The sequence below is a fragment of the Nuphar pumila genome, chromosome 2 (genome assembly GCF_984573655.1).
Source record: "Nuphar pumila chromosome 2, dmNupPumi1.hap1.1, whole genome shotgun sequence".
NCBI classification, from domain to species: Eukaryota; Viridiplantae; Streptophyta; class Magnoliopsida; order Nymphaeales; family Nymphaeaceae; genus Nuphar; species Nuphar pumila.
In genome coordinates this window covers 45,282,456-45,354,544 of record NC_143250.1, presented here as the reverse complement: position 1 = coordinate 45,354,544, position 72,089 = coordinate 45,282,456, and the positions used below count along the sequence as shown (strand labels likewise).

Here is a 72,089-nt window from a genome sequence, read left to right as displayed (position 1 = left end):
GTAGTTCTTGTAATGAATATATATATATATATATATATATATATATATATATATATATATATATATATATATATATATATATATATATATATATATATATATATATATATATATATATATATATATATATAGTCTTGGAATATGTTAATTGGAAATATATGAACCCATGTATGAACTAGGCATTTTTGACATTTTTTTTGCAAATCAAACCCTGCATATGTATTTGGCATGGTCCATTTGCTAGCAATCAATTGTTGGATCATGTATTTTCGATGAAAATATAATTTTTGAATGCTTTAATATTTAAAGAATTTTGAGTTGTTGATTTTCAAGCCTTAAAAGTTCCTTCTTATGCATCATAATCAGATGCCAAGAGTCGGTTTCTATAAACCAAACATCTAAATCACATCCGTCTTATAAAATTTAAGAAAAAAAAAAACTCATGAAAATCTCAGTTCATAATCCAATTCACATATATATTTTCAATTAACATATTATAGTGGCTATATATATAAAAAAGTAGTAACAGCGCAACAGGGCCATCCATCACGGCCTTGATGGACGGCCCACACAAAAATACCCCAAAAATGTTGTTTTTGGGTTTTTCCTTTTAGAGATGGTAAAAAAATTTGTCACTAAAGGTCCCGGTTTCTGCTGGGGTCTTTAGTGACAGACTTCTGACTGCGCTAAAGGTCAGGACCTTTAGCGGAGATCAGAAACTGCTTCTAATTGTAAAAAAGCAAAAAAATGTGCATTTTTGTGAGTTTTTCTGCTTTTTTTTTTGTGGTCATCCATCGCCTGTGATGGATGGCCAAATGAGTTCCACTTGTAGCTGCGCATTTAAGGGTTGCACTATATATATATATATATATATATATAAAATCTGCAGGCTGGCTTGATTTGAGATTTTGTCGAGTCAGGTCATGCTTTCTTCAAAAACTAGGCCCAAGCCTGACCCGTTCTGGTAGAGCCACTCCGTGGGCTGCCCAGCCTAATCATAACTGTACTTGCTGCACTAGTATGATAGCATATCAAGGCAAAAAAACAAAGCAAAGGAGTGGAGCGGTTGGCTGAACATCCTATATCTAGTTAGTGCTGGTTCCAAAGTATATATTGTGTCTAGTAGATAAAAAAATTCTTGGAAGACAGAGATACAAGCCATACTGTCCCTTAGGAAGTGAGGGACTTGATGCACAATTCTGAAAGGGTTGATATTTACAAATCCAAATAAAACTCCAACTGCATAACTAGAATATTAGCAATTGGGGAAATCTAGAAATCATGGAAGGATCACCCTCAGATTGGATTCCATGATGATTTTACTGAATTTTCAATGAATCAATCTGGTAGGGGTATGCCTAACCCCAGCTTGCCTTTTAAAAAAAAGAAAAGAAAGATTCATTTTTGAAGAGATTGCAGAAGCGTGTGAGAAGTAAAAAAACAGAAATACGAAGAAAATGAAGGAGAAAAAAAAAGGAGCATAAACAACACAAAAAACAAAAGAGAAGCCTGAGAAAAACTAGTGAGAAACAAAAGGGATTTAATAGGAAAGAGACTGAAGCACATTTCCCACAATTTGGAAATGAGTTTCCCCCATGCTTTCCCCATCCGAGGGATGCTTCAAAAGCACACTTTCCCCTTCCGATGGAGCTGAACCACGAGTCGCTCCTCCTGTTTCCCTGCCATAGCCACATTTCAGATATAGATTCAGCTATACTTGACTGGATCCTATTTGAATATAGATCCAAATTTGAACCCGTTTGACTTTCATATTTTTAGCAACCAATGATTTATGTACCCTCTGCAACAAGGCAATAAAGAAGACTTAGGCATGCAAAAGGGTCAGATTCCGTTGATGTAAGGTTCACTTAATCCAATTTAATCGGATCCTCTTGGTTAATTGGATTCAGAGTTGGATTCAAATTTGGATGAAAAAAGGGTGATACCAAATTAGATACATATTTAGCTATAACCGGATTCTGAAATCCATCAGATTGGGATTGAATTTAAACTCAGATTCGGATTAGGATGTAAAACCTCAAACCAAATCTAGATCCAATAGCTAATCAGATACTCTGTTCTTTATGGGTCTGACTTAGTGAATTCGGATATCCAACCCCAATCTAAACCGTTGACAATATTAGGTATCTCAACGGATTGGATGTAATCTGGCATCCGACCCAAATCCGAATCGATTAGTCATAGTCGGTTGCTAAATTTGGATTGTATTAATAATCGGATCCGAACTCGATATTGAATTCTGCATCCAAATTGGAGTCCGAATCCGACTACGACCTGAATCGAACTAAACCCCGAACCCAATTATGTGTAAATATCGGATTTTAAGAGTCAGATTTTGATTCAGTTTTATGTGATTCCATCCTATTAGGTTGGAGTCGGTAATCCCTAAATCCGACCCACTTACATCACTAGTTGACATCATATTAAAGCCCCACCCGCTAATTTGGAAAAGGGTGTGAACATGGATCTACGGCTGGCGACTGGCCACTGGCGTGGGGCAGGCTGACATCGGGTCCTAGCTCGGTCCATTAATACCAGGCCGTGCCGGAACCTCATGCGGGTCTGGGAGGAAACATGCCTGGGCCGGTGGGCCCCACCACGGCCCATTGAAGGGCCGCACTAAATGACTAAAATCCAGCTCTGACTGCTGTCAGCGTAATATTTTAATAATAGAAGGGGCGTTCAGGCAAGAGGTCCACATTCCGAAGCCTTATATACTTGTATAAAATTTCTGCGCGAAATTATTCAAACACATCGCTCTGTTCCCTCCTGGACGAGACGAGCTGAGAAGAAAACACTCTGCGCAGAGAGAGAGAGAGAGAGAGAGAGAGAGAGTCACATGCATCGTGATGGATGCATCATGTGATCCTTCCGTGCCTCTCTGCTAACACCCAATACCCTCCCCCTCTCTCTCTCTCTCTGTACGGAACGAATCCTTCTTGCCCCCTAACCTCCTTAGGGTTTTGATCGTGGCTTTGAGCTCTCAGCATAGTCGGTTGGAAGAGGAGATCTCGCTGTCGTTGTCGCAGTGACTAAACGACGTCTTTGGTGGGTCTTCTTATTTCCGTCGATCGCGGCCGTCTCGGCGGGGCTCTCTGAGCGTCTCGGGATTCTGCACGCTTCTGAGCTTGATCTGGCGTTTATCCATGTCGAATCCTGCTCTCTCTGTGCTGGGAATGGGGTCGAGAGGCAGATTTTTCTGATGTTTGATTTCTCCAAGGAGCTGGCGGCAGAGTCCCGGCTGGGATTTTACTGCAGAGACGTGGGAGAATGGTTGATTTCGTGTCTTGATTGTCTTCGACAAGGCAATCGTGTATTAAACGCTTGAAGGTTGGGTTCCTTTCCGGTACGAAATGTCTCGGTTGTGATTCCTTGGTTGAATGTTGCCTTTGTACTGTAGGGACACATAAATATTTTTTTTGGGTTTTGCTTTCTTAGATTAACGTTTCTTGTGACGGAAGTTTTTGCATTGGGGGTTTTCTTAGCTCGCTGAGGACGTCTGAGAAAAGCTTCTCCGATGGGCCTGTGTACTTTGTACTGGAATATGCAGATGAGCGATAAGTGCCGGATGCGAGCAAAGTATCCATAAAAACATACTGCATGCGAAACAAGGAAAAAAAAACAAACTTTAGAGAGGGCTAGCTTTTCTTCTCTCTTTCTTCCATCTGAAAGCCATTTCTTGCAGCCGATTGCAAGGGATCAGTTTCTTCGTGCGAATTTATTGAATCATCGCCGGAAAGGGGCGACGGTGATGTTATCGAAGCGGAGCTTTGATTGTTGAGCTGCATGCTGTTTTCTGCTTTCGTGCAGTGTGAAAATTTCGAAGTTTATGTTTTACAAGAGTTTTTCTTTTGGAAGCGATAATGCGTCATTGTTGTAGGATGAGGTAGAAAAGATTCGTTTTCTTGCTTTTCGGGGATCAAATCTATACAAGCTTAGCCTTTAAGGTTTGAACTTTGATTTGGAGAAAGCTTTTGATATAGCAAGGTTTGGCGGAGCATATTCGGCCGGGGCGTTGTGGCCTAAGCGTCCGATATGGGGTGCTTACAGTCTAAAACTAGCAATGTCCAAAGTCCAGATGAGGCGTCGGTGGAAATGGAGAAACCTGATCAAGGTAATGCTTTCTCTCATTTATAGAAGATACTTATGTGAGAATGTAGTTTGGTCTTTGTTCTTTTGCAGCCTTTGATTTTTCCTGTTTTTTGGTTTGATATATATTTCATTGTTCTTAGCTAACGGAGACGATGTTGAACAAGATCGAGTGCCCGTCTTCAAGGAGTTTAGCCTGACGGAGCTTTGCAATGCGACGGGCGGGTTCAGCAGCGAGTTTATTGTGTCTGAGAGTGGAGAGAAGGCCCCGAATGTAGTTTATAAAGGGAAGTTGGAGAACAATCGGTGGGTTGCTGTCAAGCGCTTTTCCAAGCAATCGTGGCCTGATCCTCAACAATTTGCTGTACGCAAACAGTAGATTTTCGGTCTTGTTTTTTCTTTTCTCATTTGTAGTGCAGGGAGACTCTCTCAATGTTGATAATTCTTGATACTGCCTTACCTAAGGCTATGATCTTCTCTCTTCTTTGTATTTCGTTGGAGTTGCAGACGGAAGCTGCGGGCGTCGGAAAGCTAAGGCATAAAAGATTAGTGAATCTAATTGGGTGCTGCGCTGAGGGAGATGAACGGCTCTTGGTTGCGGAATACATGCCTAATAATACGCTATCCAAGCACCTTTTTCACTGTACGCGTTTAATTATTGTAGTGTTTCCTTTTTTCTGGTAATAAATTTTAACGTACAGACTTGTCCGCGTCTAAGCTACTTAGCGCACAGCACTGATGTTAGATACTCTAAATAGAAAAATGAGTTGGTGTGTTGGACTGGTCTAATAAGTCGTCAAAAAAAAAAGAAGAAGACCGAGAGTATCACGTTACACTCTCCTCCCATGTGCATGTTTCTGTGTGATTAATGTGGTAAATAAATATCCTCTTGGTGTTCAGTTGACCCTTTTTTCTTAATCGCTTTCTGACGGGAGCCTAACTTTGTTGAATTCTTTGATTTTGTGATCACTTGCAAAGCCAGCAAGTAATCAAAGATTTATTACCAAGCGTTTGAAAATTTTGATGCATACTCTCAGTGAAGAAATGGTGTTGATGCTTGCCTGATATCCAGTTTGTGCTTGACTGATTTGTTGTATTACATAAATTGGTATCGTGGGATTTTTGTAATTTAATTCACTGTGCAGTTGAAAACAATGTATTCTCAAATAACGGGGAGAAGAATTTTCTGAATTTTGCTCTGAAACATCAAACCACATTTACATGCTTCAATCCAGAGTTACTCTGTCATGAATCTCACAACATTGGAAGAGTAATACACGTGAAATGAGTAATGAATCAGTGACGCATTGGAGGTCAGACATATGGGAAATGTTAACAGGCATCCTGGAAATCAGTGTATTAATCTGTAGAAACATGATTTAGGTTGATTTATTTGTATTCTTAGTAAATGTTAACATCATTGAGCTGATGTTTTGGGTTACTTCATCAAACTTGTGGGGTGTTTGATGAACAGAAACATATCCTGCTCGCATCATTTGGATCCATGTTCATTCTGAAGATGCTGCAGAGTTACTGTGAAGTTTCAAGTGTCAACATGAGGAATTTCTCCAATTTCTTGAAGATAACATCAGACAATGACTGTGTTAACTTGGAGAACCTATTAATCTATGCCTATAATGTTTCCAGAGAAACTTATAACCTCATGTCAGGCATGACATCTAGGTAGTTTGGTGTTTCTACTTGCAGAAGAAAGAAAATAATACCCTACATCACCAAGCTCATGTCTGAAACAAGTTAACATGCAGGAATCACTCCAAATCTACATTTTTTCAGTCATGATAGAGCCATCACATGGATGGGCCCTATTTTCTAGAATGTCTTTGTCACATAATCTTCCAATGTAGAAACATGATTTCCTCAAGCCCTCTTTCTTTGCACCTAGGATTTGGAGGACTTGCATGTGAAATTACCTGTGTCTTATAAACTTTTAGTTAATGATGTGATTTCCTAGATTTCTCAAATGACTGTCATGTGCATGCAAAGTGTAATGTGCTAAATTACTAATATTTTTAAATCTCTGTAAAATTGTCAAGTAATTTTTTAATGGTTCATGGTTGTCATGTTTAGCCAGTGTCCAGTTTATGTATTTACTCTTCTGTATTTATTCTTCCTTTTTTGGAGTGATTACTGGTCCCTTCCATTTTACCAATAAATGGGAATTCACCTCTGCCCCTGCTTGTCCATTTGTTTGTGCTTGTGGTGTTTTCAGTTATGTTTTAGTAGCATGATTTTCTTGTGGGGGAATGCGCATTTCCATGCTAAAATAAGTGGCATTTGGGCATTTCTTCATCCACTTGTGAGTGCAAACATGGAAATGCTTCAGCAAAAAAGTGGGCTTGCATAGATGCTATTTCTGCAATGCAAGCATGTTGTGTCTGACTTTGCCATAAGGAAATAAATTGGCTTTGTTGTCACAGCAGTAATGATGTTTATGGTGACATGTATTGCTTTCTGAAGGTTGTTATCTTTTGGGGACAAACTAAAATTATGCTAATAAAAAAAATTAATGTTACTGTAAATGTTTTTTATTGTGATTTTATGCTTTGTCGTAGGGGACAAGAAGCCGATGCCATGGGAGATGCGCCTGAGGGTTGCATACTATATTGCTCAGTCGCTAGATTACTGTAACGATGAAAACAGAAGAATTTATCACGATTTGAATGCCTATAGAGTTCTTTTTGATGAGGTATACTGATATATCACAGTCAGTTTTTTTAAAATATCTATTCCTTGATGTCCAACTGTGTTTTTTAAATTCTCTAATGCATGTTTTTGCTTGACACAATGGCCGGATATCTTTTATTGATTGTAGCCCTTCCAAAAAAATGCCACTGTCGGAATGGAGGTTTAAAACTTTTTTCTTGTCCAGTTCTGTTTTGATATAACTGGTCCACCATTAGAAATTTCTTGAAGTTAAACTTGATGATGAATTGCTTTTCTAAATTCATCTGTTTGTAAACGAGCTGATTGTAACTTCATACTCATCTATAGTTCTATCAATGCTTATTCCTTACTTTGAGATATTCTAGAATTACTTGATTTCAAAAATTTGTAGGATAGCCTCAACAAGATTATTATTTTTTTGTTGGGATAATTTGGTTCCTCAATCAAGAACCAGCCTTGACTTGCCCATGGGCTATCAGTTGGAAAAGTAATGACCCCGTGCCCATATTGACCAAGAGATGCAAATTTTCACTTAGCCTTCTCTGCTTTTCTTGCTTTGTGAGCTTAGGCAGATTCTTTGAAATTTGATGTTGTAGGTCATAGAATATTGATGACCACTTTTACTCTGAGCATCATTTGAAATCACTAGGAAACATAATTGAGGCTTTATTTTTTTGCCCATCTTCCCCAATTCAGCCATTCAACTGTTCACTCGTTCACAGGACGGCGATCCCCGTTTGTCAAGCTTTGGCCTTATGAAGAACAGCAGAGATGGGAAAAGCTACAGTACTAACTTGGCTTATACACCACCGGAATTTCTGCGGACAGGTAGATTTTTTCTCATTACTTTTGTCCCTTTGCAGCGTATTCAAAATACTGAATCCTGTTTATCTTGTTACTTTTATGTGTGATTCTAGCAAGCAAGATTCATAATATTTGTTTTCTGCATTTTTATATGGTTAATACAGTTATTTTTCTATTTACATTTTTGTTGTGACTGAGTTATCCAGTAAGCATAACTCCAGCAAAAGTGATTGCAAGATTGTGGCAATTCTAAAGAAATTCTAGTAGTATAATTTCATGATCTAATTTCCTTGGTAACTTGGATGCGTTCTATCTCCAATAATTTTTTTTTGGGTATATCTCATGTTGTTTATTGCTTACCTTTCATAGATAAGACAGCTATTTCGTCCATTTCAGCGAAATTGATATGGACATTCATTTGTTGCAGGCAGGGTAATCCCAGAAAGTGCGATTTACAGTTATGGAACTGTTCTTCTGGATCTTTTGAGTGGAAAGCATATACCTCCCAGCCATGTATGAGAGTATCTTTTCTGCAGATCATGTTGCTAGGTGCTAATCACTTTGATCTCGTGGTGTAGGATCGTGGTTCCGTTTTTCTTTTTAACCTAAAGCTTCTTTTTGGTATAAATTATTGCTAAAGAGTAAGCATATTATGTGAGGAAATGTGATTTAGTTGGTCGATCTAGTTCAGCTCTTATTCTTTTGTTATTTTTGCTATTATTCTGTTGTCTTCTTTACTTTTTTGCATGAACCTGCACAAAATAAATAAGGTGAGACTGTTTCAGAATTACCTCTTCATCCATGTATATCATGTCCTCTTTTCTTAACAGGGTTGCCTTTCACACATTGTCATGTTTCTTTGGCTTTACGTCTTCTGAATCAATACTTTTACTCGTTTGACCCTCTCACCTTCCCTTCTATGTTGTTTTTGTGGAAGATCATCTTGGTCTTATGGATTACTGGGAGCTGGAGATGGGGAGTACCTACCCCATTTACCTTCATTGATGTTTGGATTCGGAAGCCAGGTTTTGGGAGATGGTAAGAGTGATGGGAGTCGAGATGGGCCTTTTTCAACTACATCCTCACAAGCATGTAGTTGACAACTCCACTCATCACCCATCCTCTTCTCCACTCCCATCACCCCTCTCATCTCCTCTCCAACACCGGCTCCCAAACAGAGCCTTAATTAAGTTCCCTATTTTGTATGTTCCAAGTAAATCATGTTGAGAAAGAACGTTCTTTTTTTGCTTTGTGGACATTTGTTGTCCATTAGATCCATCATTCCAATCGATTTCTGTTATTTTGCAGGCATTGGACTTAATACGTGGTAAGAATGTGTTAGTGTTGATGGATTCATCATTAGAGGGACAGTATGCTACTGAAGATGCCACCAAGCTGGTTGGACTGGCTTCAAAATGTCTTCAGTATGAAGCTAGAGAACGACCCAACAATAAGTTCCTTCTTACATCCCTTGCACCTCTTCAAAGACAGGCTGATGTATGGAATAGTCAAGTTTGTCAGTTGGAGTGTCTGTTTTGTACATATTATTGTGCATAATTCGAGTACTTTTGCCTTTTTCGTCTATGAGTAGGTGGCGTCACAGGTTCTTATGGGCCTTACAAAATCGACACCAGTGCTGCCAACCTTGCTTTCTCCTCTTGGACAAGCTTGTGCAAAAATGGATCTTACAGCTGTACACGATATCTTGCTTAAAATTGGTTATAAAGATGATGAAGGAGCAGAAAATGAGGTGCCATTGATATATCTTTTACATTAGTGGTGTGTGTGTGTTTTGATTCTGAAGGATTATAATGATAAGTGCTTTGTAAACTGGTTTGTTAAGCCAACTTATACCTGGTCCTAGGCCCTTACATCTGCCCCTGTTTTAGACGGGACTGAAGTCATCTCAAATTTGGATGAATTCGTGAGTCAGCCCTGTTGACTCACCCATGTTGCTGGCCTATTTCAAGATTTCCTGCATGGACTTGTTTTAAATATTGGTTAGCTGTGGGGTTGGCTAAGGATGTTTAAGTGATAGTCTTCCTGGATTTTACCATTGATAGGATTTTCTTCGTCCCGATTGTGTCATAGATTTTTCAGAACTTAACCAGGAAACATGATGGGTAGGCCATTTCAAGTGGCAAGCTAGTATAGAATTGATGCTGCTATGTAAGCATAGTGACAAATATCACGAGATTTTCATAAATCTCGCGATAATATCACAAGAAATTGCCTGAAAGTTTAAAAAGACAATTTCTCGCCAGATTTTCAAAATATCGCAAAATTTATTAAAAAATATAAATACTGCGATTTAAAAGCGATATTTACGTTTTAAACAGGTATTTATCGTGAAAAAACTTTGCATTTTTATTAATATTTTCATATATATATATTTTAATTTACTTTTTTATTGCCTAGATTTTGTAGAAAAAAATGAGAGATTTATGAAAAATTTTCAAATTCTTGCGAGTTTTTGAAAAACGAGATTTTGCTGTTTTTAATGTGTCACTATGTACGTAAGCCTATTTTTTCCTAATATACCAAAGTCAATTTGATTCTTGCTGTACTAAACACTCATCTGTCGTATCTGGAAATTACTTTTCTTTCATGGTTGTGGTGATTCAAATACAAATAAGATTTATGTATATGTTGCACCTGAAATGTTACTTTTGATGTTTTGATTGCTTGAAGCTAAAGCTTGTAAATTTCTTTGTACTGCAACTTAGCCTATTTTGCTAGATAGGTAGGTGCATCTCAATATTTACTTGACACTAGCAAATTTTTTTTGGATAAATCAAAATTTTGTGGTGGTAAGTGATGGAGTTTTATGTCTCCAAATAGCTATCATTTCAAGAATGGACTCAGCAAGTTCAAGAGATGCTAAATACAAAGAAGTTTGGAGACATTGCTTTCAGGGATAAGGATTTCAAGACTGCCATTGATTGTTACTCTAAGGTGTGTTCTCTTCACCCCTTCGTATTTGTTTAAAGGGTTTCTAGTTTTCTTCAAAGTAGCCTGCACACACACACCAAACTTATTGCATAATGACAGATTACCAATGTCGAAACCTAGGTTGCCAGGATGGGAAACTAAAACGGAAAGGAGGCTTTCTAAAATCCATGTATAACGGGATATATATAGATAATATATGTGTGAGTTGAGCAAAGGTGCAAATATTGAGAATATGCATGAAAAATATTATAAGTTTTACACAGACTACTTTTTTTACTGACATATTAACTAATAAGAATTAATAATTTTTTTTTTTATAAAATACATGATTGCAACTATAAAACTAATATTTTATATAAGCGAGTGAATGATCAGCTTACTTTTAATAAAATATTAAATATCATAAATAAAGTGTTTAAATGCAAATGTTTAGATAGAATTAGTAAATAAAAAATAATGCCATTGTACTAAAATTTGAAATTTCTTAATTTCATTGAACGTTATGTTCTTATTGTTGGAAATATATGAAAATTTTAGTTTTTAAATAAATAATTAAAATTTTGAATAACATATTATTTCATCTTTTTATTGAAAAATTCTTATTTAAGGGAAACGTTTAAAAAACATATAGAAGACATGTTTTCTAAATAAGGGAAACAAGTTTCTCCCATAAAGTAGGTTTCCCATGTGATGTAAATGGGTTTCTCATGCATTTTGAAAAGTTTCCCACAAATTCTGGTAATGCTAGGTTTCCAGTTTCTGAAATGGTTTACCAGGAAATGAGTTACCCACATATTAGTCTAGTTTCCGCCAACCTTGGTCTAAACTCTGGCCATTAAGAAGAAACACAAATGCACTCTTATCAATGACAAGTTTTGAAAGGGATACTAATCACAAAATAAATGACCAAGGTCAAGAAAAGATGTAGGGCCTGTTTGGAATGTTGGCGCTGGGATGGGGGTTTATGCATTTGGTGTTCCTGAGGCAAAATCTTGGTCAAACGCCCATGGTGGTCTTGCTTGGAATCTCTGCCCTAGGATTGGGCGTTTGTGCATTTGGGATGGGAAGTGAGGCCCTTTCTTCTTTGTATTTTCACTAAAGGATGGATTTGGCAGCTACACCTCCTAGATGCCACTTCCTCAGACGCATAAACTCCATAAACGCCCATCCTAGCTACGGATCCCAAACAGGCCCCTAGATTAAGTTAAGGAGATGGGATTGTCCTTACATAGGTTTGGCAGCCTTGTCTCTATATTAAGGGGTCATATCTTCATGGTGAAGACATGCTAAGTGAAGACTTCAAAGCTACCATGTGACATGAGATAAATAGGCACATGACAATGTTTTGCAGCTTATGCTATTGATGTCTGCGCCATCGCCTACTGTGTTTGTGCGACGGTCATTCTCGTACTTGATGAACGGGCATCTGGAGTCGGCCTTACGAGATGCCATGCAAGCACAGGTCTGCCTGCAAGAATGGCCAACATCCTTCTACATGCAGGCACTCGCACTGTCCAAGCTGGGGATGGAAGCTGATGCCCAAGACATGCTTAATGATGGAGCTGCTCTCGAAGTGAAGAAGCAGAATGCCTGGCGCAGTTAGTCCGACCCATTTCCAGTAGATGAGCGCTGGCTCCTTGGCCTGTTCCTGATCCCCTCTTGAGAGACTACCGGTTTGGATGAAAATGCACGACGGGGACTGAGGGGATGTTGGGTGTGCTTATAGAGTGGCTGGTAAATGGTAATAGCAAAATTTCTCCTGTTTTTCCTTATCATGGCGATGACTTACACTACAAAGATGCGGTGAGTTCATCCTTTGGCTTGAAACATGGGCAAGTGTACAAATTCAACCATTTAATATCAATAACCTACAACTGCTACAAGTCTTTCTCTCTCTCTCTCTCTCTCTCTCTCTGGAGGATAGGTTTAGTGTGGACGTTTGCTGTGTTGACCTTGAATCTACCCAACTTGGTTGCTCTCGGAGGGTTCACGAGAGCCTCTAACAGGGTTGATGAATGATAAAAGAAACAATACTGAGCCATCTCCAACCCGCTAAGCTATGGCTTGGGCCCAAGTATTGTCCGTCATTTAGGCCTGTCTGTTCCTGCTCCCCATCCTTTTCTTCCTGAATTCCTATACGATATCCTCCATCTCCCACAAGACTTGAATTTAGGCTCTGTTTGGGAGCTGGTGTCTGGAGACTAGATGAGAGGGGTGATGGCAGTAGAAAAGAAAATGGGAGATGGGGCTGGAATTCTGACTACATCATTGTGAGGATGCAGTTGAAGATGGCCCATTTCAGCTGATAACGGGTCACATCATTTTACATAGGATGGGTTTCATCTTACATTCAATCCTAGCCATCCAATCAACAGCTAAGATTGATTCACATTTTCACTTAGATGCGGGACTGATTGACTCTCCACTCAGAGCACCATTTTCATCTCCAATAAAGGCCTATTTGGGATCGGTAGCTGGGATGGGCGTTTATGGAGTTTATGCATTTGAGGAAGTGGCAGCTGCTTTGTGAGAAAGGCCTCACTTCTCATCCCAAATACGTAAACCGCCATCCTAGTTCTTAGATTTCAAATGGGATCACCATGGGTGTTTGTAGGGGTGGCAATCGTGTTGGGTTGACAGTTCAGCATACCTCAATCCGAACCCTACCTCAATCCGAACCCGACCTGTTTATTAAACGGGTCGGCTGTGGCAAACATGAACCCGACCTGTTTAATAAACGGGTAACCCGACACGACCTGCCAACCCAACGGGTTCTCAGGTTTGCGGGTCGGGTTGATGGGTTGTCGGGTCGACGGGTTGGTGGGTTGACCCACCGCCGTTTATTAAACGGGTCAGCCGGGTTGGCATACCCCCAACCCGAACCCGACCTGTTTAATAAACGGGTTACGCGGGTCGACCCGTTTATTAAATGGGTTGACTTACGCCCAACCTGAACCTGCCTAAGAGGCGGGTTGGTGGGTCGGGTCAGGTTTTGCCACCCCTAGGTGTTTGACTAATATTTTGCCTCAGGAACACCACATGCATTAAAGCCCATCCCAGTGCCGAGATTCCAAACAGGCCCTAAAAAAAAGGATTTCTTAACACCTGTGAAGATAGGTGACATTAAATTATTAATGGATCCCAAACACCATCTCCGGTTCCCAAACAGAGACTTACATGCAGTCTCATCAGCAAAAAGGGAATCCGAAATTTGGGGTTTGGCCTACCATGTAGTCCATGAAAGCCTGAGAAATGTTTTTAAACCGGACTTGAGGTGGTGCAAGGTAAGGTTCAGTTCGTTTGGTGGTTTCCCTACATGTCCATTGAGAAATGCTGAACGAAAAGACCGTACTGAGAAAGCTGATCGGATATGCCGTCTAAATGTAATCCGATTCGGTTGTTAGCTTGTTTTAATTTGGACTTGAATGCTCTAAACAGAATCTGGATCTGATTATTAGTCGGCCTTACGAATCCAAACAAACAGATTCGGACTCGATCAGAGATGTCCGACCCAAATCCAGACAGTTGACATCCCTAGGACCCTAGGTCGCCGTTTACAACCATAACGTGGAACCCCGCCAAACCTAACCTACGTGTCACGTCCTGATTAGAGAATGATGACAGGGCACCATCCCTGAAGTTGTCATCAGCCACGTCAGCGACAGCAACTACTATTATTTAAGTCTATAAATCTCTATTAAATGACTAAAATACTCTTTTAAGATGTCCCCTTAGAAAGTTGCTCGTCTGACGGTGAGGATATTTGTGTCATTTTGTCAGACAAAGGATAGTTTGGTGACCCATGACTCATGAGTGCATACTAATGAATACTATTCCAAGATGGCTCCCATAGTTGACATGATCTCTCTTCACAGGAGGGCTATAACAACAGAACACCTTGAAAGGCCATAGTTGTTATATCCTCTGCAGCTTCAGTTGGCTCTCTTTCTCTCTTTCATGTGTGAGTTTTCTTTCCTCTTCTCTTTTTTTGGGTGTTCTTCTAATTCTTTCTGTGTCTTTCTTTCTGTATATTAAGGTTCTTTCATTCATGTGTTACACTGTATTCCAGGAATAGAGATTCTTGATTAGTTTTTTCCTTTTTTTCTTTCTGTTTGTTGGTTTGTTTCTGATTCAGTGATAGCTATTGTTTTAATATGTTTTATCTCTGCAGTCCTTTAGTTGGTTGAGGTATTCTTCTGAATGGCTTGTGATGGGTGTTTTGATTATGGCTTCTGTATACAGTCCTAGTTGGGTTCATGATTCTTCGAGTTGTTCATTTTGGGTACTTTTTGTTTCTTCAGTTAGCAGTCTTTTTTCATTAGTAGACTTAAAGTCGCTTCCCCTTCTTGATTTTACTGTTCTTAGATAACGTATTTTGTGTGTTGGACAAATGGGTATTGATTTGTTTTTCAGAAGACTCTGGATATTGGTCAGATGGGTTCATTGATTTATAACTCTTTGTTTATGCACTTATGCTTTTCTTTTTTTTCCCAAAACTGCGCTTACTTTTTATAACAAGTATGGCCTGCATTTAGTTTTAGAAACGGTTTCCAATTAGATGATGTGGGACAAGTCAGAGAACCAATAGAAGGATCCTATACTCATCAGGAACAAGATATGTCCCTAAGTATAGAATTTGCATTAGCTTTTAGTTGTGTTTTTTTGGGACAAGCAGTTCTGTTTTTCTTTTTCTGCTAAATTTACATTTTTTTAGAAGTTTAAATAAAGTAGGTTTTTTTTTTATTTTAGGACAATTAATGACTTTTCAGAGTTTTTTGATTAATAATTAGAACAATGTTTTTTTAGTTAAATGGCATCTTAATCATTAATTACTTAATTGAAGTCTTACCATATTTGTTTATGCAGGCTAGTTTTTCATAACTACGGTAAATTTCTTGATAAAGCCGAAAAAGGGTTTCCTTCTTAATGGTTCGGTACTTAAGATAATTTTCTTGTTTCATAGAGGGTTTTTATCTCTAAAACAGACTGTAAGATTCTCTTTTAAGCTGAAGTCTAATTATTGAGTAAATTTTAATTTTCCCTTTCTTCTTGTAGATTCAAGATGCCTCTATTCCCCGTGAATCAAAGGACCTTTTGGATCAATGCGTGAGGAAAATGATGTTTCCTTTTCTTACTTTTCCTGCCATGCTATTAAGTTGCATAATGGCATTAGGTCCTGATGTCTTTGCTTTGTAAGATGATTTTTGAAAATATTTTTAAATGAAAGCAACGTGAGAGTCAGACACCAAAAATAAAAACCGGTTCTCACGAGTGGTGGAGTCCGGGTCGATCACGGGGAACGGGGGATACTTTGTATTCAAACACGCAAACTAAACTACGCTTTATTGCCAAAAAGAAAATGCGAAAATAAACTAATTACAACAGTTCAACCCTACGCAGAGGGCTTAAATGAGTATTAAAATGGTTTTATTACAAAGCCCAAAATTAAAATGAAATTAAACTCCTAATCTAAAAGAAAAACAAATGTCTTCCATGTGTGTGCCTCGCGTTGCGTGTCGGATACGCGCAACAAAGTATCACTCGCTTGCTCTCGATCCACGCCTTTCTGCACAACACGAGCACATGAGTAGCAAAAGAGGAAAACAAGTGCTATACTATATAAATGCATAATCGCAAGACTGCGCTAAGTGAATCGCAAGATGTGCTACAATACAAACAAAAGATGATGAACACCAAAATGCAATCTAACTAAAACTATAACCACAAAAACCAGATAGAATGCATTGAATGAAAAGAAAATGTAATATGCATGTGATGGAAATGTTATGAAACATAAAACTACTCACAACTGCAAAAGAGGACACACACAAATAAGGACTAATGAAGCTGGACAGAAATGCACAAAATATGAAATGAAACTTTGCAATCCACTATACTGGAAATGAAATTTCAACTGATGCACCAAATGAACATACAAATAATCAGGGACTACTATGACACAAACACAAGAATTTTGTAAACCCGTTGCAGAATGAAAACCAGGAAATCAACGTTTTCAATTGGTAACTCAAAAACAAACAAACAAATGAATCTGACATAAAGGAGCACTGCTGCAGCTCGGTGTACAACAGGTCGATCTCAGATCATTAACTTTCAGCAGATTAAACTCTGATCTGCTGCTCAGACGCCCAACAGATCGACTCTGCTGATCAATTCTTAGCAGATTTGCTGGACCGTGAACTCAGAAGAAAATCTCAAATCAAAGCAGAGAAGTTCACGGCAGCGCAGCGGAATTTCGACAAATGAAGAGGAATTCTGACGGATTAGCTCTGTTTATGAATTCACGGTAAATCTAGTAGGATTTCTCAGTGAATTAGATTGGATCGTGCACGACAAATGCTTGATGAAGCTAATGGATGCTGAATGAGTCGATGCAAATTGAAATTTCAGATGAATTTCACCGCAGCGTTGTCTCAACAATTGCAGAGTATGCAAGATGCTATATGCGATGAACTATATGAACTAAACTAAAATGACGAAGCTGAAATTAAACATACAACGATGCTATATGCAAATGATATAAAACACACAAATGCAAAGATGATCTGAACACAAAAATGTATGCAAAACACTGTGAAAAATACATAACATACGCAATATGCATTGACTAGATGATTTTATATGATGCAGATCTAACTAATGCGTGAGATGTTGATGTGCTCACAGGAAATGATAATAAGATGCAATAGAGAAGAAAGTGCAGAGGAGAAGAAGAAACAAACAGAAGAAAGAAGATAACTTACCATGAGAGACTTACAAATTTGGTTGGGAGAAAGAAGGTGACCTCCACTGTATGCGCCGTCGCCGGACTGTAACACTCCATCGGAGAAGAGGGAAAGGAGAAGGAGAAGAGGGAAAAGAGAGTGAAGGAAGTGAAGATAAGAGAAGAGGCAAGGAAATCCGGATGGGAGAGAAGGGGAAGGAGAGAGGGCTCATGCGCATGGGAGAAGACGAATCCTCCACTTCCCTTATGTGGGCTTTTAAAGCCCATTTTAGGATATTTTAATGGGAATTATGAAAACCCCCCATTTTATTCTGGGTAATTCTAAAGACAACCTCCCTAGAAAACTTATTGTCTAAAACGCTCTATTTCACTATGTTTGCTAAAACTAAAGCTAAAACTAATTTTAAAAACTTTTTTCTCTTTATTTTTCTAACTTAACCTACTCAACTAATTGCAAATAATAAACTACAACATAAATTGCAAAATAAACTCATTTTCCATGCATTTTCCATTTTTTATTCATTTTGCACGTTTTCTTGAAACTAACAATAAACTCAGGATTTTAATGTGATTTTATATTGAATCATGCATAGTTTAATATGAATTAAACGCTAAAATGTATGCATGATCAAATACCCCCATGCTTATCGTTTGCTAGTCCTCGTGCAAATTGGAAAAATGCAAGAATCAACACTATTCACACTAACTCAGTTTCGTAGTAATCACGGTTGCATTTAGCACATGCAACAAACCCTTTTAACCCCGGGTTACCCCAGTGGACGAGTGAGGTCTCGTGAGGGTTTCAGTGATGCTACTCACAAATATCCCTGTCATGTATGCATAATATTACACATCTTCACAAGCAGTAGGTAGTTAAAGACAGTAGGTAGTTAAAGACTTTGTTTTCACAAATATTTTCTGTTATTACATAATCAAAACATAATTAGAGTATTTTATATACCGCCATAGAATAAAAAATATTTCTTTCACTTTTCTAAATATCACAATTATTTATGTTTTATTCTTGAAAAATCAAATAAATACAAGTTATTATTTACTTATCCTCACTCATATGTTTTCTACACAGGTTTTCTCAATCATACCTATAAGTAGTGAACTTTTTCTTTTTAAACTCTTTTCTTTTTCTTGATTTTCAATTTTTTACACTTTTTGCACACTCTTTTTATTTTATGACTTGCATATGGTCTGCTTTTATGCCTTGTGCAATGCCAATATCTTTTATACTTTCTATAAGAACAATATAGGCCAAAGATATTGACTAGGACACAAAAGTGACTTCCTTCGTTCACCTTTTCGACACGAGACTCAAACACTTCAACTTGTGTCTGCTCCCAGCTACTAGTGATCACGAAGACTTTCACTCTCCTTTTCGGAATAAAACTCAAGCGCTTCAACTTGCGTCTGAGCCCAATTACTACGGATTGTGAAATATATCCAAACAACCTAACACATGCTCTTTTACACTTTTGAGTTCATTTTTGCGCTTTTATTCATTTGCTTAGTTTTTCAAAAATAACAGTGTGCATATTCATATTTGTGATTCAAAATAAACTCTAACATGCATCTATTGTCATTTTTTTGAAATCCACATAAACAACCATAATTTCTATATTCATGTCAGGATTTTTTTTCGTGGGGCTTAAAAATCCTCTAAAAACATTAGATTTTGAATAACATTTATATAAGTTTAAACTCTTTCTTTAAAAACCTACTTTTCGTGATTGATGTGTAAATATGTGCAAGTACGTAGACAAAAATATCAGGGTGTGCAAACTATACCCTCCCCCATGCTTGAATGACATTGTCTCAGTGACACTCCCCCATGCTTATGTGACACAAAGTGAATGCACATGAGACACAATAAATGAGGGACAAGAGTAGAAACAACTTAACATGAAATATGAATGCACATCCTACGATTGCAATGAATGCGCTGTATACATGACATGACATGAGAACTCATGAATGAAAATAAAATAAAAGACATACAACCTAAGAAAGTCTACAAATCCTAAAGGCAAATCTAATAATATACAACGTATAGGCTGCCTCCCATAAAGCGTTAAGTTTCACGTCTCCAGCCAGACGGATCTCTGGAAAACCCTTCATCGTCCATGAGATCAATGGACATGAAGTCATGCTCAATCGGGCTCTCTGAGAAAAAGAGTGTCATCTGTGACACTGCACACTGTGTTTCCACCCACTCTACCCCTATAAGTAATATCATGACTCTCAATACTGGATGACAAGAGGTTAGTCTCCTCTTGAAAACTACTCTCAAAAGGAGAGTCAAGGACCAATCGACTATCAATGTATGAAACATCAAGCAAGGGATGGATGTGATCCTGCTTGACTAGGTCAAGCATCTTTTGCATGCACGCCCCTTGCTTGCTAAAAGCAATCAATTGCTCTAAGGTCTGAGAAATAGGGGCTCAAAAAATAGATGATGACGATACAAGTTGCGGGCCTTGCCCCTTCTTCTGGGGCCGAATGGAGGAGATCGACTGGTCAGTAGGTATGATAATGAGCTCATCAGTCGAGTCCTGAATGGGGTGAGAAGCCTTTCCACTCCGAAGGGATGTAACAGAGTTGACCTGCTCATGGTGTGAATCTGTGGGGTGCAGGCCAAATGACATGGGATCCTTTCCCTTTGGGTTGACAATAGACTGACTAGGTAGGCTCCCTTCACTGCGCCTGCTGAAGGCCTCAGCCAACTGTCCTATTTGAGTCTCTAGCTTGGCTATTGACTGCGTATGGTAACAAAGCGTGGCCTTGATGTCAGAAAAGGCCTCTAACATCTTCTTCTGAAATGATATGTGCGATGTGGGATCCTGAGAAGAAGGCAAACTATACTAGGGGTGGACCTGCAGAACTATGGGACGTGGGTAACCCTGTGAAAGGTTACTCTGTCTATGCTATGTCTGGAAGGGCTGATGGGGTGGGTGAAAATTGGGGTGGTTTTGCCATCCCGGGTTATATGTGGGTGCAAAAGGATCGTGCATGGGTCTAGCGAAACCTTGGGCAACATTCACCTGCTCCTGAATGAATTCAGGATAAAGCGGTGCTACGGGACACTAAAAAACACAGTCTGCAGGGCTAGCGCATAGCTCACACACTCTTCCTACTGGACTTTGCAAAGAATTGACTAGGAATTGATCTAATTTCCTAGTCAACAGGTCGACCTTGGTTTGTAAATATCGCTCGGACCCTACTTCGAAAATCCCAACTTTCCTAGGACCACTAGGCACAGATGTGGTCCTATCGAGCTGTGAAGACAAGGCATGACGCATGGCGTTCTCACTCAAGGTCTCAAATAAAGACCACACCTCATCCTCACTCTTGAGCATAAAATTACCCCCACACGATAAATCAATCATTTGCCTGTCCTTCTTGGTCAGGCCATCATAAAAATACTGCACCAGTTGCTAACGGGGCACCTGGTGGTGGGGGCACTTGCGGAGAAGATCTTTCATCCTCTCTCAAGTTTTGTTGAATTGTTCTTCCTCAATATGAGATAAACTGGGTATAGCTTTGCGAAAAAGATTCGTTTTACCAATTGGGAAGTACTTTTTGAGGAGCTCACGTTGCATTCCTTCCCAAGTGGTAATCTGAACCGTATCGAGAGCCTTTAGCCAGTGCTTGGCTTTATCTTTGAGGGAGAACTGAAACAATGTCAACCTCAATGCGTCATCCCCAAAATTGTTGATCCGCACTGTGGAGCAGATCTCGATAAACTCATTGAGGTGACAGTAGGGGTCTTCATTACTAAGGCCATAGAACGATAGTAAAATTTGGATAACGCTGGCTTTGATCTCAAACTGGTTCGCTCCTACATCAGGTCTCGTGATGCAAGAGGCGGGAGTATACTAATTTGCCATGAAATACTCCCTAAGAGGACGAATCAGAGGCTGATCGTTGGCCATGGTGATGGGACAGGGGGCTCTCCTAACGAGAGACTCAGGATCCTCAATAGGCTCAACAAGATCGGGGTCGAGCGATCGTCGCCCTTGCATGCACCAATGGAGTAGACCGGTGCGGCAAACATCCTAAATTTAGGTTTTCTACCTAACTAACGCATTAAGCGGCCAAACCACGCAAACCACAAAGCGAGTAAAACAAAAAGCAAAAGCTGAAAACTGAAAATAAACAAGTACCACACAGTTGCACACAACAAGGATTACGCAGAAAAATGAAATCTATGTGCACAGCACCAATCATACACAATCACCTCTAAGGGTGTCTTAATGGGTGGGTTGTGCACGAAAAGTAAGCTCGTCTCTACGGTATGCACATGTTAAAATATGTATATATATACATATACTTATATATATACATATATATATATATACTATTTCTTTTTTAGTGAAATACCCGATAGGGGTATTCTTGTAAAAACAGCCAATGTATTTTTGTTTTTTACTTTTTCCTTTTTTATTTTGTCTTTTTGCAAGACCACAAGGGGCCCCACTCTTGTAGTCGTTGGGGCCCCAACAGTCAGATTTCTGACCGTTGGGGCTCCCAACGTCTACAAGGGAGCCTCCTTGTGGTCCCTTCATAGTGCCTTCCTCCTCTATAAATAGAGGAGGTTTTCTCCTCTTGTAAGCATGGGTTTTACACCCTTCTCTTCCTTTCTTCAATAATATCCAACTTATGACTTTAAGTCATTTCCTATATTTGAGAGTTTTGTGTGTGCACATTTGGTGTTTGTGTTCGTGGCTCTAGTGGTCACTCTTAAAGAGTGACTTTTGCTCTATTGGTGCTTCCGCCCTTTTTCATTACATGGTATCAGAGCTCGGTTGGTGATTGGGCTTTTCTTTGGAACGTGTGCCTCTCAACTTTTGAAGAAAGGAAGGACTTTTGGTGCCGATGGAACGTGACTCTAAAGTGGAGCTTTCTTTTAAGCTAAATGGATCCAACTATCTCATGTGGGCCTCCGCTATGGAAAATCATCTTAGAGGTAAGAAACTTTGGGGTTTTGTTATGGGAACTGCTCCCGAACCCTCTCTTGTTCTCACCAAAATTGAAAATGAAGTTGAAAAAGCTTTAGATGGCGATGAGCGCATCAAAGCTATTAATGATCATCAATCCAAAATTGAGGATTGGGAAAGTAACCACGCCAAAATTTTGGCATGATTTATGAATAATGTAGACCTTAAAAATTGTGTTAATATTGACAAATTTAGAAGGGCCAATGAGGCTTGGTTTTTTCTTAAGGGTATGTATACCCAAAAGGATCTTGCTCGACAATTTTTTTGTCAAGAAAAAATCCGTTCCACCAAACAAATGGATATGAGTGTCCGGGACTATTTTACTTCTCTAACTCCTCTTTGGGATGAGCTTGCTCTTCTTGAGCCTAAGTGGGTGGCTCCGAAAGATATTGAATTAAGAAGGGAACAAATTGAAAAGGAACATTTTTTCCAATTTCTTCATGGTCTTCGCCCGGAATTTGAACAAGTAAGGGCATCTCTTCTCCATAGAAGCAAAGCCCTACCTATTGAATATGCACTTGCCGAGATATGTCAAGAAGAAACTCGACTTGGCTTGAGCATTAAGAGTGATGAAGTTTTGGTCGTTATTAGGCCCTGATCGAATGTTAAAGCATATAGACCTCCCCATTTTAACAAAAATATTAATGGGCCTAGAAAGGGAATAATATGCCATTATTGTAATGAACCGGGACACATTAGACCGGTTTGTCCAAAACTCAAAGGGAAGGTTGCCGCGGTTGGAGAAAATTCTCCAAAGAAGGAAGAAAGTACCAAAGAAGGAGATATCAAAGAAACTCTAAATCACATCTCCGAAGTTCTCCAACATCTTCTCAAGACTTCTCCTTCAACATCCGGTGCCGCCATCGCCTACTCTTCATCACCTCCAGGTATGTGGATACTAGACTCCGGTGCTTCTTTTCATATGACATCTCATAAAAACTCTCTTTCAAATGTTTTTTCCGAACCCATATCCTCTTGTGTTTCAACGACCGATGGTACATCATTAAAAATTGAAAGTATTTGAACACTTGATTTTATAAACTTTTTCGTTCCTAAAGTAAGAATTGTTCCTAAAATCAATTTAAACCTTTTTTCCGTTTCTCAAATCACCGATCATGGATGCCAAGTCTCTTTCTCACCTAAAGATTGCACCGTGCAGGATCTCCATTCAGGGAAGCTGATTGGGCAAGGCCATAGAAGGGGTGACCTCTACTTTATGGATTTTTTGACTCTTCCATCTAAGTCATCTTGCAATCTTGTTAAAGACAAAAGTATTGGAATATGGCATGAGAGACTTGGCCATCCAAATTTTGTAAAAATGTCTCTTTTTCGTTTTTGAACAATACTTGTAAAGACAATTACATGACTTGTAAAGATTGCATTTTTGGGAAATCTAAAGCTACTCCATTTTCTCAAAGAAGTTACTTTACCACTCGGCCATTTGAACTTATTCATTCCGATGTGTGGGGACCTTCCCCTATTTTGTCTAAAGGAGGTTTTTCGTATTACGTGGTATTTATAGATGACTTCACTCGATTTACGTGGATTTACTTTCTAAGTCGCAAATCCGAAGTTTTCTCCTTCTTTAAAGAATTTCATGCAATGGTCAAAAATCAATTTTTGGGAAATCTATCTATTCTTAGGTCAGATTCGGGAGGCGAATATATGTCCAATGATTTTCAAAACTATTTAAAAGAAAATGGAATTTGTCACCAACGTTCTTGCCCCAACACTTCGCAACAAAATGGTCTTGCGGAAAGAAAGCATAGACACATAATAGAAACTACAAGAACGTTATTAATTTCAAGAAATATTCCAAAATCCTTTTGGGCCGAAGCAGTTTTAACCTCTACATATCTTATAAATAGAATTCCTTCATCCTCTTTGAAAAATCTTTCTCCATTTGAAAAACTTTACAATATGTCTCCCGATTATAAAAGACTAAATATTTTTGGATGTAAATGTTTTGTTCTAACTCATAAAAATGATAAACTTTCTCCTAGGGCTATTGAATGTATCTTTTTGGGTTATGGCGAAAAACAAAAAGGTTATCGATGTTTTGACATACTTAAGAACAAACTTTATATCTTTAAAGATGTCACATTCCTTGAAGAGGAAAATGGTTTTTCGCACCAACCAAATAAAAATATTGATTATTCCTTTCTATTTGACTTGTTGCCTCAAGAAAACATCATAGATGATCATATTGATCCTAGTGAATCCCTTAGCGAAGATCATTTTGAACATCCAAGTGATGATCAAAATTTAGAAGAAAATGTTTCAAGACAAATTCAAGTCTACTCTAGAAGGAATGAAAGAAATCCTCATTGTGCCCTTGAAAATTTTTCCCAAAGTGAGTCAATCGAAGAGACCTCTTAAAGAAGATCAAATCGGATTTCCAAAATACCAAATAGATTTGTTTCATATGATTCCTTTTCTCCTAACTTTCGAGCATGCCTTCTTGCTCTTCACTCCTTTCATGAACCATCTCATTACAATGATGCTAAGCAATATGCTCATTGGAATGAAGCTATGGAACTTGAACTTAATGCTCTTAAAAGGGCACAAACTTGGGAAATCATTGATCCTCCCAATGGCAAGAAACCCATTGGATGTAGATGGGTTTTTAAAGTAAAAACTAAGAGTGATGGTTCATTGGAAAGATATAAGGCTAGGTTGGTTGCCAAGGGATATGCCCAAGAGTATGGGGTAGATTATGATGAAACGTTTGCCCCGGTTGCTCGAATGACTAGTGTTCGAGCTCTTATTGCTATAGTCTTAGTTAAAAAATGACCTATCTTTCAACTTGATGTCAAAAATGCCTTTTTAAATGGTAATTTAAATGAAGAAGTTTATATGGAACCGCCTCTAGGTATGAACTTAAATGGAAAAATTTTGAAATTAAAAAAGACTTTATATGGACTTAAGCAAACTCCTAAAGCTTGGTATGATAGGTTTCGTAACGTATTAATCAATTTAGGTTTTTCTTCTTGCTATACTGACACTGCTCTTTTTGTTAAAAGGACAGGTGACTCCATTATTATGCTTCTACTGTATGTTGATGATATGATCATTACTGGAAATGACAAAAAGGGAGTAAATGATGTGAAGTCTATGTTAAAAGAAACTTTTGACATGTCTGACCTTGGTTATTTGAGATACTTTTTAGGGATTGAAGTGGCTTATTCCCCGCGTGGGTACATCCTATCTCAAATGAAATTGGCTGCAGAAATTTGTACCAAATCAGAAATATCTGATGAAAAGAAAGTTGAGACTCCCGAAGTTATTAATGCAAAACTGAGACTTGAAGATGGTGTTCTTCTTGAGGATCCAACCCCCTACCGTCAATTAATCGGATCTCTCACCTATCTATCCATCACACGTCCAGACATAACTCATGCAGTTCACGCAGCAAGCCAGTTTCAGCATGCACCTACTTCGGTTCACATGGCAGCCATAATAAGGATTGTGCGTTATATCAAAAATACTATATCCAAGGGACTCTTCTTATCCTCTTCCTCATCTCTTGACTTAACTGCTTTTACTGATGCTGACTGGGGAGAAAATCCCAATGATCGAATCTCAATAACGGGTCTTTGTATTTTTTTAGGTGAATCCCTCATTTCGTGGAGATGCAAGAAGCAGCAGAAGGTTTCACTGTCATCCACTGAAGCTGAGTATCGGGCCATGACAATGGCAACTATGGAAATCGTATGGCTCAGAAGTCTCCTTGCTGACATGGGCGTTCCCATTTCCACTCCCACCAAGCTTTGTTGTGATAACAAAAGTGTGATATACATTGCCAGCAATCACACTTTTCATGAGCGGACCAAGCATATCGAAATGGATTGCCATTATGTTCGAGACGAATACCTCAGAGGGACTATCTCATTACCATATGTTACTTCAGAGTATCAACTAGCTGACTTCTTCACCAAGGTGCTCCCAACTCCACGTTTCATGTTTCTCCTTAGCAAACTTTCGGTCTTCTCTCCGTAAAGTTTGAGGGGGCGTGTTAAAAGAGAGGGAAGGAAGAGAATAGAAGAGGCAAGGAAATTCGGATGGGAGAGAAGGGGAAGGAGAGAGGGCTCATGCGCATGGGAGAGGACGAATCCTCTTCTTCCCTTACGTTACATATGTTACTGTATGTAGGCTCTCAGTCCAGATGTTGTCATCATCTGCAGGAAAGCCCATGATTATGTGGACCATTGGAAGTTCAGTGATTTTAATGAGATGGATGCCTGTACCTGTAAGAATGGGAAAAATCCTATCCAATACATCTGAGTTAAAAAACTGTTTGTTGATCAACATGCAGTGGTAGATAGTCCATATATGAGCATATGGACAACAAACCTTTATTATTTGTTTAAAGATTCACATCATATTTTGTTATGCGATGTTACATTCATCAATAGTTTTACCAAAACTTCACTCTTCTACCAGCATAATATTATCTTCATGTAGAGTTATTACTTAATTTGAAACAGGAGGGCATCAGGCATAATGTCCTTGTAGAGTTGCATTGCATCTATCCATGTATTGTGACATGTATCTTTGCTGTCATTTGGGTAGCTGATTAGCATTAAACTGAATTCAAGAACTAAACATGAGGATGCAATATTGGTGTGTAAGCAGCTATTTCACTAGGATATGGGTTGGGAAGAAGTTTATATAGCATGAAGCTACACCTGAGAGTTTATGTCTAGCGGTTTTCTTATGATGTTTGAGAAGACGCATATCACCAGTGATATAGAAGCAAGACAGAGTATCTTGGTAACATAGTGACAGCTTCTGAGATTCTGAACCTACTGAATGTGAGTCATTCTGGCTCTTGGTACATTAAGTTTTAGTATTGAAATGTTACTTGTGAACAGAAATTGTGACTGTCATGCACAAAATTTGTGTTGAAGGTGAGGCTCATTCACCAACGTATGATTCTTATCCTACTGCTTGCTAAATGTGTAGAGATAAAATGAGTCAACTGAAAACTGAACTGCTTCAGAGAATTATTTATGAGAATGGGAATAATTAGGTGCCTCACTTGATGACTTCCCTGGATGACTACCCGTGTAGATGGTTGCTACCTGTTTATTCGTTGTCATGAAAGGTAAATTCAATGGATTACATCCTCTCGAGGACATTGAAGAATCTGGCAAAACTTTCCTCTGTTACATATGAGCTTCAAATTCCATCTTGCCTCAATCAATATGTATAATATGCTGCTGAATTGACCATTGACCAATTGTTTTCTTTTAGATATTTATTGTCTACATGTAACATGTGCAACTGAACACTAGCCACCGCGTTACATTGGTGATAATATAGATGTGGATGTTAGTGTTTATTTTCACAATTCATATAAAAGTGATAGCACGTCTGACTGTTTGGTTGTAGTAAGTGAATTCTGTCTTGACAGCTGAAATTGGATTGCCTTTTTTTCAGATGATTTATGTAGAGCTTGAAGAAAGAAACATGGTTTTTCTATATTCAAGAGGTAACTCTTTTCGGATGTCACTAATTGAAAACCCAGAAAGACTCAACATTGGCTAGATTTAGATTAATATCTTCCCTCAAGATAACAATCATGTCACAAGTTGTAGGAAAAACTTAGGAACCAAGAGAGATCTAAAATGATTAACCTCAATATAACATGTTCAATGTAAGGAGTGCTCTCTAATCCAAGCACATCGCTGTAGTTGCCACAGCTCAACCTTTGAGTGGTATATAAAACTAATTCTAAGAATAAAAACACCATCTTGAATTGTCAAAGGTTTTTAAGAGATGACTTATTCTATTGAATCATATTAATGTGATTCTTGGGATGCTAGCGTTATATTGATATTTCAATTACTTTGTGAATATCCATATCTTTCAATACCCAGGGTATTTGATTTACCCCATATCTTTCCTCATTGGGTGGGTTCCATTTAGTTACTTTGTGTGTGTGTGTGTGTGACCTGAAGCGATGGTAAAATGAGTGAGAGATGTGAGATTTTCCGTTGTGGATGTAAGATATAATGACAAACCACATTAATTATTTTGTTTCTCTTTTCCTTCTCTCTCCATTATTTGGTTGCTCTATTTTAACAAATTTAAACCAGTGAAGGTAAAGGTTGAACAATCAAGATATGATATTTTAAGCTATGAGTTTTTAACATCCAGAATCTATCTTTGATAAAGGCATTGTTTACTCTAGACGTGAGGAGATACCTCTCAACTCTAATCAGGAGCAGAATTCTCCTTCTGCTTCCATTCAATCACCTGTTCACATAAGATCTACCCGATCTCGACATCCAATTGATAGGTGGGTTAGTTATGAGAACTTCACAATGGATTTTCAACTCTTCTTAGCCTCTCTCGGTAAGGAAGATCAACCCACAACATTTTATCAAGCAATAAATTCTAAGAGATGGTTTGAAGCCATGAATAAAGAAATGAAGACTCTTCATGAATGTGGCACTTGAGATATTGTTCCCAGACCACACAATCGAAATGTGGTTGGGTCAAAGTGGGTGTATAAGATAAAATATAAGCCAGATGACACTATCGAGCGGTACAAAGCTAGACTGGTTGCCAAAGGCTACACACAGAAGCAAGTACAAGACTATGATGAGACCTTCAGTCCAGTCGTGAAAATGGGCACTATCCGCATCATACTGACATTGGCTGTTGAACATCAGTGGACTTTCAACCAACTGGACGTGAAAAATGCGTTTCTACATAGAACTCTGAAGGAGGAAGTGTACATGGAGCAACCCACTGGGTATACAGAAGAAAACTCTAAAGAATACGTGTGCAGGTTAAAGAGAGCTATATATGGTCTGAAGCAGGCATCTCGATCTTTGTTTGACAGTTTTTCAATTGAAGTTGAAAAATATGGTTTTAGTCGATCTCTTCTTGACCTTTCTCTTTTCATATTTAAATGCAAAGATATAGTTACCCTGTTATTGATATATGTTGACGACATTATCATTACAGGCTATGTCACAAGGATTCGGCTAGCAGGGTGCCGCACCCGCGTCGATGCGACTCGACGCGGGTGCGGCACCGGGTGTGGTTAATCCGACCCTGGGTGCGTTGACCGCACCTAGGGTCATTTGTGTCCGACTTTTTTATTAAAAAAAATGTGTCCAATCTGCAAAGTGAGGGAGCTGAGGCGGTCGAAGGACTCAGTCATGACGCCGGAGTAGGACGTGGACGAGGCGGAGTCGGTGAAGCGCAACAAGAATTTAATGGAGACGTTGGAGAGTAGGGCGAGGAAGAAGACGAGGAGGGAGGGGATGACCCCCAGCGCTTTGACGATCACCGAGATGGACATGATCCCTGCGTCGATGATGGTCGTCGACAGGTTGAGCACCGCCCCGGGGAACGATGCCCCACCACCACCATGGTCCACCTGCACCGCGGACGTCGTGGCTTCGTCTCCCCTCGACTTGGGCAACAACAAAAGCCTCTCCTTCAGCTTCCCATCCTGCTGAGCCGGCTCCATGACCTCTGTGTGTGTGTGTATATATATATGGTTCCTCATTTTATTGGGAAAATGGTTGGCTACTGGGGTACCTGTTCTCTGCCGTTTCTTTTTCCAAAATGACCATCGTATCCTAAAATGCTTATCGCTGCGAAGACAATCGTGTCTGGATGCTTCTGCCGGTGGACCAACCACATGGCCTCGTGTTTTTTTTTATGTGGGACCCACGTAGAACGAAGCGATGTGATTGGTTTGGTCCCCACCATAAGCCATTACGGATGGTACTGCAGTTTTATGCGAGAAGGGGCTTTATGGACATTTTTCTTTACACTTTCCATTCACGGTTCAATCACAAGACTCACAACTGTCATTGTGATATTGGGTCGGACGACTCTATGCGCTGAATGAACTTAGATGGAAAAGATGGCCAAGTTAAGAGTCTCATAGATGGGATTTCTTGAACGGCCTACCCTAACGCCTGCCTTGTGTATAGATCCTAACAATACAATTGGGTCGGAGAGTTTCATGGTTTTTTTTTTAAGTCCAGCTGGGGTTAAGCAGACCCACCAGCTATTATTCAACGTACAAAAGAGGTTTTGAACATGCAACGTCCCACCACAGGGAGAAGTGCTCCTACCCCCATTTGGTGTTGGGTTCCGTAGTTGTGCTTGCACCCGTGCCGGGGGAACCCTCGGACCCCCTTATATATATATTGCCGTACCCGCACCCAAGGTTTTTAAAAGTGCCGCACTCCCGCACTTGCACTCACACTCGCACCCGCACCCGCACCCGCACCCATGTGACATAGATTACAGGTAACTCTAATGAACATATTGAACAGGTTAAAGAACTTCTGAACCATAGATTCAAGATGAAGGATCTTGGTAAGCTGCGATACTTTCTTGGAGTAGAAGTTGACAGGACTCCTGAATGCATGTCACTTACTCAACATAATAATACCATTGATGTTCTTAGCAAGGCAGGTATGACAGATTGCAAGCCTCTGAGCACACCCAGTGTACTTCATCAGAAACTCAGTTCCCAAGAAGGAGATTTGTATGAGGATCCTACAGGATATCGCAGGATAGTAGGAATGCTTCAATTTCTTATCTTTACTCGGCTCTACATTGTCTATGTTGTCAATCAGGTATCACAGTTCATGCATGAACCACATATTGGACATATAGAAGTTGTTAAACACATTCTTCGATATTTGAAAGAAACTATTGGAGATGGTCTTCTGTACAGAAAAAGTGTGCATGACCATCACATGCATGAACTTCTTACTTACACAGATGCAGATTGGGCAGGAGACCCAGATGAGCGTAGGTCAGTCTCAGGATACTGTGTTTTCATTGGCTTAAATCTTGTCTCCTAGAGCAGAAGGAAACAAAAGGCCATAGCTAGATCGAGCACAGAAGCTGAATATAGATCAATGACAGCTGGTACAGCTGAAGTAACATGGATCAGACACCTGTTGACAGAAGTAGGAGAATCGTTTTCTAAAAGCATTCTTTTGTGTGATAATCAAAGTGCTATCAACATGTCATTCAATCCCATCTACCACAGTCATGCTAAGCATATTGAAATTGGTCAACATTTTGTAAGATAGAAGGTCGAAGAAAAAGAAATTGAACCAGAATACGTTCGGACTGCTGATCAAGTTGCTGACTTGTTTACAAAAGGACTTATCAAAGATAGATTCTGGATGTTAAAAGACAAGTTGTTCATGGTTCAAAACCATGTACAACTTGAGGGAGGGTGAAAAGACGTAGCCATTCACATCTGGGTCTGGACCCTAAGATCCAAACCCAATTCGTTTTATCTATTTTAACACATGCTCATTAATGGCATGTTATAATTTTAGTATTTCTGTAATGGGTATTTTTGTACCCTAATTTCTGTAGATGAGTTTACTTAATGAAAAGCAAGCATAGCCGACCTTATTGGGTTTTCTCCTACAACTTTCAAAGCTTCTCTCTCCTCTCATTCTTTTCTGATAAAGAGAAGTGTCAGAATAAAGCTGAAGAGTCATAATTGAGGTTAGGGTTTGGAAATCAGAACTTTTACAGGCAAAAGCTCATAGCTTAAAATATCATATCTTGACTGTTCAACCTTTACCTTCACTGGTTTAAATTTGTTAAAATAGAGCAACCAAATAATGGAGAGAGAAGGAAAAAAGAAACAAAATAATTAATGTGGTTTGTCATTATAGCTTACATCCACAACGAAAAATCTCACATCTCTCACTCATTTTACCATCGCTTCAGGTCACACACACACACACAAAGTAACTAAATGGAACCCACCCAATGAGGAAAGATATGGGGTAAATCAAATGCCCTGGGTATTGAAAGATATGGATATTCACAAAGTAATTGAAATATCAATATAACTTTAGCATTCATCTCTTAGAATTTATTGCTTGATAAAATGTTGTGGGTTGATCTTCCTTGCCGAGAAAGGCTAAGAAGTGTTGAAAATCCATTCATAACTAACCTACCTATCAATTGGATGTCGAGATCGGGTAGATCTTCTATGAACAGGTGATTGAATGGAAGCAGAAGGAGAATTCTGCTCCTGATTAGAGTTGAGAGGTATCTCCTTCTCACGTCTAGAGTAAACAATGCCTTTATACCTTTTGGGAGCCGACGGTGGTTCAGAAATCACACTTTCCTGAGTTCTTTGCATATCAGTGCGTTCAAAAGAACAAATATCATCAATACTAGAAGAGAGATCTGAGTTCAACCAAGGATGATAAACTTTAATGTCTGGAGAAGTGTCAGCACTATGACCAAAATTTGATTCGTCAAACACAACATTTCTGGATATTTTGATGCGCTTGCTCACAGAATCATAGCATTTGTACCCTTTGTAATCATCAAAGTACCCAACAAATCTGCACTTTAAGGCCTTATCCTGAAACTTGTGCCGCATTGAACTGTCAACATGAACATAACATACACACCTGAATACACACAAATCATGATAATTTGGATGCCCACTATGCAAAGAGAAATAAGGTGATTTGTTTTCCAGGATGTTCATGGGCAATCGATTTATGACATAAACTGCTGTATGAAAAGCCTCTGTCTAGAAGGAAACTGGAAGATTACTGTCGTGCATCATGCTCATTGCACTCTTGACAATATGGCGATGCTTCCGTTCAGCAATCCCATTCTGTTGAGGTGTATGAAAGCAAGACACCTGCCTCTTTATCCCATTTGATTGGAGGAAACTAATAAAGTCATTTGAAGACAATTCATCTCCTCCATCACATTGAAAACAAATGATATTCTCAAAGAATTGATTTTGAACAAAGGAATGAAAATTATAAAATAACTTGAAGGTTTCAGATTTACTTTTCATAAAGAAGATCCATGTATATCGAGAATAGCTGTCAACAAAAATGAGATAATATCTAGTGCCAGACATTGAAGAAACCGGGGCCGGACCCCAAACATCAGAACATATGATTTCAAATGATCTTGAAGCTCTTTTATTAATGAAATGAAATGGAAGAACATGACTCTTACACTGAAGACAACTAGAACAATTTTTATCGACACTTAAATTCAAACTTGGGAATAAGACTACTTAAAACAAGCTTATCAATGAAGCGACTACTACAATGACCCGGACGACCATGCCAAAGATTTGGCTCAATACATTCAGAAAGATTAAAAACAATATTTTTCTTGATATTAGGAGCATGAATGACATTTGAAAGAGCAAGAGAAGAGTTGGACATAGGAATTACAGGATTTTCAATGTGCGAAATATGGTGGTGAGACCCATCTCCAGTGACTATACTATTTCTACCAACATAAGGAACAAGATTTAGGAGCTTACCGGCATAACCAGTGACATGGGTGGCTGCACTAGAATCAACATACCAAGTGCCTTGATTATTCTGTTTGATGTTCAATTCAGCCAAGGCAGATAACAAGAGTTCTTTGACTTCTCCACTATTCTTCAATGTATCTGTTCCCTTTCCTGTCTCCAATTGCTTTCCTCTATTTTGCGGGTTAAACCAGCAATTTGCCTTTATGTGCCCCCTTTTGTTACAGAGAAAGCAGGTAGGTATTGTTCTTTGCCTTTGCAGATTAGGAGACATACTGGGAGCAGGTAATATTCCACGAGCTCCTTGTCCATTCCTCTCTTGACCTCTCCTTTCTCGCGATTCATACTTGCCACGTCCTCGACCATAGTTAACTCCGGTGGCAAGAACATCGTGTGCTCCAATGGGGTTGTGATTACCTTCAGAGAATCCTTTCAAAGTCATTTCATACTGTAAGAGCTTAGCGCAGAGATCTTCAAATGTAGGTAAGTCTAGCAAACACAACAAGGAAGTAACCATCATATGATAATCGGATCCCAGCCCGCTCAAGGTTTGTTGCACCATATCTTTGTCACTGATCGCGCAACCCACAATAGCCAACTGATCTGTGATAGTTTTCATTTTGTTTAAATACTCCATGGAACCTATGTCACATGGGTGCGGGTGCGACACGGGTGTGGCGCAATTTTAAAAAATTTGGACACGGGGACTCGGCTATATATATATATATATTAAAAAAAATGTGTGACTGTGCATACAGCACAGTCTGTGCACAACACAGTCACTGTGACTGTGCACAGTGCACAGTAGTGACTGCACAACACAGTCACTGTGCACAGTGCACAGCAGTGACTGCACAACACCATCACTGTGACTGTGCACAGTATACAACACAACTGTGACAATGCACATCACAGTCACTGTGACTGTGAACAGTGCACAACAGTGACTGCACAACACAGTCACTGTGACTGTGCACAGTGCACAACAGTGACTGCACAGTGCACAGCACAGCTGTGATAGTGCACAACACCGTCACTATGACTGTGCACAGTACACAACACAACAATGACTGCACAACACAACACTGACAATACACAGTGCACAACAGTGACTGTGACTGTGCACAACACATAATTTTCTTTTTAAAATTCTTAGCCCAATTTTTTTTTTTTAAAATTTTTTTTCCAAAAAATAGACCAAAATGACCCTAGGTGCGTTGACTGCACCCAGGGTCGGGTTGACCGAGTCCGAGCCGCACCCGTGTCGGTGCGTGGAGCCGAGTCTGTGTGACATAGTCCATGACAGTCATAGAGTCCTTTCTCAGCATTTGAAACTCTTTCTTTAAAAATAAAACTCTAGCTTGAGAAACTTGAGAATACGTCTGAACAAGATAATGCCATAGTTTCATAGCAGTGCAGTCATCTGGGATTGCCACAAGCACCTTCTGTGACAACGTGGAAGTGATGTAGGCAACCAAAGCTTGGTCTCACTTCATCCAGGATATATATTATGGATTTCTGACAAAAGTAATGAAAGTTTCACCCTCCCCAGTCTTGCCATCTTGTGATATGAACTCTGTGGGAACATAAACAGAGCCATCTAGGTATCCAGAAAGGTCTTGACTTCTTATGAATAAGATGATTTGTCTTTTCCGGGTGAGAAAATTGGAGTTGTTCAGTTTCTCAGATACAAGTTGGCTAAGAAAGTTGGAAGAGAGGCCAGATCGAGAAGCAAAAAAAAAATCCATAGGCGATTGAAAGAGAAAGCAAGACTTTGAATCAGAACTAAGAACAAGTTTCAGAGAACTCTGTTTTTTTTGCGAGGCAGAAACCGAGGTTATGCAGCAAGACGATCTGAATAAAAGTCAGCCAATGAAGTGCAAAACAGAAACACATTATTTGAATATAACGTGCTTTTCTTTTCAAAAAAGAAAAACAAATAGAAAAGAAAAACAAATAGGAATAAAAGAAAGGAAACCCGAAAGGAAAAGAGATTTGATGTTTTACTCAGATCGAAATCTCTAAATCTGATCTTGTCTTTCTGGAAAAAAAAAAGAAACAATATAGACGTGATATGAAAAGAAAATAAAAACACGTCGAAGAGAATAACGGGTAAGAAATAGGAAATAGAAAAATATGCAGAAACTTGCACAGAGAAGGAGAATAGGAAAGGATTCAGACAATAGCCATTCGATTTTAGAAGAATACAACAACAACAACAACAACAACAACAACAACAACAACAACAACTACGCCTTCATCCCAAAACAATTGGGGTCGGCGATATGAACCAAAAAAGAAAATCATTCTGGGTCTTCCACATGAATCCTTCTCCTCCAATCATTTCTATCCAATACCATGTCCTCGGTGAAGTTCAAAGCATTCATATCCTTTCCTATAATCTCCATCCATGTCTTCCTAGGCCTACCCGACCTCTTTTAACTAATATATTTTCCTATTTATCCATCCTTCTAACTGGAGCATCATTAGGCCTTCGCCGAATATGTCCAAACCACCGTAAACGATTCTCTCTCATCTTATTTTCAATGGGTGCAACGCCTACCTTCTTAGGTATCTCCTCGTTCCGAATCTTATCTTTTATTGTATTTTCACACATCCATCTAAGCATACGCATCTCAGCTACACTCATTTTTAGAAATGCAGATTCATACATTGGCTGGAATATGCAGATTCATACGTTGGCTGGAATATGCAGATTCGGATTTTAGAAATAAGAAAAGAAAATAGGCAGAAAGAAAGAGAATATGAATATGCAGAAAAGAAAGGAATACGTTGGCTGGAAAAGGAGGAGTAAGAGAAGAAGAAATACCTTGGACTGAGACCTTGGAGAGGATCACCGCTCTGATACCATATCAGAAAAGAACGAGAGGAGAGAGAAGCTCTGAAGGCTGCAGGAGAAAACCCAATAGGGTGGGCTATGCTTGCTTTTCATTAAGTAAACTCATGTACAGAAATTAGGGTACAAAAATACCCATTACAGACAATACTAAAATTACAACATGCCATTAATGAGCATGTTAAAATAGATAAAACGAATTGGGTCTGGATCTTAGGGTCCAGACCCAGATGTGAATGGCTACTTCTTTTCACTCTTTATATACTTCTGTTCAGATTAGGCCATGTAAATATGTGCATGATCCATCCTCTCAAAGTTCATGGATAAAAGTTTAATTTGATCTCTAAGATGTAATCCAACCCCAGGGGTTGAAAGAGATAACTGAATGGTAAGTTTCACTATCATTCCTATTAGCTGAACTGTCTTTTGCTTGTAAAACGATATCTTGCATCTTTCTACTATATGTTTTTAACTCGTACAGATTGGAATAAAAGCAAATTTGTTGTTAGCATTAAAATTTGGGTTGTCGACTATGACATACCAAGCAAGGGTTCATCTCACAACTCACGAGTTTCCATAACTATTACATCTCTCAAATTTTTTAATTTCTGTTGTTTCATTATCATGGAAACGAATGCCTTTGATCTTTTAGTTTAAAAAGTACATGTGAAAGTTTAGCATCATGAACGATCTGACACTTGGATACTGCTCACGTTGGACCAGTTCCTGCATAGACTCCAAGGCATCAGAGTCTGGATCGGGTGCAATCACATGGCACAAAAATTTGTGCATTAAGCACCTGATTGCCCTCCATATTGGCCTTGGGCCACTGACAGGCCCTGTCCCCAAGATGGAGGGTGATCAGGTGCTTAACGCACAAATATTTTTGCAATAGCACCTGATCTTTTCACAAGGCCATCATCATTTTTGGCATTGATTTCACTTGATTTTGTACAGCCAGTAACAGACACCATAGCCCAAAACTTTTGATACAGGTTGACTCTTTCTCTGTGTTTCTTTTTGTCATTTTTCTTTTTATCCTTTGAAGTTTCAAGGATGATTTTTTCTGAATATTGAAATTTACAGGGGAGCATTTCTTGGATCAAGCATAGCCATATCAATACATGGATCCTAAGCTACCTAATTCTGAAGTTTTCGAGGAAGAAACTCGTCAATCACTGATCCAAATCTCACAGTTAGATCCAGTTAAAGGCACCACTTCAAAATTAACATCCAATGATCTGACTCAATCTAATGGTGTGGAGAGTAGAAACAGCCATGAAGCTGAAGAATATAGGATGAAGTTGATATCAATTTCCTATAGTTCACCAGATGTCATAAACATACCTTCTCAAATTGAAAGCCTCACTACTTAAGGCTGCAAAGTTGGTAATATGCGGTCTTCACTTTTTTTGTCTGTGATAATAAGTAGTAGGCTTCTGTGTGCCCTACATAGCTATTGCGAGTGAGTGGGAATTCTTTTTTTTTTTTTTCATGCATAAAATGTACGTACTCATGGCTATGAAAATTCCCTCTTGGGCTCTATCACATATACTGGCATACCTCAGGTGCCTTGGACATTGGCCAGCCAAGTTGCCCAACAGGTAGATGGAGTCACATAGGGATTTTAAATGGCAAATTATATTTTGAGACTTCTTGAGATAGTTTTAATATGAAAGCTCTACCGATCGGAATCACTTTCATTGTAATAGAGACAACCGTGCCACATAACTTCGGAATGGGAGACTGTTTGCTTTGTAGACATGCATTTACGAATGTGAGATGAAGGAATATCAGGTAGGAAATGCTCATCACTTAATGGAAAACCTTTGATACACTGCACCTGTTAGTATACTCATTGAATACCAAACTAAACCCATAAACCTGCAAATTCTAGATGTAATTGTTGCATGTCTAATTTTGGCACTTCTTACAATTTAGATCCCATGAAAGGCCTTCACTCACAGCGTTTAACAGCATGCTCTAGTTTAGTGAATCTGGAAAGTGGGGTATAATTGGTCCCAAGTCCAAATTGCTCAACTTGAAGCATGAGAGGTACCAAATGGGACTTCTCAATGGCCTCTTGGGGTCTAATAAAAAATGTGATTGCTCAACTAACGATTTTTATGCTTTGTCAGTTATTTCTTTTACCCCAATCTATAGGAGGCTAGTGGTTGTAAGTTTGCCTATATTGTGTGCAATGTCTTATTGGGAACAGCCAAAATGTCTTTCATGTTATTAGTTTGTCTCCAAACCCCACTTTACAAGACCAGCGGTCTTGTGTATGTTGGTAAATTTGGTTATGCAAAACTTCCTGAGGTCTGCGAAATCAATGTACTTTTTAGTGAGAGGTCGCAATATCAAGATATCATACCTATGTATCACTCGAACCTCAGGAAGTTTGCTAGTGTGAAAGGTAAAAAGGTCCTAAAAAAATTGAGCATTTGTGAATTTGAACATGAGGTGGATTTTGAAAGTTATAAGAAATTTTAGAAAAACATGTTATTCATTTTTCATTGTTTTGGCAGTTTGTGTTTGGCTTGTCTATTCATGGATGAGTTGAGTTTGAGCTCGAGCTCGAGCTCGAGCTCGGCTCAGCTAAACATGAGCATAAGCTGACTCACAAGCTTTGTTTCCTAGTAAATGAGCCAAGCCTAAACATGCCCCTTTTCAGTTCATTCATTTTGTTTACCACCCCAGTTAAGGGGGAGAGCGGATTCAACCCACCCCTCTTTCCTGCAGTCCAGTACAAGTAGGACCCACGGAGTGGTGAGTTTTGTCTGTGGTTGAGACGTTTTATTAAATCCTAAAGTCATGGGACGTAAAACATACACACCAAAACCGACACGTCCTATGTAGTGGTACCCTCTAGCTAATTTAAAAAGATGTTAACCTTGTAAAATGCCATTTTAGCTGGTTCTCTCTCCATTCAAGTGTCATGCAGTACGAAGATTACACAACAAAGTCCAAACTTTTTCATATATGTATTTATATATTTACCTGTTAGAAAAGAGTAGCAGACAAAGTATGTGGAGCCTTTTTCTTATATTTTTCCTAAGATGCTTGTTTTTGGTCACAAGTGTTGATGACCAATCATAGCTGAAAAAGTAAAAGCTGTGATTCTTGGTCACCACTAAGATTGCAGCTGGCAGTCACAACCATAGTGACAAATATCGCAAGATTTATGAAAAAAACATTAAAAATACCGTGATTTAAACGCGATATTTACATTTTAAATGGATATTTATCACAAAAAAAATCATGTATTTTTATTTCTAAATAATTTTTATTAATATTTTTTTTTTATAAAAATTAAATTTTATTTTTTTATTGCCGAGATTTTGTCAAAAAAAATGCGAGATTTATGAAATTTTTTCAATTTCTCACGAGTTTTTGAAAAATGAGAAATTGCCGGTAAAAACGTTTGTCACTATGGTCACAACACTGCTAATAAGAACTTGTACTTTTCTCATATTTCCACTTAGGGGTGGCAATCGGGTCGGGTTGGCGGGTCGGCGTGTCAGCATACCTCAACCCGAACCCGACCCGTTTATTAAACGGGTCGGCTGTGGTCAACACGAACCCGACCCGTTTAATAAACGGGTAACCCGACACGACCCGCCAACCCATTTAATAAATGGGTTGGGTCGGGTAAACGGGTTTTCAGGTTCGCGGGTCAGGTTGGCGGGTCGGGTTGGCAGGTTGACGGATCGGGTTGGCTGGTTGGCGGGTCGGGTTGGCGGGTTGACGGGTCGGGCAGACGGGTTGGCGGGTTGACCCACCCGCCTAACCCGTTTATTAAACGGGTCAGCCGGGTTGGCGGGTTGGCATACCCCCAACCCGAACCCGACCTGTTTAATAAACGGGTTACGCGGGTCGACCCGTTTATTAAACGGGTTGGCTTAAGCCCAACCCGAACCCGCCTAAGAGGCGGGTTGGCGGGTCGGGTCAGAAATTGCCACCCCTATTTCCACTAACCTTGAACCCTAAACCCTAAACCCTAAACATTTTCATATATTCACTTATTATTATGTTTTTTCCTTGTTTATTGTTCCCATGATAGCTGACAAGATCCACATCCACCAAATGTTATCCTTGACCAGATTCACACCCACACTGAATTGGAGGCCAGTATAAACCACAAGACCTACCCATATTTGCAAACCTAGCTAAAAGATGTTTAATAATTTCTACTTTGGTTTGAGGCCTAGGCTTAAACCCAGTTTGGGTGGGCCAGTGATCCGATTGTTGAAACCTTTTCTATGTGCATGACTGGCAGAGCAGACCTCCATAGAATTATGGGGTATAGAAAACTAGAAATTCATGGATAAGATGATAAAATGTGCAGAAGCATGGCCATGTGAGGTGCTACTATTTCATGCAACTGCTTTAGGGAGCACTATCAAAGTGAAAGATTGTAAAATGAATGACGGTTCTGTAATGGACATATGAACAGCTCAAACCACTATACTTTGTAAGTTGGGGAAGGAACCGTTACCCTAATAATGTTTGACCAATCAGCAGGATGCGGGACACCACTGGGCTATAAGATCCATTTGGATTCATTTTTATTATTTGTTCTTTTATATAGTTATTTAGTTTGGGGTCATGTTTTATAGATCTTGTTCAATCGTTAGTTAGATCCATATTAGGATTAGGGTTTTTCTTTTTTTGTTATAAATATTTATTGCAGAGAAGAAGAAAGAGGTATGAAACAATGGACGGTGAAGATGTCAAATGAGAGCAGAAACAGGTGATCTGTCAAATCACTTTAAGAAAATGATTTGACATTTTCACCCTTCATTGATTCATTTCACAAGGACCTCATGGTCTTTGTGCATATTGTAGACGGTGAGGATTCCAAATCACTTTCCTAAAAGTGATTTGGCAGATCACCTAATCTGCTCTCCATTTATAGGATGGACCTGCATGATGATCCCTTTCCCATGTAAGAGACCGAGCATTAGTTTTAACAGGTCTGGTGACCAGCACACCTGAAAACTGGCTATCCAAATCCCGATCTGGCCAGACCCGATCAGTCCAAACTGCAGGATTAGGGCTTTCAAGCAACCAAGGCCTCAACCTTGCTCAAGCAAGTACCCTTGCAAGTTCTGCCTCACATTTTACTAGATCCACCATTAGCAAAATCCTGCTCTGGGCTTGGATCCCACTAAATCTGAACCAGATCCAACAATATCAGGCTAAAGTGCTCAACTCAACCCTCGCTTTTAAGCAAAGTACGCATATGGATGGGTCCGACCCAATCCAATAAGCTTTCCATTTCCGGTATGATGTAATCCAAAGGCCACTTCTTCACGCTCACATAGTGCTACAATTCGAGTGGCCAACAGAAACTATCTATTTCTGGGGGCGTATACTTGTAGAGTTTTACACCACAAATACCAAAACAAGGTCATGATCAATGTGGCACCTTTAGAATTAGGCCTATAACCGGACATCCAAACCAAAGTGGTGTTTTTTTTTCCCTATTGGTAAAAAAAAAAAAAGAGAGGCTACAATTAAGTGGGCTGCATTATTGTGTTGGGTCCCCCTTACAATTTGGTCACATACACTGGTCTAACACATGCTTGATGCAGTAATCAGGTGGATCGCTCCAACAACACAAAAAATACTAAAAAAAATAATTAAAAATCATCAATAACTCATTCATCTTCACCGTCCATTGTTTCATACCTCATGGTCCTTGTGTACATTGTGGACGGTGAGGATGCCAAATCATTTTTCTAAAAAGTGATTTGGCAGATCATTTGATCTGCACTTGTTGGGTTCCAAGTTCCAAAAGACGTCAAGAAGCCCAAATTTGCGTTAAGATAAACATGACCATGAATATCATGATATTTTCATTTATAACGGCTGATAGATTCTCTTGCATCCCACGATATTTTGAAAATATCTCTGATATTTGTCATTATGGTTGTATAAAGGCTGAATCGGACCTAGGAACCATTTTCCTCCTTTAGGTAGTTCTGTCATTATACTTTTAAGATATGGTGTGATATTGCCACACATTATGCACTACCATATTTGGTGTGTTTGACTAGAACCAGATAAGGCCATGACTTGAGCTTATCTGGTGGAGCTTATCTAGAGGACACTGGGCTGGCTAAGCCCGGCCCATTACCCTGACCCAGCAGCCCTTGTCAGGTTCGGGCTTGGCCTGTGACTTATCAGGCTGGATCCAGGACAGTTAGCTTAGGCCCTTTAGTAAATGGGCTCAGCCAGGTTGAACTCCATTGAAAATGATGTTTCAGTTCTACCCAAAACCCAGCATGTTGAAATGCGTTAGGCACGAGATCCATTGGGCTTTGAGCTGTATAGTTAGGCATAGTTACCCAAAGCTTCTTGCTACATTGGGAAACTCATTTTCTGATAAGCTCCCTTTAGAAGTGAGAAACTCCTCGCTTCTCATAAGGAGGAAAAGCTTTGAGAAACCTGTTTCCAAAATATTGGAAACTCGATTCCTTTTAGTGAGAAGCTCGCTTGCTCTTGGTTTCCCAAATTGACTCCCTTTTGCTTCCTTAAAGTTTCCCTTGACACTTTGCACTCACTTTTCCTTCACCTCCTGTAATTTTCATATTAGTAAATTATATATATATTTTATAATAAGCTTGCATGTTGGTTTTATATGAGAGGGTTGTGTATGTTGGCCCCCGATGATTCACTGAATCCCACGTCTGTGTTCGGGGCTTTGAATGAGCACCACGTATACAAGCACATGGGGCTCGTATTCTCGTGTATGTTGACATAACTTTGCATCGGACTCTGGTGTTGTTGCAAAGACTTAAGTACCCTTTATTGCTATTCTTCTCATAAAGTGATGGTTTGAGAAAATGACAAAAATGCCTTTCATTCAAAAAAGAAAAAACAAATAGTTCAAAAAAAGGACAAACATGTCCTCCATCCAAAAAGTCGAGGATGATGTTGACTCTTCAAAGTCTTCTTCTTTTTCTGTTCAAAAAAAGGACAAACATGTTTTCTTCTTCTTTCTCCGTAAAACACTGTAAAACCCTTTCTCTCTCTAGAGAAGAAATCAAGGGAAACAAATAGTTCTTCCTGGAGAAGTCCATGAACATCAACCCTCTCACTCTCTCTCCATTCTCTCTCTACTTCTGTGCACATCCAACAGACGATCCTACATTGCTGCATCGTCATCTTCTTCTTCTTTCTTCTTCGTAAAACACTGTAAAACCCTCTCTCTGTAGAGAAGAAATCAAGAGAGGTAAAGGGTTCCTCCTGGAGAAGGCCATGAACACCAACCCTCTCACTCTCTCTCCCTTCTCTCTCTACTTGTGTGCCTGATTTAGAGTTTTTGCCCTTACAGGAGGGGGGTCCGGGGGCTCCCCCCCCGGCGCGGATCCCGCTGAGCGGTCAGCGGGCGGGGGTCCAGGGGGGCCGCCCCTGGCGGGGGGCTCGGGGGGCAGCGCCATACAGACCAAATTTTTTTGGGCCTTCCAACAATGATTTGTAGTATTATCGGGCTTTCCTACAACAATTTGTAGCATTTGTAGTGTCTTCCGTAAATCGCGAAACGCTATAGCGATTTATAGTGTCTTCCGCAAATCGCTATAGCGATTCGCAAATCGCTATAGCGATTTGTAGTGTCTTCCGCAAATCGCTATAGCGATTTGTAGTGTCTTCCGCAAATTATGACCAACTTGTCAGAGTCATATCTCCCTAACCGGAGGTCATATTCCAAATCCGCGATTTGTAGTGTCTTTCGCAAATCGCTATAGCGATTTGTAGTGTCTTCCGCAAATCGCTATAGTGATTTGTAGTTTCTTCCGCAAATTAGGAAAGCCCGATAATACTACAAATGCTACAAATCGCTATAGCGATTTGCGAATCGCTATAGCGATTTGTGGAAGACACTACAAATCGCTATAGCGTTTCGCGATTTACGGAAGACACTACAAATGCTACAAATTGCTGTAGAAAAGCCCGATAATACTACAAATCATTGTTGGAAGGCCCAAAAAATTTTTGGTCCGTATGGCGCTGCCCCCCGCCAGGGGCGGCCCCCCCTGAACCCCCGCCCGCTGACCGCTCAGCGGGATCCGCGCTGTGGGGGAGCCCCCGGACCCCCCTCATGTAAGGGCAAAAACTCTAAATCAGGCACACAAGTAGAGAGAGAAGGGAGAGAGAGTGAAAGGGTTGGTGTTCATGGCCTTCTCTAGGAGGAACCCTTTACCTCTCTTGATTTTTTCTCTACAGAGAGAGAGAGAGGGTTTTACAGTGTTTTACGAAGAAGGAAGAAGAAGAAGATGACGATGCAGCAATGTAGGATCGTCTGTTGGATGTGCACAGAAGTAGAGAGAGAAAGGAGAGAGAGTGAGAGGGTTGATGTTCATGGCCTTCTCCAGGAAGAACTCTTTGTTTCCCTTGATTTCTTCTCTAGAGAGAGAAAGAGTTTTACAGTGTTTTACGGAGAAAGAAGAAGAAAATATGTTTGTCCTTTTTTTGAACAGAAAAAGAAGAAGACTTTGAAGAGTCAACATCATCCTCGACTTTCTGGATGGAGGACATGTTTGTCCTTTTTTTGAACTATTTATTTTTTCTTTTTTGAATGAAAGGCATTTTTGTCATTTTCTCAAACCATCACTTTATGAGAAGAATAGCAATAAAGGGTACTTAAGTCTTTGCAACAACACCAGAGTCCGATGCAAAGTTATGTCAACATATACGGGAATACGAGCCCCATGTGCTTGTATACGTGGTGCTCATTCAAAGCCCCGAACACAGACGTGGGATTCAGTGAATCATCGGGGGAGAACATATAACCTGCTTTGGTTTTATATAGTATTATATTTGTATCAATGTAATTTCATATTTGCTTTCTCATCTGCTTTATAGTGCTTTTTATATGTTTTCTTTTTATTTTTCATGCACTCCTGCTTCCCACTTCATACTACTTTTTAGCACTGGCTTCTCCGCTTTCACTTCAGTCATGGCTTCAAGTATCCAAATTTGTTTCCTGATAACTATGTAAGGATGCAAATGGGTCAGATTTGAAACAGCCAGAATTTTTTAAAACCTCCATCTTGGATCCATTTGCATCCCTATGCATAAGGCTGCCCAAAATGGTATTTCTCAGGTCGGGTGTACCCGTACCTTATCATATATAACATTTGTAATGAAGCTCAGCCTTACCACATTAAAACTTGGTTCTGATCTACTACTAGGAGTCGAGCCTATAGAGCTTGTTATGCTAAACCGAACTCTACCATGGTGAACCGAGTTCAGATAGACTGAGACAGGTTGTAATCAAACCCAAGCCAATTGAGCTTGCACTTGAGCCAAGCAATGCTGCTCTGAACAAACGACCAAACACTGGTCAAACTTGAGCATAACAAGCTCGGTCATGCTGAAAGTCCAAGCTTGGGATGAACATACTCAGCACGTGACTTCAGTCGAGCTATGCAAAAGCAGTTCAAACCTCACCAACCTTTGGTCAAAATTATTGAGCCCGAATTGAATCAGTCAAACATGAACCATGCTTCCTCTTCACACGTGAGGCTGAAACTCAACCTCACCAAGCCGAACTGACTTGGCTAAGCTTCCTTCCAGTACTGGGAAATCAATCTAGGACCGGGCCAAGAAGAGTACAAACTGAACCACACCAACATAAAGAGAAAAGTAGACTCATCCGAACTCAAGCCTGGATTGAACCACTTAAAAAGGTGAACCAACTTGAGAGAGAGAGAGAGAGAGAGAGAGAGAGAGAGAGAGAGATTGGGGTATCTGTACCACTTCATCTAAGAATCCCATTCAATCCCAAAACGACAAACCGGGGTAAATGTAGCCTGGTTTGCCTTTCCATATTTAACAGATGCCCATCACCCTCCCACGGATTTCACAAAGATTTTTCCATCCCCCCTTCCCACTCTCTCCAAGACTCCAACCTTGCGGTGCCCCTATACTTGGTAATCTTTTAATCATGCCTCTCTATATTAACTGTGTCTGTGCTTCTTCCCTTCCTCCATACCATTGCATTGTTAGTGCCACCCAAGTTGGTGTTGTGCTACTGCTACTGTCTTCCAGATGGAGAACTGGAGCGGTCTCGCTGTGGTGGTCTCGTTGGTGGTGGTCGGTTTTGGTGCTGTCCTGAAGCTGTTGAATTGCTTCAACGGTTGGTACTATGAGTCAAGGGTCGGTGCAGCCCGGTCCTCTCTCCCACCGGGGGACATGGGTTGGCCCTTCATCGGGAACATGTGGTTCTTTCTCAGGTGTTTCAAGTCTGGGAATCCTGAATCCTTCATTGGCAGCTTTGTTTCAAGGTGCACCTTCATCTCACCTCTTGTGAAAAACAAATGTCTTTTTCTTGGTCTGTTTTGGAGCAGTGGGAATGGTCGTTTGTGGATGGTCGTGATGGGGATTGATAGGGAGGGACTCTTTTGTCTGTTGTCTTGTTTTGGTATCAAATCAACGACTCTCTCTCTCCCTGTAACGATGGTTGTTACTAGTAAAATGGAATTTTGGAAGGAAAGATGACCACTAATGGTATCTTCTGTGTTGCAATAATTTGATATTGGAACCATGGATACCTCTTGTGGAAAACATAAGTTTAAAAAAAAAAAAATTCTGTTAGGCTTTTTCATCTATTCTTTTCTTTTTCCCATAAAAGGATGCGTTGGCTAATATAAACTAATGGGGAACAACAGCAACACTTGCATCAAATGATTATCATATTGGAAAATGATAAAAAAAGCGGCAGTCTTCGGAATTTCCTATGTGCACCTCTATGATTTTAGAATAATGGCCAAGTTGGGAAGCTAGTTCTTTCAATTTTGTTAATTTGGTCCTCTCATGTTTCAGGCTTTTAGAATGAGAAGTGCTGAAGTTTACCTTTGAACCACCTATTTTCTTCTTATTTTTCGTGGTGGATAACATACCTGCCTTTTGTTCTCTGGTCATCTTAAAATTGCATTATTGTTTGTCCATTGGACATCATTGAACAAAACTATATCTGTTCTCCCCCCTTTTTATCTTGACAATCATATGCAGTATGCTACTCTGTTCTAGTGTGGCTGCAACTATTATCTTCAAAACCTTCAAAGGGGAATTGAAAAGAAAGAAAGAAAAGATCGCTGTAATTTTTACATGCAGGTCTTCTGCTTTTGAAATCATGGAAACTTTTCATCTGATAATTTTTTTTTTCTTTGTGTAAAATTTTTAAGTATGATGTCATGGGTTGCATGGTCTGTCTCAGATTTCTTCATTGAGATCTTGTCTTTTGAAATAACCTTTTTCAAATTCTCAAGAAATAATTGGAATTTTTTCCTGGATGCAGACTTTGGTTTCTTATCATTATCAGCTGCTTTCCGAACTTGTTTTATGATTTATTATGCTTTTTCAAATTCAGTTAAAATGTCACTATTATCTACACTGTTTCATGTTTTCTGATCATTTTCAGCTTGACAGAGATCAATTTTTCCTCGTCAAAAATATTGCAAGCTCTATTACATTTTTCTGAAGATCCCCTACTGGCTTTCAGTTGTTTCCATTCTAACTTTTATCTATCCGCTGTTTTGTATAGCATCAGTACTCTCATACATCCTTAACTTTGGGTGAATGTCAGACCCAGTATCCTGATTTTTTTTATTCAGTTGTTTAGACTTGCGTGCATGTGCATGTGCAGTTACCTAAATTATTCCTTCTTGTTTTAAGATTTCAGTTGAAGTGCTCCTTAATATGTTGTTCATCTGAACTTGATATTCGTATGTCTGTGTGTGAACTGCAGATTTGGGCGAACTGGGATATATAAAACTTTCATGTTTGGTAACCCAACGATTCTTGTTACAACTCCTGAAACCTGCAAACAAGTTCTAATGGACGATCAGCACTTCAAGCCTGGATGGCCTGTTTCTACTGTTGAACTCGTTGGGAAAAAGTCATTTGTTGGTATTTCCTATGAAGAACACAAGCGTTTACGGCGCCTAACTGCTTCACCTGTGAATGGACCTGAAGCACTATCCACTTATCTGGGATTTATTGAAAAGATTGTAAAATCTTCTTTGGAGAAATGGGCAGAATCTGGACCAGTTGAATTCCTCACTGAACTTAGAAGGCTCACATTCAAGATAATTATGCACATTTTTCTTGGCTTGGAGGGTGACAATAGAATTGTGGCTTTAGAACGTGAATACACCACTCTGAACTATGGTGTACGAGCTATGGCGATCAATTTCCCGGGTTTTGCTTATCACAAAGCACTTAAGGTTTTCATTTTCATTTTTTTCTTGAGCATTTGCTTTCAATTTCATATTACCAAGTAGCAACTAGCAAGTAGGAAAATTCTGTGTTTCTCTTCCATTTCATTGATCGAAGGGATAGGTGGAATTCGATAGCTGGACTGTTGGACTCACATCAAGGAGTCTCAGGTTTGAGTCCCACTTGGGGCTATACCACAGCCACAACTTGGCTATCAAAAAGATCCGAAAATGGGGAAAACCTTGGTCAATTTCTAACTGTCTGCTGCAACCATATAATTGATATATAAAATTGCGATTTATCTCAGTGAAATATAAAATTGTGATTGTTTCCAGGCCCGGAAAAGGTTGATATCAGTTCTTCAATCTATTGTTGATGAAAGGAGAGAGCGAAAATCTGGGAGTCCAAATCATGAAAGGAAAGATATGTTGGATAGACTGATGGAAGTTGAGGATGAAAATGGTCGTAAATTAACCGATGAAGAGATCATCGATATTTTAGTCATGTATTTGAATGCTGGTCATGAATCTTCTGCTCATGTCACCATGTGGAGTACACTGCTACTACAAGAGCACCCTGATGTCTACCAAAAAGCTAAGGTCGAATCTCAATCCTCCAAATTTCCAGTTACCATAAGCTGTTGAATTTGAATGTTCACTTGCTAAGTTTGGGGTTTGAATTTCAGGCTGAGCAGGAGAAGGTCATAAAAAGCAGGCCAGCTGGGCAGAAGGGGTTGACTATGCATGAGATCAAAGAGATGGGTTATCTAAATATGGTTTGTATTCACCCTTTTGTTCTTTTGTAATGGTTACTTGAGCTGTTAAAACTGGGCTCATGGAGATGATCTGCAGGTGACTGATGAGGCTCTCCGATGGGTTAGTTTTTCACCTTTTGTTTTCCGGGAGGCAATTGATGATGTGAAGATTAATGGTATTTCCTTTTCCTTCCTTTGGATCTTGCTGTTCTTTCATTGCTAATGTCAACCGGCTGAGTTAACTTACTGTCTGCAGACTCTGCACTCATTAACCGGATTGTCAGTAGTAATCTTGACTTGGACTGGTCAACTGTTAACTGTCAACATTAGTCTAATCTGGAACAGGGCTGGTATACCGTACACCAATCATGGAAAAGACTAAAGTACATCCAGAAAAAGTTTTTCAATGCTGTGCACAACGAATTAAATAGTAGTAGCTCAGAAATACTTGCAAAGAAATGCGTTGAGAGAGAGAGTAATCACCACTGACAAAAGTTTAATAACATCCATTATTTCCCTCTCAGGTTATACCATACCCAAGGGCTGGAAGGTGCAGGTTTGGCTCAGGAATGTTCACAAGGATCAGGACATTTATGCAGAACCAACTCGGTTCGATCCATCAAGATGGGATGTAAGCAATGTATTTCCCTAAAACATCTACATTTCCATTTTCCATTTTTTGTTACATACATATTTTACGAAATATTTTAGTAGTACACTACTTGAGTGGCTTGTGGACTCAAACGACCTGGCTGAGCCCGTTGGCTCTTGATCACCAAGTAGATCTGTTTGGACCAAGTAAACTGGTATAAATTGATCAAATCTTCTATTTTGATCCACAAGTCAGTGATTCGCAGTCTTGAGGACTTGTATTTGAGCAGAGTAGCACTTAAGTCAAATCACTGAGCCTCCAATAACTACAAAGTTTTCTCCCTATGTCTTTCCATATGTTTGGTTTATGCTTTAGAAATGTTCATATCTGCATGGCATCTGCTAGTCTCCTAAACATCTAAGCCCTACAACTCCCCACTATTTTTATCCATCTCATGATAGCTCTTCTTCAGGGGTTCACACCAAAGGCTGGAGCTTTCATTCCATTTGGAGCAGGAAGCAGACTATGCCCTGGAAATGATCTTGCCAAGCTAGAGATTTCTGTTTTCCTCCATTATTTTCTTCTTGGTTATCGGTAAGTTCTCAACATTTTATCTCAATATTACTCTTGGTATTCTGTTCTGCACATTTGTCTGCCTTAAGACAAGCATGCACAGCTGAAGTAATTGTTAAGAAATATATGTCATGAATTGAAGGATATGCTTTTGGAGTGCCACTTATGGGCGAGAGAACACTTTGCAAATATGACCTCTTATGGGTCAATACATGGAAACACAAGAATGAGCCACAATGGGCTGAGAGAACACATAAAATAAATAATGTTATTGGGGAATAATCCCTTAGAGAGAGTTACAAATGAGAGAGTGGGTAGACCCCTTTTTACATACACAAGAGGCTCCTAGAGAGCCATTGGGACCTACCCATAGGCTAGTTCTAGGCTTCTAGCCGTTGGGTAGAGTTCCAATGACTCTATCAACATTCCCCAAAAGCCCATGAGGCTGGGAATAAATACAGCACAAAAAATAAAAAAAACAGGAAAACAAAATATAAAAATACTTATTTTTGTTGTACATGCAAAAAGACTGAAATACCCCTGAACTCCGAATACACAAAACTGTATATGTAAACACACACACACACACACACACACATATATATATATATATAGTCGGGTAATTTCTGAAATCTGAGGTTTTTCAATTTATGTTGACTTTTTAAAGATGAGTTTATTTCCGTTTTCCTAATGATTCATATCATTTGTTTGATGTTCTTCAATGTGCAGTATTGAGAGGCTTAACCCTGACTCCACACTTATGCACTTACCGCATCCTCGGCCTGTGGACAACTGCATGGCAAAAATAAGCAAGCTGTCTTAGATGTCTACTATTCTATATTGCTTTTTCTTTTGTTAGTACAGAATAAGTGCTTGCTTTTATGTATACATGAACATCATGATGTAATTGCATATGAGTAGCATGCCTCCCGTTGGGCTAGGGCTTTCATGTAAAGTTGCCAAATTAATGAAAAAGAGCACAGACTTTCTTAGCATCATAATGATGTATAGCTGAAATATACAAACCTAATGAGATTTGAAACTGCTATTTCTTACTCTTCCTGGTTGAAACTATCTGGCTTTTCAGTTTCCATGTTATAAACGTAAATGAATTACAATGGAATAGGAAACTAATTCTTACGTTTGTTGAGGTGTTTTAATTGGTTATCCATTTGTTGAATGGAAAGATATAAAAAAGGCCACATTCTAGTTCGAATCTCACATGGGGTTATCCCCCAGCTTGCCTATCTTAAAAAGCCTTACTGCCCAATTTTTTGACAGAATAGTTAGGCAGCCATATTGCATCCATCTTCTCAGTAGCCAGTACGAACTTGATGAAGAATTTTAACCATGAGCAGATCTTGACGGGTGAAATCCTAATCAAGCTGGAAGTTCAGGATTGATGCTTGGTTTGAGATTGGCAAACCAGCTGCAAATAAGTTTGATCAAACCTGAGTGTCCGTCCAGTGTTAGTGTACAGATAGGGATATCAATGGATCAAATTTTGTCCAATATCTGACAGAATTTGATTCCGTTTATTTGCATTCAGTAAGGCAAAATCATATCTGATTATAATAGGATGTGAATATGGTTTTGATTGTTCGCTACTGAATCTGATAAATATCCGAATGCGTTTACATGTAAATGAGTGAATCTGGTATGAGCTTTTCACCATCTGAATCAAAATCCATTTAGCCAACATTTGATTAGTTGGATATGGCATTGGTCATATCCAACCTGAATCCAAACCGTTTACATCCCTATATACAGAGGACCAAAAGGTCATACAACAGTAGCAACCATTAGAGAACCCTTGCCGTAAGGTTGAAGCTGGGTGTACTCCCCAGTGGGCAGGTTGGGGGGGGGGGGGGGGCACCTCAAGGTTTTTTACCAACCAGAGGCGAGCCAATATGCGGTAGGTGATGATGGGGGGGGGGGGGCGTGTTTCCCTTGGCCTTCCCAAAATATTATTAAAAAAAAAACATTAGAGAACTCACTAGACACCTCAAGACCAAGTTGCAACCCCTGTTTTTCTCTCTTAAACCATTTGAAGATGAAGTTGTGGATCGGCTGTTTGCAGATAAAGTTGATGCTTTGAGTGGTGCGGATTTTAACACACTCTGTTTCGTGAGTGTGAATTCTTATTCTGCCCTGTCACAATGGTACTCCATTTCATTTTGACTCATGTTCTGTATACCTTTATATACCAGTTATATTAAAAACTCTATAAAGATGGCCGTAACAAGTCAAGAAGGACCATAATTCCCACTGTAACAGTCTTCCCAATTTCGTTGTGTCAAGGCAGTTCCAAAAGTGGCCAGCCAGTGTGCGGTCGGGTGATGGGGGGGGGGGGGGGGGGTCTCCTTGGATTATCCAATAAAAAACAAAGGCAGTTCCAAAAATGGCCATGTAAGTGAAAGCTGTCACGGTGGACTTGTTGAGCAGATTTAACGACAAAGACAAGTTATTTGTTGTAACAGAATATGAAAAGAAAAGACTGACATGTTTAGCTCATAAATAAAATGGGATTCAACCATTCAATAGAAAATGCACAACATAAAACAAAACACTGGTACATCTCAACTTATCTGAGATGCTGAACAATTTGATGAGGCCCAGAGCCAATTCAACACCGATCCATAGATTTGCCGTGGAATCATTAAACATAGAACAACTGATAGATGAATGCAGTTTTGATTCTAGTGAGCATCCTCATGCTCACAGAATTCAGTGTATTCTTTTGGTCCCAATAAGGATCCCAGTTCGGATGGGTTGCTGGGCTTCACCTTGATCATCCATCCCTCCTCATATGGGCTCGAGTTGATCTGGTCAGGAAAGGTAGAAAGGGAGAGTTACATGGATGTTATGGTAGCAGAAATGAATATGCAAATACAACCATGAACATGAGTGATGCATGCCTCAATTCAAATGGACTAGACATTTCCCTCCGTTGCATTTTTGGGTCAAGCCATATTTGGCGCCAACTTTGGTGGGGCTGATTTGAATTCACTTAGGCCCATTTTGGGATTTTGGCTAGAGGACGCCCTCTAGATCTCACCTCTTTCTCTTTCTTCTTCTTCTTCTATCTCCACTTCTTGTTTCCCCATCATCATCCCTGAGTTGCTGAGCTCACCTTGGCTCAGCAACACGTGAGGAGCTACTCTTTTGGTGGAGTCTCGAGCACACCCAAACCGAGCAAAGGGTCCCGAGCTCCTCCTTGGATCAGGTCACCTTCCACACGTTCATCCTAGCACTTCTGGCGGTCCTACCAGCCACCAGGGGTACCTCCAGCATCTGCAACCCTTCTCAGATGTCTCAGCATCTTGAAGAGGGCGTCCTAGGGTCTAAAGCCCACAGAATGGGTCGATCTCAGCCAAGAAGTCAGGATCGCCCCTACGGATTCCCTCACTTGGGGTGCACTAGCTGGCTAGAGACTAGAGTGTTGGACATCGAATCTTGATCTCAGTTTGGGGTCGCAACACGAGTAAGTGTACTTTCAGTATGCATAATGGAACAATTGAATGGTAATCTTAAAATTTCGGATATCATTGGAGTAAACCTTTTCTCTTATGAAATCAATATTTTTATTAATTAGATTAATAGAACAGGGCTCCTGAAGCTGCCAGAATGGTTTTGATATTTATGTTATTAGCATCGCATTTATATGCCTTTAAGTACATAAGTAAATTCTTTTGCTTTCATTACCAACAGCAGCCCCATAACAGTAGGATCTGATTGTTATATGCTCTTTGTTTCGGACAAAGCGATCAAAATTCACCTATTATGAATGCATAACAAAAAAATTGTAGATATGATTGAGTGTTGAATAATCAGTTCACTTCTAAATTGAAAATCTTGTTCAGCATCTTGGTCAGGAGTAAATCTTAGACATACATTTCTGTGATAGAATTTGCCAGTTTTATTGGGAATCAGCAGATTATATGCAAGAGAAGAACGAAAAATAAAAGAAACTTGACATGTTATTTGGTTATTATTCTTGATTGTGTTCTGCCGTGCAGAAGCAGAAGTTTTTCTTTCTGGTGAAGTAAATATAAGAAACTCATTGGATTTTAAGTTTTGAACACTTACTAAACCAGGGGCTTCACTCAGCTTGGTATTGACCTCAACAATCTCTCCAGAAACAGGTGAATTTATGTCACTGGTTGCTTTAACACTCTCTACTGCTCCAAAGCTTGCACCTTTTGAAACTGAAGCACCAGGTTCTGGGAGATCCACAAAAACAACCTCCCCAAGATGACCCTATGCACAATGTACAAGTTGCAAGCAATTCCAGTTTTGAGCTTAGTTATGAGAAATCTTAAGCACAGAAGAGTTGTCGAAGAAAAGAAAACAGTTTGCAAATACAAAACTAAACAACGAACAAATTGAATCTGGTAACTAGGAAGTCAATGACATCTGAACAAACTTAAATTATCGATTACTTGATACAAAACATGTCTACTAGCCATGGCTGGAGAGCAACCTGAGCATGGTCTGTGATGCCAACAGTGGCGACTGATCCCTCGTGCTTCACCCATTCATGTGATTCACTATATTTCAATCCATCAAGAACTGCAAATAAGCAACCAAAATGAGTACTTCAAATGATAGATGTCCAGTTACTAGGAAGATCAGGGCCCTTCCTATTGTCCCCTTCTAGAACAAAAGCTGGAAGGCTAAAGAAAAGCAAGTCTCGTAATTCTGGGTTGCTGTTCAGATGAAAATAATGCCAAGTAGCTTGAGAAACCAAAAAATGGTGATCATGTTAATTTTTCCTATCAAAATCGTAATTCTGGGTTGCTGTTCAGGCTCTTTTTCATGTGTTCAATAGTAAAATGTCCATGCTTGTTCATGCACATGCACACAAACATGTGAACAGACGTTTGTATTTGTGTCTGTATGCACGCGTGCGCACACACACACACACACACACAGGGAGATGCATGTTTCAGTCTGTAACTTGGGAGACATGCTCGCCAACTAAACTTTGAACTTGCCTTTTATATTTTGGTGGGAGCATATTTGCTACTGTTGTTTGTAGGTACAAATGCCTCTTCTTTTTTTTCATTTTTTGGTTGTTTTTATGAAATGAAATCTACTTTTTTTTCTTAGTGAGAATTGGCTCTTACATAGTAAAATTATGACACAATTTCTATACGGCTTAAAAAATCAATGGTTATAATGTGTGGTACTTTCTCAGGCCATAAAATTGAATTTTTTAGTCAGAAAAACACGATTCAAAAGCTGATTCTCTGTTATTTTGAACATGCTGAATCCATCTATGAGGTCCGATTAGATAAAACAACCTATGCTATGATGATCTAGGGGTGTTTATATTATAAATGCAATTGAGTCAGATCCAGGATGGAAGCCTTGTGAATTTTGGCTGTTCTAGATCCAAACTACTTGCATCCCTGTTTTTTATATTTATAACATGATACCATATAATGGTACACACTCTTGTTTGCATAGATCTAGCCACCAAATGATAGATCTAACTATACAGATGTGTTCAGCAAAATTTATTTAGTATAAGAAAAGGTTTTATCATGTTTCATTTTTGAGACAGTAAATGTCAATGGCTCACAATTCATGAAAATGAGGGTGATTTAAAAATAGCATAAAGCATTATATTTGAGTCAACTTTAACACATCAGAGTAATAAATAAAATATGCTAAAAATGATCCAACGGTTAGATTTTGCTTTTGGAGCCTAGATCTATGTATATATAGTGTGTACCACCATAAGCTTTGATGATGCTATAAGCTACGGTGGTACTAGTGGTACAATACAACAATAAAAGTGCTCTCTCTTTCGTACACAACAAGCTTTGTTTCAGATTGATTTGATGTAAAATTATAAATATTTTATCATCAAATTTTAATACAATATCAAATATTGATTTTTTACCTTTTTAAAATACACACCTAAGCAGAAAGATGCTTAATAAAAATATATTTTTTATTAAATAAACAATGATAAATACATATAATGGTTCATATATATATATATCGGACATTTTCCCTATTTTGGTTTGAAAAATAAAGAAAAACATCTGAAATTGCATTTGCCCTTGACACCCTCGGACCTCATATTTTCGGATCTGAGGTGGTGTGTGTGTGTGTGTGTGTGGGGGGGGGGGGTTGCTGATGTGGCATGGGCCCCACAGCAAGATCCAAGGTCTAGCAAATGGTGGATCTCAGATCCGAGTCTGAGATCCTTTTGTTTTTCTTTTTTTTCATCCTTCTCATACGAAAGGGAGGCTTGCTTCCTGCTGAGGATGAAGTGCACACCCCAGCAGGAAAGTGTGTTCAGGGCCCACGCAAAACCCTTTCTCATATATAGTGACAAAAGTTAAAAACGGCAAAATATAGGCAGCCGAAAACTCTTAAGAAATTGAAACTTTTTTTGAAAAACTCACGTTTTTTCTGCAAAATATTGGCAATAAAAAATATTTTTTATAAGAAAATATAAATAAAAAAATATTTAAAAACAAAAACCACACGGTTTTTTACGATAAATCGCCAATAAAAATATAAAATATCGTGTTTAAAACAGGCTATTTTTGTTTTTGACGAAAAATTCAAAAGAAATTACCATTTTGAACTTTCAGGTAATTTCTCATGATATTTTCGCCAGAAATCTCGTGAGATTTGTCACTATACCCTTTCCCCATTTTGACGTGAAAAGTGGGTCATACCCTCTCCCTTGAGGAATGATTTTCCTGCATGAAGCTCCGTATCGCAGGTGAGTGGCGTCCCAACCCCCTGTGTGTAACAAATGGCCCCTGAGCGGTTGTTTCACGCTTTCATCCCAAATTGTGGGAACCGGCTATTTCTCACAATGGGTGAACAAACAACGGTAGTGTGGGTGGCACCCGTTTTCGTAGGAAACGCTGTATTACCTGCCAAAATGGCTTCACGGCTCCCCCCTGGGGAAGGGTTTTCCCGCCTGACGCGGTGCTTTTCCGAAACTTGCGCCCTTTCTTAAGAAAAGCACTCTAATCCCACGGTTTCTAACAAAAGTTCCCCTCCCTTCAAATCACACTTAGGTGCTGTCCAAGAAAGATGCTTATTTCCAAAAAGAAAAATAACCTATTGAAAACTCTCTAGAGGCCAATAACTAAGGAACACTTGCTACTGAGATACCAATCCAGAAAATTTTCCATTTTCTACAAGCGATTGACGTGTAAAGATTTTAAGATTTTCTGTGGTAACAAATTCACTGATTGTAGTTTCTGCTATTCTTAGCTCCCCACATCCCGAGAGAGAGAGAGAGAGAGAGAGAGAGAGAGAGAGAGAGAGAGAGAGAGAGAGAGAGAGAGAGAGAGAGTTACCAGTTGAGAAGTATCTAGAGAGGTAGAAAGAAGGAAATGTAGATGAAATGGTTTTAGATCCGCAGCTGATTCTTAGTGCGTTGGCTGTTGAAGATGCCCACATCCTCAGTGCCATATCTCTCTCTCCAAGCTAAACAATGGAATGAGATGAGATGGGCCACAAATAGCTTTTAGATTTCAAAGCTGCGCTTGGTTCTTGGCTTGGATGGATGGTTGGTGGACATCAAGAGCCTCATCCTCAAATATATCCCATCCTCTCTCTCTCTCTCTCTTTAGTTTTTCCAAAGTATTTGTTATATGTAAAACTACATGTGACTCCACATACTCGGGAGGTTCTAGGAGCTTTTTTTATCCTTTTTCTCTGTTTTCCTGTGAATAAATTGATAATATCTAACTGTTCACCTACTTTAGCCAAATCCCATGTACACAACATACTCATTCTTATTACCCCATTTAATAGAATGGTTTTTGGCAAAACGGTCCCCCACCTTATAGGCCGTTAGCAAATTAGTCATTGCTTTATGAAATTTTGCAAATTGGTCTCTGCCTTTTCTATCGTTAGCGCAGAATGGTCTCAACATTAAGATTCCGTCAATTTAACTGGGGTCACATAGTGACCATGGTTAAATGCATGGCAAAAAACCCAAAATGCCTCTCAACAAAATGATTTAGCACATAACAACCTTATATGTCCTACCCCTCTTCTCCTATTGCCCTAACCCTCTATTTCTTCCACCTGAAAACTCTCAGGTAGCATCCGTCAGCTCTCAAGCACCATTTTCCGGCAAGTCCTCAATTCTTCCCGACATCTCTCAAGCGATCTGTTGAAAATCCTACTCTCTCTGTCTCTCTGTTCTGTGTTTTGTGTCTCTACGATGGAGAAAGAAGCAAGAGTGATTGGGTTTTGCTCGTAGACTCAGTGTATGTCAAAACAGTGAGGGAAGAGAAACGGAGAGAAAGAAGAGAAGAACGATGTGGGGGATTTGGGAAACAACCTGCGTCAAGGGAATGCTCTTTTCTGGATATAATTTCTTGTTAATTTCCTGTGCACAGGTGTTGAAATCAAATAGCCTCCCTTTTTGTAGCAGCTTCCATCCAATGTAATTTAACTCTTGTGTTTTGGGTATCCGAGTTAAAAACAAAATCAAAATTGTTGTGAAAGTATATTTGTTAGGGCATGCGTTAATTAGAGAGAGGGCCCGGCAATCCATGCGTTAATGAGAGAGAGAGAGAGAGAGAGAGAGAGAGAGAGAGAGAGAGAGAGAGAGAGAGAGAGAGACCACTTGGCCATGAAAGCAATGATTTTCTTTCCACTATTAGGTTCTTTCACTTATAAAAAAAATCTAACAATGATATATTTTTTCTTTTATATTAAAGATTTATCCAACAAGTTAGATATCTCAATTATACATATATTAAACCCATATAAGATACATATTTTAAAAATAATTCTTAAGACACGCGAGTAAAGTAAATGTAATCTTGTTCTTTTCAATCATGTCATGAACATATTGATATTTCACCATTATATTTTTGCTTTTAAAACTATTCGTTACACTCTTCATGAGAGTGATAGTTACTTGATTGTTGCAACAAATTTGCACTCATCCATTAGTTATATGGTGCTTCAAATATTTGATGAAGTAGCTTATTCAAATGGCAAATGTGACAACATTATAGACAACGTACTTAGCTTCTTGGGTATACTAAGATATGCAACCTTATTTCTTGCATGACCAAAAAACTGCACAAAAAAGTATTGGTTAATCTTAGTTTTGAGTCCTTTGACCAATCCCAGTAGATGGTTTAAGTTTGCTCGACCTAGAGCCTACTCACTTCAATCCCAAGTCAACAACAACTCTTGGCTAGGGTTTTGACTTGGTTCTAAACTAACTAAGGGATTCTTAACATAGTCGCCAATCTCATTTTTTGATAAGAAAAAAGTTCTTGAGATTATTAAAAAAATGTTTTTTTAAGAAAATATAAAAATATGGTATATATACAAATTTAACAAATAAAAAAATGATGTAGATTGTACTCACTTTTGGCACCCTTCTTTGTTTTGGCCGAGACTAGAGAAATATGTCAAATATAACCAATTCACTACTCAAAATATGCCCAACATGGCTACTTGATTTTTTTACACTTTTGCCCTTTTGTTGCCTAACAAATTAGATGCCTTGGTCATGTAATTGTTGCCAGAAAAAAAATCAAGCTCCATATAATTGTCACATAAAAAAATCCGGCTCCATGTCAGTTGTCGCTTGAAAAAATTAGGCACCACGAAAGTTGTCACCTAAAAAATTAGATGCCTAAATTTGTAGGCAACAAAGGGCAAAAGTGTCAAGTAAATAGTAAATTGGCCATGTTCGTTATATTTTATATCTTGCTATTAACAATTTTATTTCTAATAAAAATGAGGGTTATTCATGTCATTGTTTAAAATAAATCTATAATAAAGAAAAATAAATAGCTAGCCCATAAAGATCTTGATAAGAAAAATGAACCAAAAAATATGTACCTATCATTCACTTTTGGCACAATTCCTTGCATAATTTGACTGCGACTTAAGAATTATGTCATGTTTGTCATATTTTCTAGTTTGCGATTGTTAATGGTATTTTTAATAAAACTCAATGCCAACAATGTCTTTGTCGGAAAAATGAATAACTAACAAATCAAGATCTTGATAAATTTGCAATGAAAATTAAAAAAATGAATTTTGCATTTTCTACAGCTTTATTAGGAAATTATCATATGATAAAAATATCACAATAAATTCAAAAATATCAACAATATATTTTTGCCCTATTTTATAGTCAATGTTGGGGTTAGGCAGGACCCCTACCTGTATATTACAAAAAAAATTATGTAAATCATTTTACAAAGAGTGCATCAAAATTGTTGCGGATAGGATATTAGTCTAGTGACTTATCCTTCCATATGCACTCAGTAGATTCAAAGACAATATGAGCCAAACTAGCCATTTCATTACTAACTTTTGGACAAAAATGAAATTGGCATCTCATGAAGGATTGCAACCCGTGAGTTAAGGAGAAAGGCACCTGGTTGGGGCATTATCTTCCTTCTATATTCTGGTTGAGAGTTTGAATCTGTTCTCTACAAGAGGCTTCTACTGTGATGGCCGACTCTGTTGGGATGTTGGCAAGAACCATGCGCCAGCATTCCCAATCCTTGTTTGAAACTTTCCCTGAATACCCATCCTGCTTAAAGGAAGCACACTAAGTGGTCACGCAAGGTGAAGTTGATTCTCCATTGTTGCGATCTAGTACAAGCTAAAAGAGATTCAATTTCACCCAACTAGCAGGTGGTGGGGTCCAGCTCTGTAAGTGTTACATGCTCCAGATCATATATAAAAGGTTCTGAATTTGGACCAGTAGGGAATCCTGAGCTGGCAATAGATGGATATTGCAGTTCGAGCATGACAAAAGTGAGCAGATCAAACCTGCGATTCCTGTGACTAGGAGCTTATGGTTGACGTGTTTGGGGTTCTGAACCCTGATTGATACGGTAAGAAAGTAACCTAAGGTTTCTTGTGACTATGGGTTAGGAGATATGAGGACAGACTCGGTCAGAACAACTAAATCAGGTAGGTCAAAACTAGGTTTGGTATGCAAATCAGAAAGAGATTTCAGTCGAAATCTAAAAGGCCCGAGTTAAGAGATTTTAGAGGGACTTAGGGTTGTGTGTTGGGGTCTGATATAGGTGCTAGGGTTCAGATAATAGTTCAGGTTGGATCGTTGGAGAGACTGATGATGTCAAATGGGCAAAACTACATGTTCTGTCGAATCGATAAGATGCAGTTTTGGGTCTTAGAGATAGGTAGGGTCTTGGCTAAGGTTGGCATCCATTATGGGGGTTAGGTGATAATCTTAGGAAGGATTGGAAGGGTTATGCACATTCATGTAGGGTCAGGTAAGGTGTAGAGGGCCAGAGAAGGTGAAACAACCCACAAAACAGGACTGCGTTGCTTCTATAGATGCAGTCTTGGTCTAGATGGCTTAGACGAATTCAGAGAAGGTTAGGGACTGGTCCTAAGGTAATATAGAAGCCCATAAAGTGTTGTATATACCTGAGACAAGTTCGTAAGGAAGGTTGATAAGGAGAACCACAGTTGGCAGGGGTAGATTGATTTTCAAGATAGAGATCACGACACAACGACAATACGAGTATGAGGACTTGGGTCCTTGTAAAGGATGAATGACCAACCTAGGGAGGCTTGATTTTACATGGATCACAGAGAGGAGAGCGAGAAATGTGAGAGAGGAGCGAGAGAGAGAGAAAGGTTTAGGAAATCAATTTAATCTCATTCAATGATTCAAAAGGACTTCTTCAAACCTCTATATATAGCATGAGGGTCTACAGTAGAATCCTAACTCAATAATAAAATTAAACAAATCTATAAGCTATAAAAGAATCTTACTAAGAAACAAAAACTATACTAGAGAGAGAATTATAAAGTCCTACCTGTGTCATGACTCCTACTCTAATTAAAAGTCTTAATTAATTAAGAAAGAAAATCTAATTAGACTTTACCTAATTAATATAAGAAACATCTAGAGAGGAGAGACCCTCCAATTAGACGCCTCCCATATGGGCTCCGCCGAGTGACTCTCCTTAGTTTTGACATGGACATGTGTTAGACTCTCATTTCTTCTAATATGAACATGTGTCCATTGACTTTTTTTATAATATATTCAGCCACATAAGCTTTCACATCAAGATAATAGACCCCATACACAAGCTAGAATCATCTCTCTATGGGCATGAGGTGACATCTGAGATTTGAAGATTTTTTAGACCAGACTCTGTTTGAGACAGTTCTAGATCCAGATTTTTTGTAGAATTTTGAATTTCACACGACTTGTGTGAGACTATGAAAATAACAAAAAATAAAACTGATTTTTTTTTATTATTTTTCTCACGTTTATCTATATAATGACCATAGCATATCCACAAATCAACCATAAATACCAAACCATTAATTTATTGGATTTTCTGTAATACCAAACCATCAAAATCTGCTCTGCCCACAAGAGATAATTTTTGTCTAATGTTGCAGCAGTCATAACCCTCAAATTTGTACCACCACTGGGGCTCAATTTTTTTCTGAGACACCTCTCAGATGTTTAGAAGGTCTCTATAAAAGAATTTGGCTAGAGGTGATTCGGTTTGAGAGCTATAGTTATTTTTCCATAATGAGTTGGTTAAGAAAATCATGACATGTTCATACAATATAAAACATGATAAATATAAGATAAACACAAACATCAAAATGCAATATTGATTTTCAATTATGCATTAACCATATATACTTCACCTAGACTCATAAAAATATTATATTATCATAAAACATGCATCAGATCTTATACAATTAATATATTTTATGATTTATGTACATATTATCTAGTTTAAGATGCTAGTATGCAAAATCATCATAGAACACATAAAATAAATTTGTAGAAACATGATTCATAGTATAAACACTTGAAAGAAAATAAATATTCATTCAATCATGCTGAAAACAAAGATATAACAATCTTAAATCATGTAGGAACACAAAACTATGTGTTTCACACTATTCGATTTTTCAGTTTGGTCGTTCGGGTATAGTTTTACCAAAAGCGTATTTTTAAATCCATTTCAAAATATGGTATTGATTTAAAAATAATTTTAAAACCATTTTCTAACTTGTTCCATATCTAATCCACCATGGACCAGCCTGTAGAATCGGCAAGACGCATGATCTATACGCTTGCATTCACTCTATGCTATGAGTAAGATGAATCCTACCTGAATCGTGTTCTCGATGAACTAACGCTTTTGTCTCCTGTCTTAACACCTTAGAGTAGCTTTAATGGCTACCCACACAAAACCCTAGGTGTGGAGAGGAAGAAGAAGAAGGTAGAAAATAGAATAGAAGAAAGAAGAAGATGAGAGAGATATAGACAGAATTAGAGAGAGGGGTTTAAATAGAGAGATAGAGGGGCGTCCCCTCCTATTGAACTCTCTCTCCTTCTAGAGTTTCTAACTCTATCTTATCAAGAGGTGGGCCCCACTAGGTGGGACGTCCCACCTTGGAGACTCCTTCGTGGAGTCTCCCAACAACTCTCAAACTCTCTCTAGATTTTGACTTCCTAATCTCCATAGTCTCTTAAGAGTCCTACTTAATTTTTTCCTGAACCCCTGTGGGCCACCACGTTGACACATGGCACCCTACTGGGTTGGGCGTGACTCTTTAGGTCTCATAAGGAACTTGGGTTGAGTCCCAAATATATCCTGGTCAATTTTGAAAAATCAAATTATGAATCCGATCCAAGTTGGAACCCCAAAATGAAGGTCAATCCATTTTGAAAATCATATTTTTTAAACCAACCCATATCCAAAATCACCAAATCGGATCTTCTACGAGATCTATAGCTCATAACGGATCTAACTAGAGTCCTAGTTCAACTTAAACTCATGAATTTGACCTGAATTTATCTTGATTTTAACTTGAATTTAACTTGAACTTTGCTCAAATTTAAAAGTTAAAATGAATAAAATTCACAGGTGTTACACTGCCTTACCAATCCTTTCTAAGATCCTGAAAGGATCAACATACCTGGGGTTGAGTTTACCCTTCTTGCCAAAATGAAATATGCTCCTAGTAAGGGAGATCTTGATGAATACAAAGTCATCTACCTCGAAGGTAAGATCCCTACGCTGACGATCTGCATAGCTCTTCTGATGGCTCTGTGCTATGCAAAAATGATCATGAATAATCTGCACCTGATCAGTGTAATGCTGAACTTCCATAGGTAACTCAACACTGCAATTGCCAACATCATCCCAGTAAATAGAAGATCTACATGGTCTCTCATAGAGTGCTTCATATAGTGCCATGCCAATGCTTGCATGATAACTGTTGTTATATGCGAATTTCGTGACTATTCCAATCACTTCTCCAATTTAAGGTGTATGCTCAAAGCATATCTTCGAGGGTCTGAATGGTCCTCTCAGACTGACCATTCATCTGAGGATAAAACTTTGTGCCAAACTTTAACTTTGTACCTAGAGCCTACTGAAACTAACCTAAAAAACGTGAAGTAAAGCAGGTGTAACAATCAGATATATAATCGAGATAGGTACATCATGCAAACAAACCACTTCCTTGATGTAAAGATCTGCAGAGCTCTCAAGAGTCTGAGTGACACGAATAAGCAAGAAATGTGTTGACTTGGTCAATCTATCCACATTTACTCAAATAACATCATACTGATGATGAGTCTTGGGTAGTCCCACAATAAAACCCATAGTGATCTCTTCCCATTTTTACTATGGAATCTCGATAGTCTGTAATAGACCACCAAGTCTCTGATGCTCGATCTTGACTTACTAGCAAGTCAGATACTTTGAAACATAAACTACATTTTTCTTCATGTCATTCTACCAATACCTCTTCTGAAGGTCCTTGAACATCTTGGTACTACAAGGGTGAATGGTATATCAGGATTTTGAGCCTTATCAAGGAGCTCACATCTCAACTCGAGATCGCTGGGCACCCAAATATGATCCTTTATATGGATACCTTCGTCCTCTCCTTGGTGAAAAGAGGTGTTACTCACCTAGATAAGGGCTTACGGTTTCTCAAACTGAGGGTCCTTTTATTATACTGCGATGATCCTGTCAAAAATATCAGGTTGCATGACTAAGCTAGCTAGCTTGATCATGCATTGGCCCACAACAAAGAGCCTCCATGCAATAAAATTCTTTGGCAATTTCCATCCTCCACTAAGACAACTGGATAGAATCCCACTAGTCTTTCTGCTAAGCGCATCGACTACAATATTAACCTTACCCAGGTGGTAAGAAAAAAAAAGTTGTAATCCTCAATAAATTCTAACTATCTACGCTATCGCATATTCAACTATTTTTCAAAAAACAAATACTTCATGCTCTTGTGATCTGTGAACAATTTAAACTGCTTTCCTTACAAGTAATATTGTCATATCTCTAATGCGAAGACTATAACAGCCAACTCAAGATCGTGCATTGGGTAGTTGCACTTATGAACCTTTAACTGACACGATGTGTAAACTATAACCTTACCATACTATATCAAAACACAATTCAAACATGTCCCTGAAGCATCTGAATAGACCACAAAACTATCACTACCAGATGGCGAAGACAAAACTGGAGCTGATGTGAGCTTCTGTTTAAGCATCTATAAGCTCTCTCCACACTTATCTGACTACTCAAACTTGACTCATTTTCTTAAAAGTTTTATCATAGGCAAAGCAATACGAGAGAAGTTTTGAATAAATTATCGATAATAATCAGCCATACCAAAAAAACTCCTAATATCATGGATGTTTTATGGTTGCTGCCAATTTAACACTGCCTCAACCTTGGTGAGATCCATGCACGCCATCCACTGAAATCACATGGCCAAAAAAAGAAACTTTCTTGAGCCAAAACTCACATTTAGAGAACGTAGCATAGAGTTGGTGCTCCTTAAAAATCTTCAAAACAACACACAAATGCTCCTAATGCTAATTCTCATTCTTTGAATAGATCAAGATATCATCGATAAAGATAATCACAAAAGAGTCCAAAAATAGCTGAAAATATGATTCATCATATCCATAAATGCAGCTCGAGCATTCGATACATAACCTCATAGATCTATCTTTCTTCTTTATGAAAAAATGGGCACTCTCCACAGTGATACGCTTGGTAGAATAAATCCATGCTCCAAAAGCTCTTGGAGTTGCTTCTTCAGCTCCACCAACTCAGTTGACACCATACGATACGAAGCTTTAGAGGCTGGAGCAGTCTTTGACAAAATCTCAATGCCAAAACTCAACTTCACAAAGTGGTGAGAGTCCTAACAATTCATCCAAAAAATATCAGGGTAGTCCCACACTACCACGAACTCTCTAAAGATGAGACCTTAGGCTCCACATAAGTCAAACTTATTGAAAAACAATATTTCCTTTGTTCACATACCTCTGATCTTTCAGAGATAAAACAACACAATGTCCCAAGAAAGGTCTAAACACAAGATAAGCAATCTCGGGACAATCAGGTCATTGTAGGACTACCATGCCCTCAAGACAACAAATAATGACATAGTGCTTGTAGAGCCAATCCATGATAAGGATGACATCAAAATCAGTCATCTCAAGCAAAATAAGATTGGTAGGCAAATTCTGCCCACACAACTCAACAGAAAAATGTGGCAAATAATAAGCATAGATACAATTATCGCCTACGTGATTGCTAACATCTAGCACATGCTTCAAAGATTCTACAGGCAACTGTATCTGACTAGCAAAATGAGCAGAAATAAAAGAATATGTAGCTCCACTATCAAACAATACTAGGGTGTTTCGACCCGCAACCATAATATTACCTTGGATCAAGTCACTGTCCTATTGGGCACTCCCAGAAGCTGCATAAACACAACCAACCCTTCTTTTGCTCTCCCTGATGCTGAGGCTACTTGCCTTTCGCTATCTGCTTAGCTACTCTCCTTGCATCTTTATACTTCTTAAAGAAGTTCTGAATGAAATGGTTACCCTTGCTTCTACTTTCCCCCAGCCTTCATGAAAGACTTCTTTGCTGGCAGTGTGAATCTTGGCTTGCCATGAAACTTCCTCTTCTGCTAATATCATCCTCCCCTAGATTGCTGCCCCACTACCTTACCTTAGACCTTCAAATTAGTTGCCCAATCCTCCTTAAAAAAAATAGCCACCTTAATAGCCTTGGTGAGGGTTTAGGTCCCCTGATAAGTACCTTAGTTTAAAGCACAGACTTTAAACCCCTAGTAAACTTCATCGCTCACTCTTCCTCAGTGACGTATACATGTGGGAAGAATTGCTCAAGTTCCCAAAACTTGGAGATATAATCTGGCAAGGACATAGCTCTCTGCTAAAGCTCCAAAAATTCTTGCATTTTCTTGGACTTCTCGTGCTTCGGGAAGTAGGCCTTGAAAAACACATTAGTGAACTACACCCATGTGACTGCCCGACTCTCAAATTTAACCTGGTGGACTGTCTCCTACCATCACAGAGTCTGCTCCTTCAATAGATAGGTGGCAAAGTCTGCCTGTCGTTCCTCAAAAACCTGAAAAATACAAAAAATCTTTTTTATTTCCTTAATCCAGTTCTTAGTTGCAATAGGGCCCACTTTTCCCTTGAATACTGGGGGTCCATGTCCATAAATTTATTATATCCGACCTCCCTCTCTGCATTCTGGCATCGCTCTACCAGGTTCTGCAAGTTGGCCCCCATGACATCCATGGTTGTCAACTGCCACTGCACCACCCCAACTACGATAGCAAGTTTCTAGGAGGTCATTCACTCACCTTGCCCATGCCATCTGGACAGGTAAGCAAACACACACATCAATTATGAGTCATAGCATATTTCTAGTTTTTTCAGCAAACATCAAACCATGGTTTCACAATTTATAGTAACACATCTCACAAGTGCATATCAATAATATCTTGTAGAACAAATATTATACCTGTGAAGGCGGATCTGCTTGCAACTTAAAGTCACTCTTACCCTTTCTTTGATACCAACTATAACATCCTTAAAAAAATCCAACTTGTTTAAAACTTTTTCAAGCCCAAAATTTTGTAAAAAATTTAAAAACTTTCTTTTTATTATAAAGTTTTGTATGATTCCCAAGAGTAATGTGTCAACGAGTTCATCTATGACTGCATTCTAATTGTTCCAAATACTGGATCTACCATTTAGCATTGTTGATACAAAGTGCTTTATAATCTTCCTGTACACGTATTCTGAAGCAAAATCTTTTTCCTGCAACATATATGTACTTTCCTCTTACAGAATCCCTAAGCTAATTGCTTCCATTTATGCCCCTTTTGGCTTCCTTTTTCTTTCTATTGTTATGTTCTCTCATTATGATGAACTACGTCCTCTTGCATGGAGTTGGTAACTTGGTAGGGCTTTTAATGCCAACCAGTAGTATAAGGTGTGACACAATTAGGATGATGGTCTCATTTCAACTTTCATACATTAACAAGTTAACATGGAACTTTGTTTTTGTGAGGCACATCACTTGATTCGTCTCTCCCTTTCCAAAGAGATGGAGTTATTCCTCTGCTTGTAGCTGTATTTTACCATGGTTTCATTTTCACTTGCATATATTAACCAATTAACATTGAACTTTGTTTTTGTGACAGGCATCACTTGATTCATCTCTTCCTTGCCAAAGAGATGGAGCTATTGCTCTGCTTGTAGCTGCATTTTACCTACTATCCAGATATGTTATACACTGCACATGGTCACATCAGAGGCATATTCTTCACCTTCCATAGTCTTGGCTGCAAGAGGTGCCCATGGTGGCAGGGTTATCTTTGATAACTATCGTGAGACCTACTTTTGGCCACGCCAGAATACACCTCCGGATGCTAAAGTGATGTCATGGTGGGATTATGATTATCAAATAACTGCCATGGGAAACAGAATTGAAATTGTGGATAACAACACATGGAACAATACACACATTGCAACTGTTGGACGTGCGATGTCATCATATGAAGATGAAGTGTATGAGATAATCCAAGCGTTGGATGTGGATTATGTGCTTGTTGTTTTTGGAGGTGTTACAGGGTACTCTTCAGATGATATAAACAAGTGATCGGATAATCTTCCTGAGTTGTAAATTGTTGCTTTATTTAATCTGTTAGATGCTACATATTTTTTGCTTTCTTGTTGCAACTTTCTCAACAAGGATGCATTGATGTTCTAAAATTAGATTTTTGTGGATGGTATGCATTGGAGGAGGAGTATTCCCAGTCATTAAAGAATCATATTACCTTGTGAATGGTGAATACCGGGTTGACTAAGGGGCAACTCCAAAGATGTTGAATTGTCTCATGTAAGTTTCTTTGATTTGTATGCCAACTGTTGGCTTTCTGTTGAGGGCTGACTTAAATTTGAGTTGAAACTTTGTACTATTGTTTTTTAGAAGAGAGATGAAGTTGTACTGATTTTGGTTTGTCAATTTGTTTTCTGCCTAATGTTTATATGGTCATTGATATTCATTGGTTCAACCTTATTCTTTGTTAGATGTCAAAGTGCAAAAGAGAACTTCAATATCTAGCTTTTGTATGCTTTCATATTTTACATATATCCTGTATAATTGCATCTACTTTGAATAAGATATTTTTTCCAGTTTTCTGTATTTATCAGACTTAGAATACTGAATGCTAATCCACATGCTCACTCGAAGGCATGCATGATGTGCTATGTATAAGTAGCCTTCCACTAATGGTTGTTTTTAGCTTTTGATTTCTTTGTCTGATATTGTATAAAGTTGATACTTGAAAAAATCATGTTTTGGAATCTCTGTTAAGTTTCTTATACACTCAACTTTGAAATAAAGTGGCTACAATTCTAGGTGAATATGAAGGTTTAAAATGATCATTTGTATTTTCTCTGTATGTCTTACATTTGTTTTTTGGATCTGTAGTATGTTATACTTCTAGAAACTTGATGTCTGGTCTTCTTCATTTCTTACAGTGTTTTCTTATAATCTTATAATTGCTGCCAGTGGGTTGTCCGAGGAGCAGTCAATGTAGACATTCTTGTGAACCCATCTGTAGAGGGCGGGGAAGAAGATGAAGGTGTCGATGATCAAGCTGTCAAAGTAGTGGATATTGTTGACACTTTCTCTACCCATTGCTAGATCGTTGATTTTTCCTTTGAATTTTATGCAGGTGTTGATTTTATACTGAACAATGTGGGTGGTTCTTACTTCCAGCGGAATCTGGACAACTTGAACACAGATGGAAGGCTTTTCATTATTGGCACGCAGGGTGGTCCTATTGTTGAATGCAATGTTACTTGTTTCATAGCAAGACGCCTCACGATACAAGGTATCCTTTCAAACACCACACCAAATGCTTTAAAAGATTTGTTAACATTGCAATTCTTTGAGAAAGACAACATGGTCAAAGATTCCACCAAGATGGTCCAGTCCCTTGAGCTAATGCATCTGGTTTCAATTAACAACCTCCACTGACAGCCATGAAACTATCAAGTCCACCAACCACTAAGGTACCTTTTCAAGTTAAGAGCACTAAGGTGATTGTTTAAATTTATAAAATGAATAATCTTTCCTAGTACTTTCTTATTCTCAATAATTCTTTAAGATGATTGATGAATCTTTAGGAAATTAAAAATATCTGTAATGGGGTCCAATCAATTTAAGGCATGAACCAAAATCTTTGGAATAACAGTTTTTTATAATGAGTTTTGTTTGAAGATGAAAATGTACATTATTCTGGAGGATCTTAATGACATCATTGCTATCAGTCTGTTGGGGAAACTCTGCCAACTGTATTGAACTATATTTCTGGTGAAAAAAAAATCCTTAGCTTCTACTTCTTGAATATATGAAATCCTTTAAAAAAATGACCCAAAATATTTTATGAATTTATTAATTTCCATTAAAAACATAAATGTCAGTTTCTCAAAATGGTACTTTAAGAAGTCTTTGTCCTGTATATCACAACGTTGTCTCTATGGTGGATGTGGCTGATGTAGCTTATAAAAATCAAACATTCACTAAATTTGTTTGGTCTGTGTGCTATTAACTCATCTTTATGTGGGTATGTGATCTGTAAACACAATTCAGAAATTTCCATTGAAATTTACAACAATCGAATAGTAGTTAGTTTTCTCCATTCAGAATTCAAATAGAATTTTCTATTGAACATCTGCAGGTGAAAAAAATAGTGAGAAATAAAACACTAAACTTAGTATATTAGACCCTATGCTCATGGAGAAGCACCTTACTCAGACACCACAAAACTGACATGTCACACCAGTTAACCAACTGAATTTTTAAATATATATAACAATAATAAGACTCGGTCAAAGTTGTGCCCATTAGGGGACACGTGATTAGTTGTGGAGCCTGATTCAGAGTTTTTTTTCTTACAAAAGGGGGGTCCGGAGGTTCCCCCGGCGCGGGTCCAGTTAACCATTTTTTCTTGGGCTTATGTTTGAGACCCGATTTCATATGGATCATACCCGATTTTTACTAGCAGTTTAGTTAAAACTGCGTAAAAAAACCTTAATTTTTGG

The 72,089-nt window shown here is 38.9% G+C and overlaps 3 protein-coding genes and 1 long non-coding RNA gene across 4 annotated transcripts; 3 read left to right on the top strand and 1 right to left on the bottom strand.

Annotated features, from left to right (window-relative positions):
• The first annotated feature begins 5,629 nt into the window (after positions 1-5,629).
• Positions 5,630-12,154, top strand: LOC149845386 (serine/threonine-protein kinase BSK2-like). Its single transcript, XM_089987786.1, has 8 exons — positions 5,630-5,780; positions 6,684-6,755; positions 7,492-7,623; positions 8,027-8,112; positions 8,908-9,096; positions 9,191-9,349; positions 10,441-10,554; positions 11,903-12,154. Exons 1-8 carry the CDS (start codon positions 5,630-5,632, stop codon positions 12,152-12,154), a joined length of 1,155 nt encoding a protein of 384 aa, XP_089843912.1.
• A 2,252-nt stretch (positions 12,155-14,406) lies between these two features.
• Positions 14,407-38,131, top strand: LOC149845385 (uncharacterized). Its single transcript, XR_016430190.1, has 2 exons — positions 14,407-14,512; positions 37,560-38,131. It is a non-coding gene; the product is annotated as an uncharacterized LOC149845385 (long non-coding RNA).
• Positions 38,132-46,472: 8,341 nt separating this feature from the next.
• Positions 46,473-51,666, top strand: LOC149845384 (ent-kaurenoic acid oxidase 2-like). The gene is made up of 8 exons (XM_089995727.1): positions 46,473-46,768; positions 48,232-48,709; positions 49,037-49,300; positions 49,387-49,476; positions 49,553-49,631; positions 49,980-50,086; positions 50,520-50,641; positions 51,350-51,666. Exons 1-8 carry the CDS (start codon positions 46,533-46,535, stop codon positions 51,441-51,443), a joined length of 1,470 nt encoding a protein of 489 aa, XP_089851853.1. The 5' UTR covers positions 46,473-46,532; the 3' UTR covers positions 51,444-51,666.
• Positions 51,667-53,104: 1,438 nt separating this feature from the next.
• LOC149845383 (glycine cleavage system H protein, mitochondrial-like) lies at positions 53,105-58,231 on the bottom strand. Its single transcript, XM_089995728.1, has 4 exons — positions 57,958-58,231; positions 55,104-55,192; positions 54,710-54,880; positions 53,105-53,445 (listed from the first exon to the last, which is right to left on the bottom strand). Exons 1-4 carry the CDS (start codon positions 58,070-58,072, stop codon positions 53,320-53,322), a joined length of 501 nt encoding a protein of 166 aa, XP_089851854.1. The 5' UTR covers positions 58,073-58,231; the 3' UTR covers positions 53,105-53,319.
• Between the last annotated feature and the right edge of the window lie 13,858 nt (positions 58,232-72,089).

Bases quoted from the DNA above. Each gene is read 5' to 3' on its own strand.
- LOC149845386 (XM_089987786.1), top strand. From the start codon at position 5,630: ATGCTGCAGAGTTACTGTGAAGTTTCAAGTGTCAACATGAGGAATTTC. The intron at 6,756-7,491 runs GTAACGATGAAA...TCCCCAATTCAG, and splicing joins TGCTCAGTCGCTAGATTACT to CCATTCAACTGTTCACTCGT. The intron at 9,097-9,190 runs GTATGGAATAGT...GTCTATGAGTAG, and splicing joins CTCTTCAAAGACAGGCTGAT to GTGGCGTCACAGGTTCTTAT.
- LOC149845384 (XM_089995727.1), top strand. From the start codon at position 46,533: ATGGAGAACTGGAGCGGTCTCGCTGTGGTGGTCTCGTTGGTGGTGGTC. The intron at 49,632-49,979 runs GTATTTCCTTTT...TTTCCCTCTCAG, and splicing joins TGATGATGTGAAGATTAATG to GTTATACCATACCCAAGGGC. The intron at 50,087-50,519 runs GTAAGCAATGTA...GCTCTTCTTCAG, and splicing joins TCGATCCATCAAGATGGGAT to GGGTTCACACCAAAGGCTGG.
- LOC149845383 (XM_089995728.1), bottom strand. From the start codon at position 58,072: ATGGCACTGAGGATGTGGGCATCTTCAACAGCCAACGCACTAAGAATC. The intron at 55,193-57,957 runs GTAACTCTCTCT...GCTTATTTGCAG, and splicing joins CTCTAGATACTTCTCAACTG to TTCTTGATGGATTGAAATAT. The intron at 54,881-55,103 runs GTTGCTCTCCAG...CATTGTGCATAG, and splicing joins GCATCACAGACCATGCTCAG to GGTCATCTTGGGGAGGTTGT.